The sequence below is a fragment of the Phoenix dactylifera genome, chromosome 10 (assembly GCF_009389715.1).
Source record: "Phoenix dactylifera cultivar Barhee BC4 chromosome 10, palm_55x_up_171113_PBpolish2nd_filt_p, whole genome shotgun sequence".
NCBI classification, from domain to species: domain Eukaryota; kingdom Viridiplantae; phylum Streptophyta; class Magnoliopsida; order Arecales; family Arecaceae; genus Phoenix; species Phoenix dactylifera.
In genome coordinates this window covers 3,036,217-3,096,385 of record NC_052401.1, presented here as the reverse complement: position 1 = coordinate 3,096,385, position 60,169 = coordinate 3,036,217, and the positions used below count along the sequence as shown (strand labels likewise).

General features: G+C 41.8%; 4 protein-coding genes across 6 annotated transcripts; 3 read left to right on the top strand and 1 right to left on the bottom strand.

Annotated features, from left to right (window-relative positions):
• The first annotated feature begins 2,730 nt into the window (after positions 1-2,730).
• LOC103713816 (protein disulfide-isomerase-like) lies at positions 2,731-12,925 on the top strand. 3 transcript variants are annotated; one of them, XR_003386914.2, is made up of 12 exons: positions 2,731-3,035; positions 4,845-4,875; positions 4,967-5,254; positions 5,355-5,543; positions 5,767-5,892; positions 7,362-7,499; positions 7,593-7,712; positions 7,879-7,996; positions 9,070-9,182; positions 11,068-11,291; positions 11,658-11,827; positions 12,673-12,925. XR_003386914.2 is itself a non-coding variant. In XM_008800843.4 (11 exons), the coding sequence occupies exons 1-10, from the start codon at positions 2,842-2,844 to the stop codon at positions 11,284-11,286; spliced, it is 1,536 nt and encodes a 511-aa protein (XP_008799065.1). In that variant the 5' UTR covers positions 2,731-2,841; the 3' UTR covers positions 11,287-11,291; positions 12,673-12,925. The 3 variants fall into 3 exon arrangements, 1 of the variants encoding a protein (XP_008799065.1); XR_003386913.2 differs by having other exon boundaries at positions 11,532-11,827; XM_008800843.4 differs by lacking the exon at positions 11,658-11,827.
• Positions 12,926-19,070: 6,145 nt separating this feature from the next.
• On the top strand, positions 19,071-23,976 carry LOC120112134 (translocase of chloroplast 101, chloroplastic-like). Its single transcript, XM_039130780.1, has one exon. It carries the CDS (start codon positions 19,298-19,300, stop codon positions 23,678-23,680), a length of 4,383 nt encoding a protein of 1,460 aa, XP_038986708.1. The 5' UTR covers positions 19,071-19,297; the 3' UTR covers positions 23,681-23,976.
• Positions 23,977-30,195: 6,219 nt separating this feature from the next.
• Positions 30,196-33,423, top strand: LOC120112133 (acyl-coenzyme A thioesterase 13-like). The gene is made up of 3 exons (XM_039130779.1): positions 30,196-30,421; positions 30,503-30,646; positions 33,063-33,423. The coding sequence occupies exons 1-3, from the start codon at positions 30,260-30,262 to the stop codon at positions 33,204-33,206; spliced, it is 450 nt and encodes a 149-aa protein (XP_038986707.1). The 5' UTR covers positions 30,196-30,259; the 3' UTR covers positions 33,207-33,423.
• A 9,892-nt stretch (positions 33,424-43,315) lies between these two features.
• Positions 43,316-48,362, bottom strand: LOC103713811 (dihydrolipoyllysine-residue acetyltransferase component 5 of pyruvate dehydrogenase complex, chloroplastic-like). The gene is made up of 6 exons (XM_008800837.4): positions 47,356-48,362; positions 47,070-47,261; positions 46,872-46,959; positions 44,003-44,073; positions 43,805-43,888; positions 43,316-43,689 (listed from the first exon to the last, which is right to left on the bottom strand). The coding sequence occupies exons 1-6, from the start codon at positions 48,247-48,249 to the stop codon at positions 43,585-43,587; spliced, it is 1,434 nt and encodes a 477-aa protein (XP_008799059.2). The 5' UTR covers positions 48,250-48,362; the 3' UTR covers positions 43,316-43,584.
• Positions 48,363-60,169: the final 11,807 nt, after the last annotated feature.

The window sequence follows — 60,169 nt, the reverse complement described above, 5'->3', positions numbered from 1 at the left end:
GAAGAGTTGCCACCCCAACTTATTGGATTGATTCAAGGGTATGAAGATTCAACTTTTTTCATCTTTTGTATGTGCAACTTATTGGATTGTGAATTTAGTGCTTCTTGGGATGATCTTTTTTATTGATTGTAATTTTTACAAGTCTACCTCATCCTATATGGACAGAAATAGAACAACGAGCTGACATGGTCGTTGTTTTTGTTTGCAGATTGATAACAACGTGGAAATTTTATAGTAAAAGCCATAATCTCATGGCAAAGATCGGAAGCCAACGCCAATCAATTGCAGAGGCTGCCAAGGAACTAGAGCTGGATCTCTTTCACTGGTGCCATTATTTTAAGGAATCGATCAGCACCCAGAAAACTTATACTGAAGCATTGAATGAATGGTTAATGAAATGGCTTCCAGAAGAGCAGGAACAAACACCTGATGGCGTTGCACCTTTCTCCCCTGGTCGAATTACAGCTCCTGCTGTATTTATCATCTCCAATGATTGAAAGGATTTCCGAAGACAAAGCAACTGAAGCAATGTATGATTCTGCTGCGGTTGCACATGAACTATGGGAGAGGCGAAATGAGGAACAGCGCCTAAGACTAATGGCGGAATATCCATTCAGAGATTATGATAGAAGGCGGAAATCTCTGCAGCAGGATAGTGGGATGAATGAGTGCATGCATATAGTGTCAGTCACTGAGAATGGTGAGGAACACCATGATGATCGCATGACAGAATTGGACTCGATAACCAACCAAAAGTTCGGAAGAATTGAAAGCCAAACATGAGGAGATCCAAGATGTGGCTTCCAGTTTTTCACAACTGGTTTGATTCCTATATTTGAAGCCTTGGGAACTTTTAGCTCAGAGACACTGAAAACTTATGAGGGGCTTAGATTCCCATAGGAAAGTGTCATAAGCACACAAACAGATGAGTTATTATAGCCAACTTTTATTGGGTCTCAGACTCTCAACCAAGCAAAACCCTTTTGGGACAGCGAAAGAGGTGTACGTAATGACTCCATCCTTACTCTGGAGTCTGGACCAATAGCCCCGCTCGCCATCACCCATGAGAGGCCTTAGAGGACCATTCTAAGTGTGGGTTCCTGCAGAAGCCTTAGGGTTACTGTTTCAACAGGAAGCATCTTCAGGTCAGTAAGATGTACAGCATTCATTCACTGGTTCACTGATCGAGTGGTAGGACTTTTAGATGTCATGATTGTTGTGGTTGATGATGAGGTCTATTCAAGCTTCGCAACTGGCTGTTTAATCAATAGGCAATCGTAGTGACTCGATTCTTCCCCTAGAGATTTGTAGGCTTCAATTTGATATCAGATCGAGTTACCGGCATTATTATTACTAGCAGAACACCGGGCGGTAGGCGCCTTTATATCAAGCTAAACAGATATCTTGTTTAGACTCTCGGCCTCGAATTTTTGAGTGACTTTTTTAGTACTACTGGGGATCAATTCTTGATCAGATGGCTAGTGATAATGCGAAGATCCATACGGACGTGTGTTTAGTTATACATCGGTTATTTACTGGATAGATCTTGAATATTTATAGAGGATCAAAGAATCTAAATAATATCTTCTGACTAGCTATTTTAGCTAAGGTCTTCTTAGCTTGATGAGAATGTCAGGACTTAAACAGAGAAATATATGAGTACCCACACCCACATCGGTTATTCGCTGAGTAGATCTTGGACTCTAAATTTTACAATTATGGTTGAAGATTCTTGCATTACTGCATACGAGGAACAAAATGATGACTTATTTTAGATCATCTTTGATCACTAATTTGTAAACAATTAGATGAATGGTTAACCTGAAAATACTGCTTCATATGAATGTACTTCTTATCCTAGGTAATTTGACCTCGATGATTTAAGGTTACCATGTTTAGTGGTGAGCATAGTGACATATTCTATAGAATTTCAAGGTTATTCATCATATAAGGCTGAAATTATTTATGATATATTTCATAAAAATATATTTATTAATTATATAAAATATTTTATATGGGAACACCTCCGATCACCGGATTACTCCTGCCTTTTTCTCGCGGGATCCACACGTCACATGAGAAATCCTCCTCTCATGCGGTCCAGACACCGAAGGCCCTCCCGTACATGATGGTACACTACGCGGCCCAACGGAGTCGCCTGCATGTTTCAAACAACGTGGCAATTCAAATTTAACATAACCGTGATTCCTTGGCCAGGTCATCAATCCAATCGTATTGCGCCATGTCAGAAGGGCGCACACTTTCTTGGGCCGCGTAGTGGATCCCAAACCAAAGAGCCGCCACCGCTTTAGCTAGACTGCCGAAAACGTCACGAGGAATTAGGACGACTCAAAAGAAACACCCGAGGTCGAACTAACTCGTTTTTCATCCTTCCACGTGGACAAAGCAGCGATGGTTTGACTTGTTTAACTGTGAGTACGGTTGCGATTACGTTTTATGTGGGTCCAATTAACTTCGTAATCTCAGCCCATAAAAGTCCACACCATCCGTCGCAAGAGCAAAATACAGAATCCCTGTACACCAAACCAGCAACCGACGCGTATCGCAACTTAAGAACTACATGGGCACGTGTAATTTTGCTATTCGACAAAAAATATGTTTCGCGTTACGGCGCTTTTATCGCCTTCTTTTCTTTTTCTTTTTTATCGCCCGAAAGCGCTATATCTATTTACCGAAAAATAGGAGCACTATATCTTTTTATTCGGTTAAAAAAGCACTATATCTTTGGTCGCTCGCGCCTCTTCCCCAATTCGATCGCGTCAGAGGAAGAAGGGGAGAGAGTAGGAAAGTACTCTTCCTCTGAGTTCGTTTCTTGCTCCCATGGCGATTTACAGGGTGCCAATCTGCAGTGCCTTCTTGGCGCTCCTCGTGTTCTCGTCCCTCTCGCCGGCGCGATCGGAGGAGGGCGGAGCCGAAGGCGTGCAGGAGACGGCGGTGCTCACCCTCGACGCCTCGAACTTCTCCGAGACCGTCGCCAAATACCCCTTGATCGTCGTCGAGTTCTATGCCCCATGGTAACGCGATCCTCTCTTTCTCTAGTTTCATCTGCTAATTTGTGCTCAGGTTAGCCTATTCTTATGGTTTGGGATGGTAGATCTCTGTATGGATTGGCCTCGGAGCAGAAATTTTTTTTCCTCTGGGAGTATAGGAATGGATACTCTTTTGTTGGCACATATTTTTCGCCTCTATCATGTAGATTTTGATTTCAAGTTTCTCTTTTAGTTTTTTTTTGAATGTATTGTCTTTTTTTTTTCTTGCTGAAGTTCACAATCTTTCGTTTTCTACTCGTTTCCTCCCAATTTCTTTTTTATTTTTTTGATTTTTTTGGATATCTGGCGAACTCTCATCTCAAAATTTTGTGTTTTTTGGGTGTCTATTTTGATCATATAGTTGGAAATTAGAATTTATTTAGGCACCGGCTCGGGCCGTTGATGATTTTAATATGTTTTAAATTCCACGAACTCTTCCTTGTCTCTCGTCCTCGTCCATTCACGGAGGAGGTTGACATCGGGGGATGCAACCGGAGGCCAGGGAGGAGCCCAGGTTAGCGGGGATGCCGAGAGGGAGCCGTTCTCATCGTAACTTAATTTTACTTCGTCAAGAAGACCTTCCCATTTCCCTGTTTCGACCAACATAAGCCCTTCTTCTCTCTTCCTCCGCTTCCTCATTGCACCTTGTGTCACCTCATCTTCCCCGTCTCTGTTACAGCTCGTTTCTTTCAGGAGGGAAGAACAATGGGCCATCATCATCTTGATATTTGTATTTACGTTTGAGTACTTCCTTTTTCACATATGCACCTCCGGTAATATGCGAGGTAGCAACTGGTTTTTCCAGTGGATCCCAACCTTCCAATCAGAATATACGAACGCCTGAGAAAAGATGAAAGGTGCCAAAGCAAGACCCACTTCTAAAATGATCTACGTCTCCATATGCTCCATTACACATTATTGTGCTCAAACCGGTGTTCGATCTTTGAATAGATCCTTGGGAATAAGTTTTTGGTGCCAATTTCATGAGTAGTTAAAGCACTGTTCTTTTTTTGTTTGATTTTTTTTTTTTTGGGGGTTGGGGGGGGGGGGGGAGAGGGTTCATTGATGTAAGCACCAAATTTGCTATTGGCTCGTGGCAATAGATTTCATTTGGATCTTGAAATAAAGGTTGTCATGCATTGACCTTCTTCCATTTTGGGGCACTGGCTCATTTATGCCTTACACATGGATGCATCTCCCTCTATTAAAAAATATCATTTTCTCCACTTTAGAGTGTCACTCTTTGGTACATGAACCTTCTGTGAGCCGTGTGTCGCATAACAACCCCTATCAATGTCATAACTGCAAACTTGAAAGATGATGCAGTTCAAACTATTCTACTTCCACCTTCATTATGGTTATCTTTGATTCACCAATTTGTCTGTAGGAGGAGATTGAGGATGAGTTTCACATATCGCATGGTAGAGATAGACTCTCACGCTCCTATCATTTATGGTTGGGCCGTGCATCATAATTTTTAGACCAAGTATTTTATGTTATAGAATCTCCTCTGTCTCTTTTATTTGAGATATTAGTGCAATTTTAAGGATTGCCTTAAGGTAGCATATTGATAGAGAAATAATCAAAAAAATGTTATAGTGGAATCAATCTTCACTGAGTATAGTTTGTTATTGTTAAATTTAATGCTGATGTGATCACAACTTCAACTGATTTTCCAAAGTTGTAAATTACACTCTATTTTGTTAGGATATGTGGTTTTTATATGTAAGAATAAGGTGATATTCTCTATAGATGCTACTCACTGTGATATACTCAACCCTCTTACCTTGACAGGTGCGGACATTGCCAAAGACTTGCTCCAGAGGTAATGGCTTATATCAGAATCACCCATGTGAACTAACTATTTGTATTTGGGACTGTGCAACCTAATTCCTTAATGATGTGTTGACTTGCAGTATGAGAAGGCTGCTGCGATACTGAGCAAGGATGACCCTCCAGTTGTTCTCGCAAAAGTTGATGCCAATGATGAGATGAACAAAGAGCTTGCCTCTAAGTATGAGGTGAGGGGTTACCCCACACTTAAGATTCTAAGAAATCAAGGAAATAACATCCAAGAGTACAAAGGTCCAAGGGAGGCTGAAGGTATAGTTGAATATCTGAAGAAACAAGTAGGTCCTGCTTCAGTTGAGATAAAATCCTCAGAGGATGTCAGCTCTCTCATCAAGGACAAGAAAATCTTTATTGTAAGTTCTCCATATCCTTGTTGAAGTTTCCCCCACTACCCTCTTTGATGGTTCATGGTGCTTCATGCTGAATCTCAATCTACCTAAAAATTTATCATAGGTGGCAGTGTTCCCTGATTATTCTTGCGAGGAATTTAAAAACTTTATGGCAGTAGCCGAGAAACTGCGATCAGACTATGATTTTGGTCATACTTTGGATGCTAAGCTCCTTCCACGTGGGGATTTGACAGTCAGTGGTCCTGTAGTTAGGCTATTCAAACCATTCGATGAACTTTTTGTTGACTTCCAGGTATCTATGACAATTTGTTGTTAATTTTAGTTTTAATATTCAGTTATTATGCATATGGTGACAGGCATATACATGAATAATTATTGGACAAAATTAAACATATGGACACAAAGAGTACATAGGCATGCATGTTTATATTTTGATTCATCTCATTGCTAAAAGCAAAGCATCTCTCTATTGTTCACCGTTTTGCTGATAAACTACCGATCATTATCTTATGCAGGATTTTCATGGGGATGCTTTAGAGAATTTCATTGAAACTGCCAGTGTGCCTAAAGTCACCACATTTGACAAAGATCCCAGCAACCGTCCATTTCTCATGAAATTCTTCAACAATCCTAATACCAAAGTAAGAATTTTTTTTCTTCTCTGAAAAATTTGTTTAGTAGAAACCTGAAGTAAGCCACAAATTTGGTGCATTTTTTGTGAAGCTCTACTGTAGTCAATACCCCAAAAGTTGAACTTTTATTGACACGACCAAACTTCTTGTACTGGATGAATGTTGGCATATCCTATATCCACTCTTTATTTATAATCCACCCTAATAACCAGCTATTCCAGGATTTTGTAGTATTTCTGATATTCCTTTATAATTTTTGGCCTAAGCACACTGACTCGGAAGTTAAATTGCTACTTGCTTTTTAAGGTCATTGAAGCATTATAGCAGCAGTGGGCATCTGTAATATGAAACTTCTATGCTTTATACATTCTAAATCTAATTATGGACATTATACAAAATATAGATGTTCTATACAAGAGAAAACATCCCATTTCAAGAACCATATGAACAAGGTCATATTTGATGTTGTTCGGTATAGTTGAAAATTTTAGACATAGCATTGATGTAGTCTTAATTTTATGATTTTATTCTATTAAGATATTAAAAGATAACCTTGGAATTTCCTAAATCCTTTCACCATGAGATGTCAAAATTACAGAGTTCTTATTCTTCAAACTTGTTAGCTAGGTCCATCTGATAGTATTTAGTATGTTAGATATCCTTCCTCAAACGAGTCCCCATATGTTGTATTATTCTGTTGGAAAGTTCAAGTTTTCCGAATGCTCTGGAAATGTTTCATTATCAAGCTTGAGACATAATTTTTCTTGGTTAGGTTCTGTGGTAAATTTCCAAAAGGCAGCACAGCTTCTGTATGTGGCCTTTGTATTTCTTTTTGGCATTTATATTTTGTTCCCTAGTACTGAATCATGTTAAATCATTGAATTAGTGAATATTTCCTCTTGTTGTTGTGGGAATTTAAAGTAAAACTTTCTTTTTGTGTTTATTTTGCTCTTTGATGTTCCGAATGCTTACTTTTCTCCTTACTTATGAGAGGGATTTTACTCATCATGACCTCTTTCTTTATACATTAATACATTCTGTAAATAATGTTGGCAGTATTTGTCTTTATCTGGATGGGTCTGCTTGAATCATTTCATCAATATTCGGCCATATTTCAAAGACTATCATACTATCCACCGCTGTTTCTTATTGCTTGGAAAATTAACTTCATGTGTATCTCTTCTTCTTCATTGGATTCAATCAGATATTTTAGATAGTTATATTAGATTTTGCACTGTATCTGTTTGGTTGAAATGTGATTGGGATCAGCAGGCTATTAATTATCTGGAAGGTTTGATTGACGATATAGTTCAGAGACCTTATCACTCTGGTGCATGTTTGGCTCCAATCATCTGCAAATGCTTGATAGTTACCTTCCATCAAATCTATATGATCTAGTGCTGTAATCTTTCATGTTGCTTCCTTTTTTCCCCCTCACATGTGACATGTTCTTTCTGTTGGCATCTGGTGGTGGGTAGGCTATGCTCTTTCTGAATTTCAGCAATGAGTATTTTGACGCTTTTAAGTCCAAGTACTATGAGGTTGCCGAGCACCACAAAGGAAAGAACATAAGCTTTCTGATTGGTGATCTTGATGCCAGTCAGGGTGCCTTCCAGGTTATATTCGTTATCCCCATCTTTTTCCTTCTTTCACAAATGCAGTTTGATTGTTTTCTGATAATTTTATGTGCAATTTGGTTGGATTATTAGTTCTTTGGGCTCAAAGAAGAACAAGTGCCCCTCATCATCTTACAAGAGACTGGCGGCCAGAAATATCTCAAACCAAATTTAGAACCTGATCAAATTGCAACATGGGTGGAGGATTACCTGGTAATTGTTTCATTGCTTGTCTTATAATAATGTCCATGACATTCTGTAACTGTGATGATGTCTTACTCGATGATTTCTTCCTCTGTGCTTGGACTATGAACACATTGATGAACTTGAACTTATGCAATCAATTTCTGGATTTACTCAGTTGACTGTGTGCATGCAGAGTGGCAGCTTGACGCCGTTCAAGAAGTCAGAACCCATTCCCGAGGTTAACAATGAACCTGTCAAGGTGGTTGTGGCTGACAGCCTTCATGATGTGGTTTTCAAGTCCAGGAAAAATGGTTGGCTCTTTACATCCATTTGATTTTCCGAAGACATCCTTGTTCTTGTTTCTTTTTCATTCGTAGTTCTGGAGCTGCTTAATTTTAACTTTTGGTGTTCTTAAGAAATCGATCATTTAAGCAAAGATGAATAGTAGAAAGTGTAATTCTATTTCATTTTTTCATATACATCCTTCGGTTATTAGTCAAATCTGAACTAGCAGTTCTTTTGTCAGTTGCACGTATGATTAGTTGTATTCTATGGTCTGATTTTTTTTGGTTTTTTAATCTTCTCATCTGGTTTCTTTGCTTCTTGAAATTGCATCTCACAGTATTCCCCCTCCCCACCACCACCCTTCAAAAAAAAAATCCCTCATCCTAGGCTTGCATACTCTATGGGGAAGAAATTGGCCTCCTTATATCATCATCAAGTTGGTGATGCAGCAGGGAGCCGAAAACAACCAAATAAAAGATTTTAATTATGTAAAAAACTTAAAGAGGTGTAAGAGATAAAAGATACATTAACCCTTAGAATGCTGAAACCAGACTATGAACCCTCATACATGGTGTTCTGAACCTCTAGGCCCCAAACTGCCTTTCCATAACAAACACTTTCTTGAATGCCCTTCTATATTTTCCATCCTAGTCCCTACCAAATTAAATTGTCATAACATTTCTCATTATTCAGACTAGTGTTGTCCCAAGGTGGTCTTTTTTAGTGCTTTGATCAAAATTGAATTTTCATTTTCTAATTAAAATTGGCTTCCAAATTTCTAGTTAATTAGCAATCTAAAAGTAGAATTTCATCATGCTAGAATACATATGTAATGCTTTACAATTGTGGCATTTTCATTGAAGAGTTGAGTGGGACTTTTATGGAGACAATCTATTGTATGTAGTATTACAGTATAAATAGTGAACATTCATGGTATTGTATTCCACTTTAAGACAGCCAAAGAAAGCATGCATTGTTCCACTCATATGAAATTTTAATCCAGGTTGTGCTTTTCTTTTTTTTTTTTGTCTTTTTGAAGTTGCTTCCTGCTATCCTCTGCGAATCCACTGGTCTGATATTCACAAGTGTTGTGATGCAGTTCTGCTTGAATTTTATGCTCCTTGGTGTGGTCATTGCAAGAATCTAGCGCCTATATTAGAGGAAGTTGCTGTCTCATTCCAAAATGATGATGATGTTGTTATCGCAAAGATGGTAACCTTCCTTTCATCCATGATAGGCTGTTTTAATAGGGACTTTGTTTCCCTACTCTTTTCTTATTATGTTTTAGTTTAGCAATATTTATGATATGCTGGGCTTGTGTATGCATGCATGCATTGACGCATTTGAGCTGGATCTGTTGTCTTGATATTTCGATTCATTAATCCCAAGACTTTCAGAATGATGAATTCAGACCGATCCACTGGTTTGCTTCCAAGTGTTTGACACTTAATGGGTTTTCTCTTATGACCTTGCAAAACAACAAGCTGCCAATTGGAAAGCTGATCATCTTGTCCGTTTTCATCTTGTCACTCCTGCAATGTTGCCAGTGGAGTTCTAACGAGCTGGAATAGGCCAATCAAAGGTTTACCTTATTGTACATAACCTGGTAGTGCTTTGAACTTGACCCAATCTTGACCTAAAAATGTCTTGCAATATGTGGCATCTGAATGGATATTTCCTGTAGCATTTTAGTTGGAAAATACCACACATTGATGGACATTATTTGTATGATATGGTCAAAATTGACATACTAGTCAGCTTATGTTCATTGAAGATCATATCAATCTTCATTAAGAATCTTTAGGTATGGTTTCAAGTGGATAAGTTAGAAAACATGCCTGAGGTTACGTGGATGATCAGTGTGAGAATCTAAACAGGTTATCTTGACGTGGAATTTTTGTTAGGATGATAGGCATGATCATAGATTGATGAGTATGGTTTTTTTGGTTGCTGGATTTGATTCAAGTGATAAAGTTGGGACGTTCATTCCCTGGACAGTTGAAGTGACAGCAGGCACTCATGTGGGGAAGTGGGTGGTCTAGATAGGTAGCGTGGGAAGGTGTGGGCGTGAGTTTCTTTTGAGATTCTTAGGCAAGTGCGGCACCCCAGATAGAAGTTTCCTATTACTTTATTCTTGAAAGAGGTTGTCACTGTGGAGTGGTGTTCTATTGGTTCAAAATTGACTTTAAATCTGGAAAAATGATTTATATTGTGCTTTAAAATGTTGCTTGAGGAACATGATTGTTGATATATGGTAGACGAATTGCTGAATGCCAAAGGCCTGACTTTGTGCAATTGAGTTTTAAAAAATATGGTGTGCTATGAAACAGCTTATGCATGTAAGCAATGTCCCTTATCTTAATGCTCTTTGAAGTCTTCAGGACACACTGTGCATTAGCATGACATGACATGCGCCTTTGGTACATTGAATATAATCTATTTATACTAATTACTTTTGAGATTTTTTTCCTTTTTGATGAATCGCCTATTCGTTAATCGGCTAATATGTTGTCAATGGTTGAGTGTCTGTGTTTTTGTTTTATCACAGAGAGAGAGATTATTTATATGGATAGATCTAATATACAGGTCGTCAGTCAAGTTTGAACTGTGTGTTTCGTATTTATATATAATGAGTGACACCACCTTTTGTATCAACCTGTTTCCCATTTTGTTTGATTCAACTTGGTCAAATGAAGCATGCTCTAGACCTATAGGCTTTAGGATGTAACAAGATAGGCCCCTTGTCTAGAAGTCTTTTCATCGGCAGCTTTTTTGCACCAGCTTGAGACTTGAGAGAGCATGTTAAAATGAGCAACTAATGTGGAAAATTGAGTTAAATTTAGTCAAGCTGGGAAATTTGAATTATTAGACTATTTCTTTAAAATATTCACTTTGTCGTGCCTTTGCTATTTCTCAGAAAATGGGACGATTTTTTCATTATTTTACTTGCTTTAGTTACCTAATTTTTAACAGGGATACCTTTTCTTCTATTTTTCTGTTATGATGTTGCATTCGCTTTTGTGCTTTAATGGTGTAAAATTGGGGCCTTTTAGTGTTTTCTAAATCCTGACATGTTTCCCTAATCTTTATTTTTTAGGATGCTACTGCAAATGATGTCCCGAAGGAGTTTAATGTTCAGGGGTATCCAACTATGTATTTCTCTTCAGCAAGTGGCAAGCTTGTGCAGTATGATGGGGGTAGGACAAAAGAGGACATCATTGATTTCATACAGAAAAACAGGGATGCAACTATTCAGGATGCGACTATTCAAAAGGATACAACTGTCCAATCTGAGTCTCTAAAAGATGAGCTATGATCAAGGTTCGTTTCGTATGATATTTTGTACTAATTGGTTATATGTGCGTACCATAATTTTTTACTTGAACTTTCCCTCAGTTACTGGGGGTATGCCACATTCCTACCTATATTATAGTTCAGTATGCTTCTTTTTCCAACTTATCATTTATCAAATTTTCAATGGCATTCTTATTTTGTGATAATCCTCTCTGTTGAACTGCATTGAGATGTTATAATAGTTTAATTTACTGGTAATATGTGCAGACAGTTGCTAAATTCTTCACATAACTTCCAAAAATTATTGGAAACCTGCAATTCCAGATCAAGAGGCGTATGGTTTTTAATAACTGAGAGTGGCATGATAATTTTGTTCTTATTACACTATTCTAGGGGGGTGACTCCACTCCTGAAGGGGGTTGTGGCTGGGTACAGATCTCCACAAGAGACAAAGATCAAGAAACATGACAGAGGAGGGTCACTTTGGCACCCAGGAGAGATCTGATTTGAATTTCTAAAAATTATTTGCCCTGTCAAGAAGGAAATGTAATCTGGATATACCTGTAAGCTGCCTTCTCGTCTTTATTGCCTGAACGTGCTAGGGTTCATTGAGATTAGAATTTAAATAAACACCAAATTGTCTTCATAAACTTTTGGTTGGATTGTTTTGTAAGAGTATTTGGGATCTGTGATCAGATTGTTTGGTGCATAATTCCTGGATATTTCTTCTTGCAGTTTCCCATTAGCTATATAATTCTGCCAGCATGTCATTTATTTGGATTCATTAAAAAAGATTTGTATATGCATTTTATATCTTTTGCTTTAACCATTTCTTACCTGCTTTATTGAAGTAGAAATTTGAGATAAAAAAACTATAGAATGAGATTCAATACAGTCTGCATGCTGAAATCTTTGCCACTAGACTTTCAATAATTGAAGAAGCTATGCACCTTCAAAAGCCATCTTTGCCACTAGACTTATTTTTATTCAATATCACAAATCCCCTTCATGGTTTTACTTGAGTTATTGATTCTGTAAAATTGCACAAACAGCTGGGGAGTAATTATGTCATTTGAAGGGGCGATAACTGGATTGTTTTGTCCTCGTTTTATCCTGATTTTTTTATTTACCAACTTCCAATTTCAGGTTAGAAAATATGTGATGATAATGTTTTTCTTTGAAAATAAAAATCTCAAAAAATCTTTCTGAATATCAGTTCACAGAACCATTTCTTTGAAATACACTGGCATGCTGAATTTCCACAAGCTGGTGGCTTTTGCTGGCATGCAAATCATGTGGTTGCTGTTGATATAGATTTGCCAGATATTTGATACCTGCATAGGACATTTAATTTATGCAGAATACTGGACTCAAATATTAAAACTGGACCAATTTTTTTTTTCTCCAGAAGAAATATGACTATCACATGGAGGGAAGAGAATGTGGATGCCCTAGTGAAGGGGTAGACAAACATCATGAATTATGCTGAGAACTTTCTATCCAAATTTTCTCGAGTCTACCGGTACAAGGAAGATTTCATCTTGTAATTCAGATTTAGGGTTTGGATATCAGATGTTCCTTCCATGTTCTTGTTTTATCTTGACAACTGACTTGAGTTTCTGATGGTAATCTAATAGTTGCGAACCTTAGTTTTGTTTTTCCATCTTGTCTCAAATTTTGATGCTTTAAGCTTTACCGCTTTTATTTAACATTGTTCATACTCTATGATGTTGACTGGGCCATCTAATACATGTGTCCTTGGCCCCCCGGGACAAATTCAAATAAAAGGTTTGGCAGGTCAACCAACATTAGTGGACATTTATTTTTCCTTTTGTTTTTTTAACTTTCTCCATCGCACAAAACGAAAAATCACTTGCATATATATTGCAACGAAGATGTCTTGTTTCTAATATTTAAAATTCTGGATATACATGTCTGTGAGATTGTATGCATGAGCAATTCAGGTACTAATACATTATGGTTAAATCTTGGAGTTCGGACTCGGTTTTGCTAGCTATAAGCTAACTTATCTGTCAGCCAGTTATGCTTCATTCTTAGCGAGCTCTTCCTATCAAGGGTGAATTCGTTAATGAGGTTTTTGAATTCAATTTAGTGACTGCTATCGATTATTTTTCTCTCTTCAATCTGAACCGTTGTCTGCAGGACTACACACTTTATCTCTTCTAGCATTATGACGGTATTCTGATACAAATTTCCTGTGTTATTCAAATTTAATTCAAAGAGTACATGTTGGCTGATAGGCACTATGATATGAAACTAAGATGCAAAGGCATTACTTCTCAAAAAACACACCAAAACATTTTCCTGTAACAGTGTATCAGCACATTCATGTGAAGCGTTTAATGATAGGTCTTCAGTCTGACCGTTAATTTAGGCATGCCTGCTAGAAACACTACTTGTCATAGTTAATGCATTTTCTATCATCTACTCACACATATTTGATGATCTTAGTTTACCTTGGTACTCCTCCTGTTTGCTCTGACCAGATGGCCTCTTGTTCTGATGCTGTAAGTGGTTCTGTCTCAAAAAATTATCTCATTAGTTGCATTAGCAAGAAAATAAACACCACGGTCTAACATTATTGATTCAGAGCTATGCTAGTTGTCGAAAATATTCGTTCTTCAAATCTATCTTTATATTAGGTGGGAGCCCTTCGTGGAACCTATTACTTCTATTAAGCCTCTATTAATATGTTCCCTTTCCTAGTTAATCCACAAATGTCTATTGTAAAGCTTCGTCAAATCTCATAAATCAGTGGCATCCGACATGCAGGCTGCATAGCTCTAATTTTAGCTACAGAATATAGCAGGTGCAATTGTATTAGCTAATGGTCAAATTAACTCTATTCTCTTAGAAGACTTCTTGACCCATTGAAGTGTGATTGGTTGATCCAACTTTGCATGGGATCATTATCTACAAAGAAATTTTCGCGCAGCAAATACCATATCGCTGAAGCACTATTATGAGCTCTTTTTGCACACGTTATTCCAAACTTCTAAGGGAACAAGTGAATTCTTTGTGTCAGCATCTGTGGTTGACAGTTGCTCTTTGATCGTTTGTGGTATAATTCTTGTGCAAAAAATGCCCATGAGCTAGTTTTGATTCAGTGTTCGATATAAGGACCATTTGGTGGTGGGACGCAGCTCCAGCCATTGATTATGCATTGAGATGCATGGTAGGTGCAGTTGTTTGGCGCTTTGCCTACATGAGATGCATATGGCCGTCTTTCTCACGCATCTATGTGTCTCAACGTGTGATTGCAAGTCAAGATTTTGTTGGACTATCAAGATGGTTCTGAAGGCATGGTAGTCTACTCATGGACAGCGCTGCGGTGCCTCATGATTTGGTGCTTCTACTTCAAATGGATTCGGTTTGTATTTTGTCTTTTGCTTTTTTTTTTTATTATTTTTTTTCTCCCTTTGTGGATTTGCCTAAAAGAAGGAAAAAAGGCATGGTTGACTCCGTTAGCAATTCCCATAAAGCATGGCCATCAAACTTGAGTCCTTCCACGTTGTGTTCTTTCTCTTGCCTACGAGTTGAAGGATCTTGTTGGTTTTTGCTCCAGGGGTTGGGCTCGGTCCACTTGACTGGCCAGCTATTTTTTGGCCTTGGGCTTCACATGCGATGCACAAGAGGGCCGATCGGGAGGAAGACTCCGGCTGGGAGTCTTCTTCCTCTCTGATCGCGATGGTGATCGAAATCCCATCGCAATCCGAAGACCGGTCAGATAAGGCCAGAATTGCTTATTTAAAGGCCCCTTTTTTTCTTCTTTAAGTTCGCTCGAGACCGAGCCATTGATTCCAAGCTCCTCCTCCTATCTTCTTTCTCGATTTATTTTCGAAAGGAGCCGTCGAACTACCTTTCTGGATTGAGGTAGGTATTCTTCTTCTCTTCCTCTCTTGATATTTTAGCATGATTTGCTGTGGATTTGGGCCGATGAGTCCCCAGAACTTTAATCCAAAACAGGGTGCCCTGTTTCAGCCCCTTTTTCTTTTGGATTTTGCTGCCACCGGCCACCGAGTTTGGCCAGGTTTTGGCGCCTGTTGGGACCCCTGAGATTGTGTAGCTATTGGCCTAGGTGATCGGCCGTGATCTTGGCTGAGATTCGTGTGGATTGACCTTCTTTTCTTCTTCTTCTTTACACCGGCCGACCACCGCTATCGGCGATGACTGCAGTTGAGAGCCACCGTAGCTACCATCGCCGGAGGCTAAGCCACCATGGGTTGCCCACCTCTCTGATTGAAGTGGAAAGGGAGAGACAGACTCTCCCCTATTTTGGGGAAGAAGATAATTTCTCTCGTCTTCTTTCTCTCTCCTTTCTGTTTCGATTTTCTCTCTCTTTATTTTTTTCTCTCTACTCTCTTTAGAGATGATAGATCTAGTAAGATACTTCTCTTCGTGATTCTGGATCAACCATGGTGAAGAGTTCTGATCCATGTTTGACGGGCGACATGCCAGCCCCAATCTTGGCCTTTCTCAGACACTATTAGATTTGGTTATCCCCAATCTCTATTGAACCATCTGTAACCTAATTTGAATATGATTAGATGAGTTTTGCCTTGATTAGACCAACCGAGGTGCCTTAATTGAACCATCTATAACTTAAATTTATCAGCAATTATTAAATTATTATATTTATGCTTTTTGAGTGGTATCATTTATTATGTATGAATTTGATGAATAGTATATTATTACAAAATATGTTATTTTGGAATATTATGACGATATATGATCTTATTATGGATATAATTGATTGATTTTGGCACTACATGATTTTAGAGCTGAAATATGAAACCTAGATCTATGTGAATTTAGACTTGGCTATGTTGAGGACCCCGCCAATAGAAGCTAATACGTTGGCACATGATTTATCCTAAAGGTTGTGTCCAAGGTAATGAGCGACATACTATTGCAAGCAGATACACGGTCATGAAAGATTTTGTTGCAAGATAATGCGCAGCTCCTTGCAAAAAGATTAGTCGGTATTATGACCCTGCCACTAGAAAGGTGTGGTCAGGATCGATAAGATAAATTGAATATTTGAAAAAAATTAAATTCATGAAAAGAATTTAATATTTTTTTAAAAAAATTGATTCATATATTAGTACAACATATATGCTTATTTTCTGCAAATTATTATCTATTTGATTGTCTGATTGGTTTAGCTAAAGTGATCATTGCTTACTGGGTTGTCTAACTCATTATATGATTTCTTATTTTTTTTCAAATTTAGAGAACTAGCCAGATCGAGGTTTTTCAATTTAAGAGAACGACTAGCAGAACTGTAGCACGGATTATTTTAGATTAAAATTTATTTAACTTTATGTGTTACCTCAGAATAATGTTAGAATTGTGAGACATTGTAAGTTGAGTTAGTTAATAAAATAAAGTTTATATATTATTAGTTAAATTATTCGGCTGCATATTAATAATATCATATTGAGATGCCTTCCATGCTTGTAGGGAGAGTTTCCTACTATGAGTATGTGGGAGTTTATGCAATCCCTGGCCTGCGATCTTGGGTAGGGGGCATTACAGTTTCCATTTGTTCCTTCTCGATGGAAGAAACACATGATCCAAGTTTTTATAAAAAAAATAACAAATGGTCCAATTTATCTATTAGTAATCAGTTTCGCATTAGCTCTGCTTCTCTTAAGGAGGTGGAGCTGTCATACTATATGAAAGTACTTGTTTTCTTTTGTTTGTTTCTTTAATTTGTTCGCTTTTTGATCTCAAAAAGAGCTGGTCAGACTGGTAAGCATAAAGAACTCAGCCTATCCTTGCAAACAAAGAGAAGTCTTCGATGAAGCCTAGGCTCTAAACAAAATACATGCCGTGCAATCTTGCTTTGATGCCTTTGGAAATTATGACTACAAATTCTACAAAGTCATCCGGGTTTGAGTAAAAGCATGTGCTGTTTAATCTGCATTCTGGTGCTTAGGCGCTAGATTTCCACAAATCTTTATCTTGACAAAGACTTGATTGCTATGATTGTGGCTACACTTTGAATCACAGATAATAGAAGGTTCCTTGACCCAAAGTAAGGTACATGACAAAGGAGGGAGTGGATATAAAATTCCCAAAAGGAATCAATCCGCCATATATCGTATTTGAGATCACTTCAAACTCTGTTTACTTGATCACCTCATTAGTTTTCCTTCTCACCTGCCAAGTGTGGTCAGTCAATAATTAGAAGGTTAGTTTTCCTTCTCACCTGCCAAGTGTGGTCAGTCAATAATTAGAAGGTACTACTCTATATACTCAAATAGGTTGGAGATTGCTTTAGCATGGTGGTTAAAGTTTAAGAGCCACTTATTCTGGATACTGTTACCACCCAAGAAAGACAGAAAATAGCAGGTTGCCTCCTGCCTCTGGCCTCTGGCCTCTTGCTTGACTTCTTTTCTTTCCCTCCTCCTTACTTCACCATCAAGCTCTTGAGCAGCACCAAGGCCGGCCCAACCCTTGGGCAACTTAGGCAGTCGCCTAAAAACCCCGGTCTAAAGAAGGCTCATTGTAGGAAATGCCTCAAAAATAAAATGGAAAGAAAAAAAGCTTTCCTATAAGTTCGCTTTAAGCCGGCCCACTGCAGAAAAGGCCTCAAAGAGGACAGAAAATCCTTAGAATTAGAAAAATTAGATGACAAGCTTACTGAAAATGAACAAAATTGATATTCTCTGAGTCAGTGTAGTGGTTGCCATGAACCTTGAACATATTAAGGTGAAAAGGTTTCCCAGGATTCATCCTTCTCAACTTCAGATAAGTGTAAGCAAAACTCAGCTGGTCACAGGGAGTGAAGTGATCGACCTTGTTGAACCCCAGGCAGAGAACAAGTTTGACATTGGTAGAATTCGAACTGTTGATCAATGATGGTATGGTTGTAGCTTGTTTGACATTGGTAGAATTCGAATTCAAATGATTCTTGGAATTGAAAAATAAACATATAAAAAATATAATTGAATTTTTCTTCTAATACATTGTACCATACCTTTGTTTCTAAATTTAAAAGTATTCCTTCTCCTTTTCTTCTGAAAGTATTTTAAGGATTTAGATATATTAAGATATTTTTTCTGAAAGAATTAAATTCTATCTTTTTTACTTAACCTGATTTTCTTTCAAGTCAATCAATGCTGAAGCCCCTTTTCTATATATAAAAAAAGAGAAATTTAATCAAAATGGTAGTAGAGGTATTTTTAATTTTTGAAGGAGTAATCCAGTTAGGGTTGTTCTTAGAGTTAAAAATTGAAAAATTAGACTGCTTTCATATAATTTGAGAGTAAGAATAAATTTGAGATAAACCTATTTAGCTGAATATTTTAATGGATAACATTATCTTGAAAAACTAAACTATATTGTGTGAATCGTTGAAATTTTTCTAGGATTTTTTATATGAATATCCTCCTAAATATCAAAAATTGTAAGAACATCTTTTCAAAATTGATATTTGCATATATATCTTCGTAAAATACTTATTTTATTATTTTATCCTTTTTTTTAATTTTTATTTTTGCATATGTACCCACAATTAAATTAAAATGATTTTTATTCACGGTGTTAGAGAACTATTATATTAAGGATATTTGTGTAAAAGCAGTGATTTATGAGAGTATAGAAATAAATATAAATTTTAAGAGGGTATTCATCAAAAAAAAAAAAAAAAAAAAACCCTTTTTTGTTTTAAACCAATCTATCTTATGCCACGTGCATAGCACGTGCAGGAGTCTCCTGTGGTAATAAATTAATAATATCCGAAAATAAATCCCAGTGTTCAATGAATAAAACCCAGCTCCATGCCTTATCTCCATTTCCTGTACCCCCGTTGTCTTGTGGTGCTCTCACCCTTCCCTGATCTCCCAACCCCTTCTTCCCCCTTCGTATTATCCTACTCTGATGCTTGAGTAGTCTCTTCTTCCATTCCCAACAGTTTATTCCTCTCGCAATTCCATTACCGGAGGAACAGTTCATTCCCTTCTTCCCTTTTAATACCAGGAAAGAATCCATAGAAGCTTTACGCCATGGACTCTACGGCATCTCCTTCTCTTTCCACCCCGCAGGGGACTCCATCGCCGCCCCCTTCGGCGCAAACCTTTCCCTTGGATACCTTCCCCATCGGCGCCGGCGGCCCCCTCTCCTCTGAGGAGAACAACGCCGACGATGCCATGGGGGATGACGGCTTTGAGACCGCCTCCGAACCCGACGATGTGCGCTTGGATTCGTCCCTGGGGGCGGAAAAAGGAGCGCCCTTGCCGAGCAACGAGGGCGAGGCGTTGGAGGAGGGGTTCGGCGGTGAGGTAGGCGGGGATAAGTCCGCCGGCGCCGCCAGGGTTCTTGCTTCGGATCAAAACCCTAGATTGGTGGATCAAGGCGAGACCTTGGATGGAGACGGGGGTGTGCGGTTGTTGAAGACTGAGGTTTCGGGGGTCGAGGAAGGTGGGATTCAGTCTGAGAGAGTGAAGGAGGTTTCTTTTGAAAACCCTAATCCAGAGGGGAGTTCTGGTGGTGGGTTTTTTGGTGTGGAGCAGAATCCTGTGAAGGATGAAGACGTGGCAGCTGAATCCACTGTGGATGGAGTCGAGGAGAATGGAGTTCGTGATGGAAAAGATGAACACTTGATTGCTGGGTTGGGACAAGTCTCAATCCCAGCTATCGGGGAAGTAGTGGACTTGAAGCCTGGGGAGGCTGAACCTGATGCTGCTGTGGTAGAGAAAGATGGAGCGATCGCTGCTGACGGTATGACTGAAAACCTTGTAGGGGCAGAGGAATTGAAGCATGAAGCAGCCGAACTGGATGCTGTCAAGGATGCCAAACCTGGCATTCCTGGTAGTGTTGATTCTGATCAGAACCTTCAATTGGTAAGTGTAGCTCCCGCCAAATTCCTGGAAAATGTGTCATCTGAATCCAGTGTTAGTGTTGATGGGGAGGGGAAGACTGAAAATTTCAATGGGGGCTCTTTTGCTGTGAATTTTGAGATAGCTCAATGTTCGGTGGAGATGCTTGTTGATGGGCATGGTAGCGATGCTACTGCTAATGTTAGCGAGATTGAAAAAGGTGAGGCTTTGACTAAAAGCTCTGGACCTGTGGATCCTACGGTAGCTGAGGACTCTGATGCTGCTGAGCATGGTAGTGGGTTTGTTGATAAAAGTTCTTATCTGAATCAGCAAACTTTGGAGGAGAAGGCGATTGTTGAATCAAGACAAGCTGCAAATGATCCAGAGTCGAAACCCAACAAGGTTGGGCCAGAGGTTGAAAAAGGTGTGGCTCTGAATAAAAACTCTGAAATTGTTGATCCTAAGGTAGCTGAGGGCTCTGATGCGCATGGTAGCATTGCTATTGCTGCTTTTGGTGAGGTTGAGAAAGGTGAGGCTTTGGATAAAAGATCGGAACTTGTGGATCCTAAGGTAGCTGAGGACTCTGATGCTGCGCATAAAGCTGAGCATGATGGTGGGTTTTTTGATGGAAGTTCTTATCTGAATGAACAGACTGGGGAGGAGAAGGTGATTGCTGAATCAAAACAAGCTGCAAATGATCCAGAGTCAAAACCCGATGAGCTTGGGCCAGAGTTGGCTGCAGATAGTGGTGATTTGGTATCAGCTCAGGAGGTGAAATCATTGCCTATCCTTGCTGAGGGTTCTACCAGCAGGGGTTCAGATGGAGAAATCCCGAAAACTTTAGGTGTGATGGAAGATGGGAATGGCAATGAAATAACTGGCGAAAGTCTATTGCCAAGTTCTGTTTTGGACGAAGAAGCGAAACCTAACACTGATGGCTTTCAAGTGACAGATGACAGTGAAGATGTGGAACAGAATGAAGCTGAGGAAGAAGAGGAAGGCATGGTTTCTGGTGGACCTGCAAGGGTTGCAATCCTGGAAAGCTCTGAAACTGCCAAACAAATTATAAAAGGATTGAAGGATGGTTCTTCAAGCAGTAGTAGCTACTCTGGTTTTGACGGTTCAAGGAATTACCAAGGTAACGTAGATGGGCAGGTTGCCTCAGATTCTGATGAGGAGGATGATGGGAAGGAAATTTTTGACTCTGCTGCTTTAGCTGCACTTCTCAAAGCAGCTACTAGTTCTTCACCAGATGGAAGCATCACCATTACTTCTCAAGATGCTGGTAGAATCTTCTCAGTTGACAGACCAGCAGGTTTGGGGTCCTCAGTTGCATCACTCAGACCTGCTCCTCCCCACTATTCCCAACCAAATCTTTTCAATAATTCTGAACTGACAGTAGCACCCGAGCCTGAGAATGACATGACTGAAGAAGAAAAGAAATTGCATGAGAAGGTTGAGCTGATAAAGGTGAAGTTCCTCCGCCTCGTGCATAGGTTGGGACACTCACCTGAGGACACAGTGGCTGCCCAAGTGCTTTATCGTCTAGACCTTGCTGAGGGTATCAGACATGGAAGGAAAAGAAATCAAGCCTTTAGCCATGAGAATGCAAGAAAGAGGGCCTTGCAGCTTGAAGCCGAGGGAAAAGAGGATCTGGACTTCTCTTGTAACATTCTGGTCCTTGGCAAGACTGGAGTGGGCAAGAGTGCAACCATAAATTCTATATTTGGTGAAGAGAAAACCCAAACCAATGCATTTGAACCAGCAACATCTTTTGTGAAGGAGATTGTTGGAATTGTTGATGGGGTTAAAATTCGTGTTATAGACACTCCAGGTCTCAGAGCTTGTGTCATGGACCAATCATCAAACAGGAGGATCCTTTCATCCATTAAGAAGTACACAAACAAATGTCCGCCCGATATTGTTTTATATGTAGATCGCCTTGATACCCAAACACGCGATCTTAATGATTTGCCCCTGTTGAGAACCATTACCAGCACTTTGGGCTCGTCCATATGGTTTAATGCAATTGTAGCTCTCACACATGCAGCTTCTGCTCCTCCAGATGGGCCCAACGGTTCTCCCTTGAGCTATGATGTGTTCATATCTCAGAGATCGCATGTTGTTCAGCAGTCCATCCGGCAAGCAGCAGGGGATATGCGTCTGATGAATCCAGTGGCTCTTGTAGAGAATCACCCATCTTGCAGAAGAAATAGGGAGGGGCAAAGGGTGCTTCCCAATGGCGTAAGTTGGAGACCTCAGATGCTCCTGCTGTGTTACTCTTCGAAGATATTATCTGAAGCTAATTCTCTTTTGAAGCTTCAAGATCCTTCTCCTGGAAAGTTATTTGGATTCCGGTTTCGTTCACCACCACTTCCCTACTTGTTATCTTCACTCTTGCAGTCTAGAGCACACCCAAAGCTATCCACTGATCAGGGTGCTGATAATGGAGATTCTGATATTGACTTGGAAGACTTCTCAGATGGTGATCAAGATGAAGCAGAAGATGAATATGATCAGCTTCCACCCTTTAAACCTCTGAGGAAATCTCAGATTGCGAAGCTCACTAAGGAGCAAAAGAGGGCCTATTTTGATGAATATGATTACCGAGTCAAACTTCTTCAAAAGAAACAGTGGAAGGAGGAGCTTAGAAGACTAAAGGAGTTGAAGAAGAGAGGGAAGGATGGTCAGAATAATTTTAGTTACGGTGACTTGACCGAAGATTATGATCAGGATAATGTTCCTGCAACTGTGCCTGTCCCGCTTCCTGACATGGCATTGCCACCTTCATTTGACTGCAATAGTCCTACTTATCGATATCGCTTCCTGGAGCCCACATCACAGCTTTTGGCTCGGCCTGTTTTGGATACACATGGTTGGGATCATGACTGTGGCTATGATGGTGTCAGCCTGGAAGAGAGCCTCGCGTTTGCTGGCAAATTCCCTGCTGCCATATCTGTTCAAGTTACCAAGGATAAAAAGGAATTCAGCATCCATTTGGATTCCTCAATTGCAGCCAAGCATGGGGAGAGTGGTTCGACACTTGCTGGCTTTGACATCCAGACCGTTGGGAAGCAACTTGCATACATCCTTTGTGGTGAGACCAAATTCAAGAACTTGAAAAAGAATAAGACTGCTGCAGGAATGTCCGTGACTTTCTTAGGGGAAACTGTAGCAACTGGAGTGAAGATTGAGGACCAATTTTCTATTGGAAAGAGGATGAGTCTGGTTGCAAGCACTGGTGCTATCCGAGCACAAGGTGATACAGCATTCGGAGCCAATTTCGAGGCACGTCTCCGCGACAAGGATCATCCAATCGGCCAATCACTTTCAACCTTGGGATTGTCCCTCATGAGATGGCACCATGACTTGGCTTTGGGAGCAAATTTGCAGTCTCAATTCCCCATTGGAAGGAATTCAAAGATGGCAGTTCGTGTTGGTCTGAACAACAAGCTGAGTGGGCAGATCACAATCAAGACAAGCACCTCAGAACAGCTTCAGATTGCGCTGGCTGGAATCCTTCCAATTGCTGTCGCGATCTTCAGGAGTCTGCGGCCTGGTGAGTCTTAGGCTTACTAGTTAGATCAGGAGAATAAACCATTTCTGTCTTTTCTTGAGGATAACTTCAGAGATGGGTTTTCCAGTATATCCCGGATAATTATTATTTCAATATGGAACTTCTACAGTTTTTGGAGTTATTGTTTATTCATATATTCTAAGGATGAAGAAACTCTATTGGAGACTTCTGTTTGAAAGAGAGCAGTGACAGATGCACAATTATTTTGTATTTTCTTGTTGAAAGTGAAGCCTTTCATGCTTGCATACTTTATTGGTAACTTAAATATGTGTTTCTTTTTTGCTGATTACCATGGTTCACCTGCGAATACTACTTTAATCTGCCCCAGTGTTTTCCCCTTCATTGCATTAATTTGATTCTTTTTGCTTATTTAAGAAACAAAAGGGCTCAGAAAGTATGAATCATCCCAAACATTCTTCCACAGTCTCATAATATTGGAACAGCATTCAGTGTTTGTCATCCAGAAAATTGATTATCTCATTCTGTTATTATGTAATCGTGTGTTGATATCTTATATATTCTAGATGTAATATTACCCTGGCAAGCATTCCTTATATTTTATCTGTTCCTTTGATATCATTTACTTCCTCAGTTAAGCAACCAGTATGTTACTGCAGTATCTAGAGGCATATCAGGGTCCGCATCACATACTTATGCATTCTGTCAGCTGTAGACAGATGGTGTTAGTGATGCACTTTTGAAAGTGTGCAAGCCATTCAACTGCTTTATAACTAGACTTAGCTAAAACTCAAACCAAAAAGGAAAAAAAAAATAATGAGAGAGGAATAAATAGTATCTAGCAGCCCTAGGAGCCACAGTATCCCTTTTACTTCAAATGAACAGATAACCTATACATCTACCAGAGATCCAATATGTACATCTTCATCAGCATCAAATAATTGAGTCTTTTGCCTGAGATCATTTCAAAGATATGGTTATTTCCAAATGAGATATATCACATGGAGCTTCTTTCCACTTACTATTCTAATACTAGCCATATTGCAAATTTTATTCTCGTGCAAATCCCGATCTCTCTCTCTCTCTCTCTCTTCTCTCTCTCTCTCTCTCTTTTCTGTGTCTTTCCTGTTAACGAGAGTCATGGTGCTAAGCATTTTGTTGTGTTTTGAAGGAGATGTCGCCTCTCCCTTATTTTGTTTACTAAAATATATCTTAGATTTTTGATGTATTAGTTTGTTCACTCCTATTTGCAGCTCTGGATATTTTAATTTCATTCCACAGTCTTTTGAAGACTTCCAATGTCATGGTTACAATTTCTACCCCTGCTTTCCTGTATCATTTACCTGTTGTTGTGTATTTCAATTTGTTAATAGAAGCTTCCATTAATACAATTTTCACTGAATCTTTAGCCCTTAGTTTCTCTGCTTAAGAAGTTTCTAGCTGTTGTATGGAAATAATTATCAGCCTTCTCATAAAATGGGCTACATTCAAGGTTGTCATGATGGACTCTCATCCAGCACTGTTGGCTTCTAGTTTATAAGCCCACCACTTTCTGCTGACATTTCTGAAACAAATGATTGAGTGTCACATCTATGGTTTAGAATTATTTAGAAGTTATGTTGATGATGCATTCCCTGCTTATATGAATAACTTTGAATTAGATTCCATAAACTGCATTACATTTCCAAGAGGCGCACAGGAATGTATGCTTCTAAATAATTGAATATCCTTGTAGAGTCCGTCAAAAGCAAGCCTCCATGACAGATTGCTTGATTAAATCATTGGTGCTCTTGAATATGAAACCCCTGGTGTTGGAGTTGACATTTGAATCAAACTCTGAAAGAGATTCAAATTGTAATCTTTATTTTTTAAGAAAAAGAATCCATGTTCATATCAATGGTAACCTTTACGTCTAGGGAATTTTTGTGTCCTTAGCTCTTCATGTTCCTCCAAGAATTCGGCTCCATTCGTGCAATCTTTCGGATTATGAAAATCTATCTTCTTCCCTTTAATTCCCTTATGATAAGTTGATAACTCCACTTTCTCACCACAAATACTTGACACTTCCAAAATAGAATGGAAAAAAAAGATGGTATGCAGTTCATTATTTATTTCTCCTTTCTCATCTATTTGATATTATTTACAGCTGAAAGCAGTAGTTTGCAGAAGTTGAGGAAGAGGTCATAGAAGTCCATGCCCAAGAGGTGTGATGAGAAGGCATCCTAGAGCCCCTATACCTCCAATTTTCTTTAGTTCTATATTGATTAATGTTAGCAAGGGAAATAGATAGATTATTAATATAGTTAAGAGGGAAAGAAAAGCATGAAAGAACAAGGAGATAAAAAAGAAAAGAGGATGAGGACAGGGAAGGGCTAGTGCATGGGGGCATCTTTGCAAACAACATTTCATCAATTATATGTTCAGAAATTACTAAATCTGGGATGTCATAGGGAATCCTATAATGGAATCCACTGCATCACTATCAACACATTTTGATTGAGTTAAAAGGAAACGAAACTGGCACTTTTTAGTGCTATTTCCACAAAAGCTCAATAGTGTTCATTTATTGTGGACATGTACTCCTACAACTTTTCTTAACCTTCATAAATTTCCCAGTTCATATAATTTTTGAAATAAATAAAATATAAATGAAGGTAGAAACCGGAAAGTCTAAAATGGCAATTTAATTTCTTCTATGTAGGTTTGGGTCCCTTAAGCTTGTTTTTGATAGTCATGAGTCTCAAAGCTTCTTGTGTCTGTGGAAATTTAACGGTCAAAATTTATCTGAATTGCTAAGAATGTACTTTGACACCAATTTTCTTTGTTACTAAAATGATACAACTTAAAATTAAAGAGTCTGTCAATGAGGAAGAAAGAAAGGTGCAGGAAGCAAGATTGAGCTGTTAAGAAACACGCCCTATTGGATGCATTGAAGTACCTCAACCTCATATCATCTGATTGCTGTTAGAACCAGGAAGACGAGATAGTTTGGGCCGTCAGAGGCTGAACATCAGTTTATAGGGGAGGTGAAAAGAAGAGGCATGAAAAGAAGATGGGAAGAGAAAGAAATGTACAAGGAAAGAGGGGGATATAGTTTTCAATCCATATTTTATTGAATAATAAGTTCTTTCATTACAAAATTTAGACCATTATCAAGCTCTACTCATAGAAAATTATAAATACGATGGTAGAATCCTAGTGACTCTAGAACTTAATCTAACAAATAACTGCTTGACCAAAGAGTCCTGAAAGTACTCTTTCCTTCCAATGTTTTATTACTAACTGGTGAAATGTGTAATCCATAGTTTGAATACCTTCACACCAAGTCACCAACTAATAGTTTTCAGAATGTTTGTGAAATTTTCCTCAATCAATGATCTGAGAAATACAAAGAAAATTAATTAGATGGTGAACCTAAAGCTAAAATTTCTCAACTACTCTCTTTTATTTTCTATTTTAAATTCACAATCCCTCCCAATCCACCATTACTTAAACATTAGTAAACCTCATCCTGCTGCCATCCACCCAAAACTTATCTGAACCAGTCAAGTACATGATCCTGTCTGTTTTGGTAATCACAAGAAAATCATCACTATACTTCCATTCGACATCTTAGCAATGACTTTCCTACCATTATGTTGTGTCTGTGCAAGCCCTAGAGGCTACATCATCAACTAATTTCCTCTGTGATATGTAATTGACATCCTCTATGTACTTAATGTATCACATAATTACACAAAAACGTTCTGGCCGCAGTTCAGTTGGTTAATGTCACATAAATTTTAGATTGAGTTCAATAGTAATTTAGCGATCAAACATAGATAAGGAAACCAAATTTCTAGATCTTAGGTATTAAAAACTGGGCAGTGTAATTAGAAGGCGTTCAACTTTCTGCAATAGAGAATTCATAGTTTGCATAAAATGTGTACGTAATGAAATATGTAGTTGAATTTTATATTGATTTTGTGTGCAAATTGCAATTTGTTTTTGGTACTAGTCTTGGTGCAATTAGAAGGCCACTGAGAAGCCTGAGCCAAAAAGAAACAAGAAGTAAACCATGGCAAAAGTAAAGCAATTGAGGCCCTTTTCATCCTCAAAGCAGCATTTTTTAGTTGGGTTGAATCTGGGTTGTGAGACCTGCTTGATTTCATTAATGGAGGAGGTGGTCTTATTCTTTTAATTTGTTGTGGTTTTTCTCAAAGTTTGGGATGTGAAATGTCAGTTGAATGTCGACGTTTCTTAGGGCACAAATTGAACTTGTCAAATTGTGCTAAATCTTATGTTGTTCAATTTGTAGCTTTATGATTTTTGAAATTTAAGGCTGCAAGTGGGTCTTTAATACAAACTGAACTAAAAATTGTGGATTAAGGAATGGATGAGGTGTCCATATCTTGTTTCTTTACTACCAGTAGGTGAAGGACAAGAAAGCATAATTTTCACCTTTTTCTTTCCAAAAAAAAAAAGAGAAGGGAAAGAAATGAGAAGCAGATGTTACAGAAAAAGCTAATTGCTTTTCCAAGGACAAGAAAAATTTGTCATTGGAAAAATCTCAAATTCATATCAGAGATTCTCAAAGGTTGGACTACCCTCGGAAAATGAGGTTACTTATAATCAAAGCATGGCCTGAAGGAACACTCTGATATGGATAAAAAATGAAAGCGCATCTAAACAACATAAGATAAGGACTTTTATCTAAGGCTTTTTGAAGCAAAGTTGGGTTTTGTAAGATGCATTACAATTTTTCCCTCATGTATTTCTAGAAGATATATCATGCATCAAGAAACAAGGTAAAATATAGAGCTTGTTTAAAGACTTATCTTAGATTGCTTCAATCCTTACGCGTTAAAGGAACAACAAATTTGGTCTTTTAATTTTTTCCAACCTGTTTGCACCAAATAGGAGTTGTATCTACAAATTAAAGTCATTGGAAAAAATTCATATGCTGGATTTGCATCACAAAATAACCTTCAAGCTGGTCAGAATTTATTCTCATATCAAATTGGACTTATTTTTCTGGATAATTGCCTTGATTTCTACTATGAGCACATTTGGGTTATATCAGCATGTTATATTTCATGGGGTGCCAAACGCTCATGTCATGGCTCATAGTCGGCAGCAAGTCTTAAATTAGTTCTCTTACCATTGGCAAGTGACTATCACTACCCTTTTTTTTTTATGGAAAGGTAATGGGTTTTACCAAACCCTAAAACACCAATAACCGATATAGGCAGGTAAGATGTAGTTGCAGATTTTTCCAGTGAAATAAATTGAAATTAAACTATGTCAAAGACTCATCAGCACAACTATCAAATTCTGCAGGAATCCTAAATTTCTGTCAGTCTCACTATTGGGTTTCTTGGGGACACATTTGTCCAACAAGCTCCTACCATTCTTCGTTTCCTCTCGTCAGCTCGAGTCTATGTTAAAGATACTTCTGAAATGAAAGGCATCCCGAGTTGTCGGTACATCTCTCGTGCTGTATACTAGTATCGAACCAATATGATACAATACGCTATGTACTATCTAGTTTGGTATACTACAGCATACCATGATTAGAACATCTTAAGATTATGCTTGCTTGCATAATCAACTAATGCAATGTCCCACGATGCTAAGGGTGATGACAAATTTTAAGGAGATGCACAGGTGTTGCTTATGAGAACATAAAAACAGCAAAAAAAATGATGAAGGATGGTAGAGAATAAAAATTACAGATTTCTTCAGAAAAAAAAAAATCATGCCTTTCATTAAAAGGTTCCTCAATTCATTCTAAACTTTCAATCATTTTCATTTCAGTGTATTAGATCTAGCTTGACATATTCGATGCACATGCATCTTCTATTAGTAGTTAAGATGTTCTTTCACATAAATTCAAAATTTCCACTCAAATGGAGGTACAATTTTTTTCTGAAAACAGGAAAACACTAAGATTTTTTATTAAGTTAAACTAATTTTTATAAATTCATATTTTCGTATATGTATTTTTATTTTTTGGCCTTTAAAGTTTGTTTTGCTGTCGGGATTCTATTGTCCTTGATTACCAAAAGTCTGTGACGTATTAGTTGAAAGTCAACCTTTTCGGAGCAGCGTAGTTTTATATTTTTATGTTATCTATTTTTCTTTTATATGATCATATATAATAAGTGGATGGGAAGCATGTTAATTGGGAAATGTCTTCATGGTCTCTCCTGTCCAATTTCTTTGGCTTCTATTTGTTGAAAAGAAGAGGAACCAAATCAGCCTGAGGACTTCTAGCAAAAAAAAAAGGGAAACCCAAGTCCATCTACCAACCCGTTGTGGCGATGGAGAGGATCGGAATTATCTCAAATTTTTATTTTTGTAAGAGAAAATTACTGCTCTAATTAATTCTGGAGTAGGATTATTTGGCTAATAATTTTTTTTCTTAAAAGATATTATTCTTAAATTAAAAAAAAGCTCCGACGGCTGCAGTGGAATGAAAAGAATCCACGACGTTCCTTTTTTCCAGATTAAAAAAAAAAGTTCCCGCATGAAAATTTCTATGCGCACATCCGGAATATGGATTCTTTTATCCTGCGGGGTTCTCTTGTTCACCCTCGCGGTCGCCGGCTTCAAGTGGGTGGTTGCGAGATCGCATGGATTTGGAGGCAGTGCGGAGTTCTTTGGAGGCGTCCGGCGGCGACACCGACGCCCTCCCGCCGAGATTCTTCGATGAATTCGTCCTCCATGGCCTCCGCATCGACCTCGTCGAGCCCGGCCGCGTCCTGTGCTCCATGCCCGTCCCTCCCCGCCTCACCGTAACTCCTTCTCTCTCTCTCTCTCTCTCTCTCTCTCTCTCTCTCTCGATTTGATCGATCTCATTCCCTTTCTATTCATAGAGCGGCGGAAGCTTCCTACACGGCGGCGTGACGGCGACGCTGGTGGATTTGATCGGATCCGCGGTGTTTTATAGCATCGGACTCCCGACTTGTGGCGTCTCTCTTGAGATTACTGTCTCCTACATGGATGCCGCTTTTATTAAAGTGGGTAACCCTCTTCAGAATTACAATTGTTTTGCTTGCTTGGTTCGAATTATGCTACTGCGAAGATCATGATTTCTAATTTGGGGTGCTAGTTTGGTTCTTAATGCTACGTTTTCATTTGATTATTGGCAAAAGGAATGCAACTTTGAAGCTATTTTGAGAATACAAACTTTGGAGCTACTTCGATGCGTTCTCCAATTGACTGTATAAGGCTTGTGGGTCATTTGTGGTTGTTAAGTTTAGAAGCTTAGATTGCTCGCCGTTTAACTAATTTGATGTATATGAAAGTTAAATTTTCCACCGTTTAGTTCAAGAGAGAAAGATGAAATCTGGATCATAATTACGCTGGTGCGAAGGTCATGATTTCTATGCTAATGTGAAGGTCATGATTTCTAGTTTGGGATACTACATCTTTTCTTGCGCGATGTTTTTCATTTGATTATTAAAATATTTGCAACTTAGAAGCTATTTTGATGTGTTTGAAATTAAATATTTAGGACATGCGAGTCATATGTGGTTATCAAGTTTAGAAGCTTAAAGTGCTTGATGAATAACTAAACTGAAGTATATGAACATGAAAAACCAAACTTTGTTTGTAGTAAGAGAGATAAAAATCATGCTTCTATGAAAAAGCTATGTTCTATAGGCATTCTATGATTTACTTGTTTGAAAGCTATGACTGGAATTGAAACCACAAAATTTATATGCATCATAGATCCCTTTTTTTTCGGAATTCTCTAGTTTAATATTATCATACTATGTGGAAGGGATTCTCTGACTTCAAAAGGACAATTCAAAGACTTTCTGAAGTGCCCCATGTAGTAGGAGCTGACTTTCGTTTATTCAATAATGTTGCCATCACAATGATATGACTTAAGTCATGTATCTGGCCCAGTTTTTTTACAAGACAAACTAACTTTATCAAACTGCTAAGGAAGGTATGGGGACAAAATTTCCAAATCTTTTTGAACCTTGAAATTGACAAAAAAATAAAGGGACAGAAGAACGATGATGATATTTGCCTAGCACTATTTTGTTCGAGAAGTGGTTGAGAGATATGGGTTGACAGTATGCCAATGCAGAAGGTATGGTAAAAGAGGAGTGTAAGGTAAAAGGCCATTAGTCGATATGATGTCAATCTGCAAAGAAGAGAGAATAAAAATAAGAAGTTGGAGGAGGAGAGAAGGATACTTCTTACTATCGAGTTTCGGTTGCATTGAGAGGGGTGGGTTTTTAAGGAAGATAGGAATCAGTAACCAATTGTTACCCCATGTTTTTGAACAACCTAAATCTGTATAATATAATTATCGACTTATATTGAACTTGAGAATGCAAAATACCAGAATTTGTTTAGGGTCAGACTTGTGCAAGGTATCCAAGTTTGCAAAGAAGGTTCTGCAGCCTTACGTTGAGACCTCAATCCGAAAATGAATGAGCAAGTCTTGTTTTGGTCCCTCCTCCTTATAGGTAAATTTATGATGAACTTTATTTTAGATTCAGTGCAAACATGGATCTTTGGCTTGGGAGGTTATTTGAAAGTATAAGGTAGTAAGTTGTTATTTGCTTGTGATTCTTGTTGGGTAGACAAATCATTAATTCAACCCACTTACTTTTGCCTTGCAAGTTGCTAGAAAGACCTACAAAGAAAAGAAAGAAAATTTCCAGGAAATTTTACCACCTATGAGTTAGTGGATATGAGCAATGTCATACACTAAGCTAAATGTGCTGGAGGCCTTTTTAGGTCTGCCAACCTTATCCATGAGGGAGCTGATTTCTCCTAGCACCTTTTTAGGTCTCAAATCATCGGCTAACTCATAATTGTGATACAAGTTGACAGAAGTGTACTATATATTTAAAACTTTTAGTGTTATGGTGTATAATTTGATTTGTGCAGGAGTTTAGTGACTTCAGAGTTTCAGTTTTACCAGCAGTATTTAGGGCTTCCTTAATGTTTTTTTTTTGTGTGTGTGAAAGGATCCAATGTGACAAAAATTAGTTCTAGCATTGTACCCCATGCAACTCTATAGACTATCATCCATAAGATTAATAATAATTACTTAAATTTCTTATTCATCAATATAAAACTAAAAGACGTGATTTATGATTAAGCTTGTGTGATCTTTAGGCTTCCCGTCTGGTGTGCTGAATAATAGAAATAAATGCCTTATCATTTGTTTTAACTATATAATTCTTATTTGTCTTAAAAGATAAGTCTTCACTCACTGATTCTTTTTGTAGACATGGGTGACTTATGGTTTCAGTCAGTAAAAGCTACGTGTGGAGCTCTTTCCTGTTTCTTTTGTTTAGTAATTGCATAGTAAATAACTATCCGAGATATCTTATCTCTTGCTGTGATACTCTGCACTCTGTATCTTTGAGCAAGTTTAATTCGATCTATTATTGCTTGATGATTTAGGAAGAAATTGAGATCGAGGCCAAGCTCTTGCATGCAGGAAAGGCAGTTGGGGTCTCCTCTGTAGAGTTCAGGAAAAAGGGGACCGGAAAGATAATAGCTCAGGCACGTCATACAAAGTATCTTGCTGTATCTAGCAAATTGTGAGAACCTTTTCTTGCAGTTTGTCCATGGATCGATCGCAAATGCATTCTTCAAGGTCTTGAAACTTGAAGGCATTTTCTGTAAATTTTAAAGTTGCTGTATAACCCATATATGTTGCTAATTGCTTGGATTGAATCCAGGAGCCTTACCTCATCTGCCGAAAGCTTGAACTGTTTCTTCAACATTAGTGCTTGAAGCTATAAACTTTTTGTTATCCAAATATGCTTGTTTTTTCGGAACTAAAGTATCAGTATTATAGAACTAATCATATTGTCAGGAGTAAACTACGATGCAGGTATGTGGACATGCTATTCTGTTAAAGAGTTTAGAAGAAATTGTCATGGCCAGTTAGTTGGATCAGGCAATCCTATTGTTATATTTTCTGTCAATAGTTTGTTCTTCTATTTATTAGAAATATTGGCATTAATATATATCTGTCAGCACCCGACCCGAGATTGCGAGCCGAGGGTTATGGCAACCGCCGCACACTCATAAGAAACTCTCCCCATGAGCATGCAAGGCATTTTATCATGATATCATAATCAGACGGCATAGATAATTTAAATAATAACATTTAATTTCTAATTATATAATAAAAGTAAAAGTCTTACAAAACTAATAATATTTTAAAATCTTGCATCAACTCTAAAATAAAATCTAATCTAAATAAAAAAAGTCAAAATCTTATTTTTAATCACTCTCTCATGATAAATCTCCGAGTTAAGCTAATTCTTCATATCTGTAAAAACAATAAGAAATCGTATAATAAGCTAGACAATCCAATAAGTAATGAACACTTTAGCTACATAAATCAAGTAATAAAATAATAATACAATCATTTTAAATTTTAAATTTTATTATAAATCAAATTCTTTCAAATTATCAAGTTCATCTCGCAGCCATAAACTATGACCATATTTATACTCTGTGGCTGGGCCAGAATATGTTTTCATCAAAGTATCGGCGTATAACCCCCACTAGTAGGATGTCAATATGCTGGCGTATAACCTCCACTAGCAAGGTATCGATATGCCAACGTATAACTTCTACTAGCAAAGTGTCAATATACCAGCGTATAACCTCCACTAGCAAGGTATCAATATGCCAACGTATAAATTCTACTAGCAGAGTGTTGACACATAGTCTGACTACAAGTCCAAATCTATTTCGAAGCAAAATTTATTTTTTCAAGCATATTCAGTGTTCCAAATCGTAACATGTATAAATTCATACGACATCGAAATCAATCGAACAAAATTTATATCAAAATCAATATGTTCAATCAAGAATCATATAATATTTTAGAAAGAGGCGTATATATTAATAAAATACTATGCATCAAGTTCATAAATCAAGAATAATTCGATTCAGAAAATATTTATAAATTTGCCGATAAATCTAGAAAAAAAAATATTACTTACCTTGCAAGCGTAATCCAATTTTAGGTCCAATTAATTTGGAAAGTCACTCTCAGAGGCTAATATTCAAAAATTATATTTTTCATTAAATGATATCCTACAATTTTATTACTCGACTATACGAAACTTGTATACAATTTTTATACAAGTTGATCGAGCTTTAGTTAACAAACCATAATGCAGGGTTAATGTTTGCTTGATGTTGCTAATTTTGTTCATTTCAAGTGTTATTCTGCGGCCAATGCTGTGGTGGATGGCCAATGGCAGGTCTTTCAGTAATTGTCTCTTCTCCAATATCAGCCAGTATTGCCAATTTGTTTTATTGGTTGGTAATTCACCTAATCTCCACAATGTCATGTTCAAATGTTCAATGGTTGCCGAACAAAGTGATCACCATAATGCAGCTTAGTCATCCAACTGCCCTAACTACTATTTCAGCTACAGCTTTTTGCATGGTACCATTAGGAAACAGAACAGCACATCTAAACCTATGGGTGCAAGTTAGCTGGGTCTAGTCTAGTCCTAGCTTAAACATAAGTCAAACTCGCTTTAAATCTACTTTGTTCGCTTGTTTGATTACACACGTCCTCGTCATACAGTGTCCCCTAGTTCACATGGATTATGGACCCGATCCGCTCTAATAACATTTGTAACAATTTAAGATTTTACCCAAAATGGCTAACCAGAAGATATGATTTGGATTTCTTGATCTGTATAAGTACCTAAGATCTACTCAGCGAATAATCAATATAGAACTAAATATGCTGCAGTCGAGCAAAGAACCGTGCAAGAAAGAGGCCTGCGACATCCAATCCTGCCTTACCAAGAACAACTTCATCCCCCAGTGGTATGGATTCTGTGCCCTCCGTCCCCGTTCTCATCTGCACTCGATGCAGCCATTGCGGTAGAGATTAGCGGAGACGAAGCTGTAGACATTGGGAATGGCCTTTGGGTTGGTGTAGGAGAATGATTTGGAGATACCTTGGGGCCTGTTTGGCATTGTTGTTGTTCATGTGTTTTTGTTGCCCTATAAATCAGTCAAATGCCAAATGGAGATTGATGTTGAAGACATCTGGTATTCCTTGCTTTTAGTTTCACTCTTTGTTGGAAGCAATAGATCTTTGCTACTAAAATCTCTAAAGATTTTACACAAATTCAAAAAAACAAAAACAAAAAACAAAAGACTAAAGGGTTTCATCATGCATGTTCACAAAAAACATAAAGTAGCAACATTGCCCTTTTTGAGATATCCCTGGTGCTATACTGTTATTCTCAATGATGAGTTGAAGAATGTAAAGTATAAACCACATCCTATGGGTTTCTTTTTTGTTTTTCCAACTAAACAGTGAATAAAAGAAGCCCATCAATGCCAGTCTGATGTTAGGTTGGTAGCCAGTCATAAAAAGCGATTTTAAGTTGTATCCCTACTTGATATTATGAATGCTAGGGCAGGATTCTTAAAGGCTGGCACAAAGTAGTTGGGACAAAGCTTGATGGTTATGATTTTAAACAAGGATTGCAAGATTATTCTTGGGTCTTGGGTGTGTACCTTATGAGATCAATTACCTTATGACATGGGTTAAGTTTCAAGGTGGTTAAAAGAGTCAGATATTCTGACACTCAAAAAATCTGAGTTTGTAGCACTTTAAATGGGTTTTACATGTGAGTTGTAAGTAATCATAGGGGCATGGTGAATCACTTGTTCTGCGGCTCACAATTGATGCTTCTTAGATGAACTGGTACAGTAGACAACTTTATCTAAAATTGCCAAGAGTTTACATAAAATGATGTGGCTATTGTAAATATCATCTCACCTGACTCATCTGTTCAAACTTTATGGTCAAAATGGACTGAAACTTGCAAATGGTCAAATCCCTAGACAGTTTATTTCGTCAAGAAATTTTAAGCAGAGACTTGGACGGACAAGATAGGAATGGGAATATAGCAAGAGTCAAATACAAGTTTGTCAAAAGTGACATATCTGGTTTTAGTGGTTGCTCCATGATTGTTGGATAGGATTTTCTTAAGGCAGGAAACCTCAGACTATGTCTTTGCTACATTCAGGGCTTAGATCATCTTCTCTAGGGAGAAATTGAGAACTGCACTGCACTAATGATGTAAAAGCTCATTTTGCTAATGATGAGATTCTGAACAATGGCATCTACATAAGTTTCTCCTTTGACTAAATACGATTGTAATGTACGCTTATTTATTCTCTCAGTGAATTTATGGGCTTTCATATCATATAACTTTAAATTAGAATATTATTTATTCTAAAATTACTAGAGTTTGACATGTTTCATTCCTGTTTCAGATGTCTCAAAGTCATTGAATTGTTGCAAGCATGCTGAGAGAAATGCAACTATAACTTCTGAAAACAAATTCAAAGTGACAGCATGGAAGTATATGCTTGTAGAAGTTGATCATCTCTTGGCAACAACTTTCCATGCAAGTAAAATAAATCTTATATTAGTAAAGTTTAAGCCATGATGAAATATTATATTAATAAAGCTTATGTCATGATTTGCAGTTTTGCAGAGTCAAATAAGTTAAAAAGCATGTTAGTTTGGGCATTTATTTGCCATATATTCACTGGAAGAGAGACTGAATTTTTCTTTTCTTTTTTTGAGGAACTGTGCAGACATGTTCACATCTCTCTAGGACACAGAGAAATGTAGTTTGGGACACTGATCTGGTTTGGTCTTAGATTTTTTTAAAAAGCATGTATTTAGAATGCTAGTGATCATGGAATTGGCAGTTGTGGGTATTCTAAGGGAGTAAATGACCACCCAATGTTTGTATAAAGGGCCATATTTACAAATCCATGTTTAGTCAGCATGAGAGAGATCCTTAGCACCACTAATATGTCAGTGCTTGTGTAGGAGGGTGGGAAGTGGGGAGGATCAGATTTCTTTCTCCAGGTATAGTAAGGCACAACAAGCATTGCATGCGAATGCATTTGTAGATACAACATGGATTTTGTTTTCTAATGACACCGACCTGGGTCAACATATTTCCCTAGAAATATCCTAAATCTGTAGGATCTTTCTAGATCTTCTCATTAATTTCCTTTTTTTTTGACCCCAGTTGTGGATTGATTCTTGACCGGGCAATGCAGAATGTTTTTTCTCCTATTGTTATATGTATAGCCACTGTCTTCTGACATCAAACTAGTAGATATATTAACTGCAAATTATAAGCAATCAGGATATAGAGTACCTATGAGTGCTCATGTTTTGGAAGGGTTTAAGAAGATTGGACGAGTTGGCTGTCTGAATACTATTCTGTTCAATATCCTAGTGTATGGTAGTTCATCTTGTTTCGGAAGGGTTTAAGAAGATTGGATGATTTGGCCGTCTGAATACTATTCTGTTCAATATCCTAGTTGTATGGAGCTTCATATTGTAGTTCAGATATGATTAACTGACAAGCAACAATATCATTCCATCATAGATGAAGAAGAAATTAGCATTGGCAATACCTTGAAATTACTATGTAATTTGGTTAAAAGGTGTCATGATGTCCATATGGTCAATGTGGTAAATATTTGGGTCATTTCAAAGAGGTGGTAAATAAGCTCAGCAGAAAATTTGTTCTTCCTGATTGTTTCTGGATTAATATCTAAATCTCCCTTGGGAGTGGAAAAACCTTAACAGGGATTCTCTGTAGCCCTGCTGTGCTGCCTGGGCATGTGTTTTTAAGATATGTATTAATTGGATCATGATAAGAGTAACTCTTGCCAGGCTCTTATCTCAAAGAGCAACCTGGCTTTTGGACTTTAAGTGATCTTCTTCAGTAAAGTGCTGTATGGTAAATTTGCCTAGGTACTGTGGTTCATCTTATCATTGTTGCAATTCTTGTTCAGTATGGTGAAAACTAATTTTTGTTTTGCCTTTGTAAATTCATATTGACGCGCAAGTTTGTTGATGTTATGTAATTTTACCAAACCACATCATATGAATCTATTACAATCACATTTGTTCTGCAATTTTGAAGTTTGAAAACCTTTTCCTTCTTTTCCAACTGGAGACCTTAATTTGCAACTGAGTATTATATCTGATGAAGTTGTTAAATTATCCAACCATTTTTTTGTTCTTTAATACAGTGTCTTTCTTTGGTACACTTAAATGTGACAAGTTGGCTGCTGATTTTGTTCATACAATACTGAACCTTATGGTCGGTCTCTTAAACAACTAAATTATAACATTACCCTTCTTTCTGCAGGGATTATATTGAGGATGTAAAATGTGGAAGTGGTGAATGGCAGCGTTCCATGACTTCTTGGCCATTTGAAATTGATGAGCTAAAATACTATGTCAAGTGCAGTGCACAAAATCCTACATGGCACGACATTTATTTCCACATCCTTTGGGGCAGCCACAATGTCCTGTGGAAACTTTTAGCTTTTCTAGCGTGCCCATCTTTGTATCTTCCATACCCTGAATTGGTTTTGTCACATTTCAAAGATCAACCAACACCACAGGTTGCCTTCTGGAAATTTTTAATCAATGCTATGTACATGATTACTTTGAGATGTAAGTAAGTATATATTCTGTACATGCTTTTATCACAAAAAATTGTTTATTTGGTATCTTCGGGTCTCTCGCCATGAAAATGGCCAAACAAGATGGTAGCTGTTCAAGTAGGGCTCATGTGGTCATTGTGATGTTTCATGTAGAATAGAAGTGCAATACGGCAATAACAACAGGCACCTCGGTTTCTAGTGTGTCTGTAATTAGATTTCATTTAATTGAGATCAATTGTTTTAGTTGGAGATCGAATGTACATAGTATATATGGCTGGATGTTGTGAAATAGGTACCATAATAATAAGATTGAATTCCATGTTAGCTGAGGAACAAAGACAATCTTGATGAATGTGGGATGCTTTTGAAGATATTTTATTTCTTAAATCTGGAGGAAGCAAGGACCCTACCAATCTAGACTTGTAAAGGAGCTCCACAGGTTAATGAAGGATGATTTAGGATCGCACTTACCTGTCTAATTTTGTTGGTTCAATGAAGATGGATTTACGATCGACGAGCAGTAGAATTATAACTAAATACCACTTCTTGTTGCCAAGAGGTACACTTTTTTTTTTTCCCTCTCTCTTCCCCTTGTTTTTGTTATTGAGTCTTATTGAGCTATACAAACAAAGAAAGGTACACCATGCCCCATAGAGGGACCGCTTTGGCTAATACCAAATTTTTCCACCCTAAATCTCCACATATTGTCTCTCTCGAGCCTCAAATCACCACACTCCTTAGGAGGAGAAAGTGATTCAAAAAGTTAAAGGCTAGGTTCTATCTATTACTTCCATCCATCTTACATGATTTCACCATTACATGAGAGTGATCTCATCATCCAACTGGTAAGCACGAATGTTGCTTACCAAATAAACAAGCCAATTAAATATACAGAGACATCAATTCCCCCAGTTTTATTATTATGGATGAAGAATGTTATCGAAATGGACAAGAATGGTACAAGACCAGCCTAGCATCTAGAACCACCACACAGCTAATTTTTGCTGCCGCTATCAGTAAGGTGGTTGGAAGCCCTTCTCATGGCTGTGTCCTCATAGCGTCGTACACAAAGAAATCCTCTGTCTTAGAATCAAGAACAGAGAAAAAGGGCTGCACTGCGAGCACCCCATGGCTGAATGTGTTCTTCCCATCCTTGTTGCAGGAAGAAAGGCCAAAGTTTGCAACAACTGGAATTAAAATGCAAGCATGCTTGCTGTGTCTAGTTCATGATACAAGTCATTCCATTGATGAAGGCAGGCCAAGCAATAAACAGTTACAAATCAAATCGACTGAGTTTCTTGCATGCTTGGTGTGTCTAATTTATGATGAGAGGATATTTCATTAATGAAGGCAGGCAATATGCAGTTAGATATCAAATTATCAACTAAATTTATAATTTTAGCAAACCAAAAGCAAGGAGGAGCAAAAGAAGAGGAAGCTTGTATTATATTACAAATTTGTTATTGCTATTGATATATAGCTATATGGAAACATGATGACTGCCTCTCTATAGTATTTACCTCCAGAACAAAGAGATTACAAACTTTTTTATTTTTTATTTTTTCTCGATCTGTGGTGGCTCATGCTTCTTCTAACCTCTGGATTCAGCTCCTATGGCTTGCTTGACGTCGAATAAGGACGAGAGAGAAAGCTACAAACCATAGTGGAATTCTTAGAGGATGAGAGCTTATCATCTTCAATGAAGTGATTCCCTCTTGGAAGAACCAGCCTTCTGAATCAAGAACAGCTTCTTCAATACCTTCAGCATCAAAAGCAAGCTTGGCCTTGTATGGTGAATTATGCGGCCACTCCTCGAATCCGTTTCGCTTCCATTCGTCAATGACGAGTTAGAACTCGCCTCCCCGTTCGCTGCATCCCTCTTTCGATCGCATGACATCCGGCGTAGCTCTTCATTGAAATCCTCCCAGAGCATGTCCATCCTCTCTTCATCAGTGAGAAACCGGTCGCCGCCATCCTCGCTGAGCGCCGGCGAGGCCATCGCCAGTGCGTCGGCAATCTCTGCAGCCTCTTCAGATGAAGAGAAGCTTCTCCGGTGATGATGATGGTCGCTCTTTTGGTTGGCGGCGGAGGACATGAACCAAAGAGGAAAAGGGAGCTGGCGGAGGGGCTCCTGTTCTACTGGAACGGCAGGGAAGCTGAATTCATCCATGTTTCTCTTCTCCTTCTAAGCCCGTGTTCTCCTCAGGAATTGCACTGAATCTCTATTGAGGAGTATCATTAGCTCTAACTTGTGGGCGTCAAAAAGTCTATTTGTTGTCGATGCGATCCTTTTCACAAGGTTGAGACGTCTCATCCACCGCGTGATTGATAAAGAGAGATTTGTAGGCTCTGAGGAGCTTGGAGTCTCTCTCTCTCTCTGTTCTCTTCTTGAGTGCGTCTGGTTTTGGCGGGACCCGTGGGTAAGGAAGTGACCGTTGGCCGGTGAATCCACCCAACCCAAAAGGGAGCAGCCGGTAGTGGAGGAAAAGGGTGCTTAAATGTTTTGGTCTTGTAAGCTTGTTTACTCCATTAATTTAATGAGGTCCAAACCTCAGTGCTTATGAATTCCAGTAGAAAGCAGGGGTCAGGCAGCACTGTAAACTTGGAGTAAGAACTTTAATTCCTCGGTAGCTTTGCTTTAAATGTTTGGTGGAATTACAACTAAGCATTAACACTTTAGTGGCCCATATCTCATGCAGGAACATGGCGTCTGGTCTCACGGAAGAAAGGTTAGCAGTGTGCTAAACGTATATTTGTGCCCCACTTAGGCTGCAATCGAAAGCTAATTATATGTAAAGAATGACTAAAAAAGAGATATAAAGTGGCTAAGGGAGGATTGGGCAGCTAAGGTTTGGGAGCAGGACTGCAGGAGTAGTTGCAACTGTAGGAGTAGTTCTTTCTCAAACTATTCCTGTTTTCTTTGGTTATTGTTTCTAAAATAACTCTTAAGAAATTTCTGTCGATATACAAAAGAAAAGGGAGGCAGACGCAAATTAGAACTTTATGATAAAAATAGTTTATAATAGTTTTCATTTTAAAATAACTTATATCAAGCTAATTTGATAGGAATAATATTTTCTTACTTGTATCTAATTTTAGAAGTTGCTCGGCAAATATAAAATATATTCCAAGCTTTATGCATGGTTAATTCCTGAACCAAATGCTGTATCTTTATAGCTACTATTAAATTCTCAGACTGGGTTGTTGTAAGGTGATGTTTGGGCAATTATCTCCTCTCTATACAATAGATTTCATTTTCGGGACTGCTTCATGCAATGCAATCTTATTTGTAGATGCACATTACTGAGGAATAACAATCCCATATGGGATAAGTTATGGGTTGTTGTAGTGTCTATAAAAAACTCTTGGGCCCATCCATCTAAATGCTCGGATTTTTAAATAGGATGTTAGGCTTGTTAGCATAGTATCAGAGCCCCCACGATCCTTCTTTACCTTACCGAGACCTCCATACTCCCACTTGATAGCAGATTTGATTCATATACCAACCTTGAACACAAGATATGCCAAAGAAAAGATGAAAGCATCAAGTTCGCAAAGCATAGGGAACAGTTGCTTCTGCTTAAAGCTAGGAAAATTTTAACGTAGCTAAGGGATCAATGCTATTATTCAGGCTCCAGAACCATCCACAGCACAGGTGCCAAATCTTTTCAGTATTACTGAGACAAAAAATAGAGCACCACTGCTTTCTGAATTTTCCCTGACCTGTATTGAAAGCTGTTCTTCCGAGAGCAACCAAAGCTACCGGTATTTGTGACACTTGCGCATTGGTTCCTTAAAATATCTCTTAACCGTAACAGTTCATGCAGGGATAGTTTCTAGGTCAATGCCAGGCTTATTTTTGTTAATCCAGAATAGGATCCTCTGCATCACTGATCTGTTTAAGACGTGACGTGTGACCTGATTTCTAGGCTATGCATTTACTTAAAAGCCTGCTGAAACTTCTACACCAAGAGGGGATTCTGAATGTGTGATCAAACTTTTTCTAAGTGCATGACGTTCTGAATGGAACGAAGACATGGCAATTATACCTGCCAATGTACTATTCTCTTTTCTTTCACCACTTGAATCTGGTTGCGGATAAGTGCAGTTAGGTGAGAACTTAAACATTCTCAGCTTCTATTAGAATAGCAGTCACACCTTACAAAATCTGTCTCGCAAAAAGCAAAAAACTTTATTTGAAAATAGCAAGGGGACAGATTCAAGAGTGAATTATGCAGTCAACAAATCAAAAGAAGATCCAGTTCCCTCAAGACCTACAAGAGGCTATGAGCCGGGTTGAACATAAAATAGCTAGCTCATATTACAACAAGCACCTATCCTGAAGCTCTACTTGTAAAACTATTTCCCTGACGAAGTTTACAAAATTCAGTTAATAGAAGAAACAGACCGTAAAGGAATATCTAGTCTGTTGCAGCAACTACAATGTCAGCTCTTTGGGATCCTCAATAATTTTGGCCAGAGTTTGCAAGAAGGCAGCAAGATCCGCTCCATAAATTACCCGGTGATCTGCAGTTACATTCACCTGCAAGAATTTGCAGTTCCATGGTTGAAAATTAAGCCAACCTAGGGCGCTTGAAAGCTAACTTTCAGGATCCTGGATCCACTGAGCAAAGGTTAGTGCAGTAGTAGGAAATTACCTGCATCTGACTCTTCACACCAATCCTACCATCCTTTGTGGCAACAACAGATGGCTGGGAGGCACCAACAGCCATGATTGCGCCCTGCATCACAGTTCAGAGTAAAATTGACAGTGAGACATATGGAATTAGTATCAATTGTTAACTGCACTTGTTTAAGAATATCGGAGTTGGAATTGATTCAGTATTAGCACTCACAGTTCCAGGAGGCAAAATTGCATCAAAACGGTCAACACCAAACATTCCAAGGTTCGAAAGAGTGAATGTACCTGCAGATTGAACAAAAGAAGAGGATAAAGTGATAGAAAAATGAGTTTCCAGTAATTGATGACAATAGTAGATCTACCAGTTTGATAAAGCAACTTTGCCAATGTTAACTATAATAGCTTGAATGCCACCCAACAGAAGATGGGCCACCGTACATTCAAGCTACAGACTTCTCAACTGTGAAAATTAAAATTAAAGGTTAAAGAAAGTAGAAACTAATTAACAAATGGCTTTTAAAGGTATACTAGATATCTTTAGTGAAGAGGAATAAGAATGTTTTTTTTTCAACTTGATATGATTTTGAGAGAGAGATAATTCTACAAGGAGTTACATAGGCTGTACACATCAAGTACTTCAACAAAGAAATAAAAAATCGCAATGCACGTCAAGGATTGACCTCAGCCCAGCAGTGGAGACCTATTTCAATCAAGAAGACTGAATAATCCCTGAATATGACTCTTTTCTATGATGTACTTAGTGTATTGTGACAGGAGAGGGAATTGATTCTTGCCCTATTAGTAGATTAAAATGTAATTTGAGGTATAAAAAGTCCTTTACTTCTAAACCAGGTTTCATACTGCAAAACATACTCAGCAAGACTTCATATTCCACATCATGTCAATCACACACCACCTAGCTCCTCTGTTACCTTCTTCCGCCCCTTTTTTCATTTCTTCTTCATACTCTCTTTCCCTCCATTTTTTGTTTTCTTCTTTGGTTTTTCCTCTCTCCAATGTACAGCTACTGTCAAATTCATCTTCTCTCAATTCCTACACTAGTTATAGTTATACCCTACCATCCTCTCCCCCACCCTGCATGTCCCCAATGGAGAAAACAAAAGGTATGTTAGTCTCCTTAATCTAACTGTCCCCTGCCCCTCTCCTTCACCATCTTACAAGAGTGCAAAAGGTGATCTGCGACAATATAAAACAAGATCAGTTGTAAAAGTATGTTGCTTTCTCTTTGAACTAGTCTGAACCTGGAAACATGAGGAATCTTCTAAGCTTCCTCAAATCTTACATGGAAATATGTTGCTTTCTCTTTGAAGTGGCAGCTGTCTTAGTTTTCTTTCTCATCCTAATACTTTAAAACTAAAGGTCTCATAGATTACTATCAGGGGTGCATGATCGACAAATTTAAGTAAATATTCTCTTTCTCTCAATAGATTTATGTCTCATAGTTATGCGCATGAGTTCTTATTTCTAAACACTGACTAGTATTTTATTTGGCAAGCAAATAAAAAGCCTATTACTTTATTTTAGTAGTAAGGTAGTGACCCCTGAAGACAATTCACACCTCACTGTCTTACTAAAAAAGACATACTCTCTGTATCTTAAGGAATAAGCATTGACCTGATGTGGTTTTCTATTGTTCTACATTACAGTGTGTTGTTTGAAATATTATGTACAAACACAGAAAAATGTGTATGTATCTGTGTTCCTCATATGAGTGCATATACATATGTGTACTCGCATGTATGCTTACAAACATATATATGTATGTGTTTTTCACACATATATAATATGTATTTTTGGCGTGAGTTAGGTATATGTATATGTTTATGCAATTCAAACAGGTGACTTGAAGTTTTCAAATATAACATAGTACATTGTATTTTGTGATACTTACTAGAAACATCAGAACATCCAAGGGGATATATAGTGTTTGATATATTTAGAAGAATCAAACATGTATTCTAAGGATTCAAAACATGCATATAACCACAACCATCAAGCCTTGCCTCAACTATTTGGGGCTAGCTTTAAGATTCACATTCTCCAAGCATTCCCATTTACGGCGACTTCTAAAGTTATCTCAAGGCTAATCTATACCCTTTTTGACAACTTTCATTTATGTTATTTTAAATCTCCCAGTCTACTTCAAAAAGCATTGACAAAGATGAAAAATACTCCTCCTTACTGCACTCCCTTCATATCTCAATCAGTTACATTTTCTTTGTGTGTGTGGGTACAACTCCTATAGCTCCTATACCCAAGAAAAGAAAAGAAGTTCCAGAGTCCATCTTTTCTAGTTTTACCGAAGATTCATCTCAACATTCTCATTACATCCAACTTATTTCATGAACCCTCTTTATGGCCCAATATTCTAAGTCATACAACATAGCAAACCTTATTATTATTCTATAAAGTTTCCTTTTACATTGCCATGTTATGCATCGATCACATAACACCTCAAAAGCACCTCTCTATTTCATCTAGCCAGCTTTATTTCTATTACATACGTTTTCATTTACCTATCCATGACTTTCTATTATAAATTCTATACACCAAAAATTTTGTAATATCTCTTGTCCATCAATCTTGATTGGAGCATCATCTATTCTATTCTCACCAAAACTATATTCCAGATATTCTATTTCTGTTTTACTGATTAATTTTTAGGACCTTATCCTCCAAGATTTCTACCAATAATAATAGCATTTAATGCTAGTTTGTTTTCATCATTCAATGGACATATCATCTATTAATGTTTTAATTAAACATTAATAAAGTTGTAAAACATTCTATGACAATATATGCCCATTGTGAAGACAGAACTGCATAGAACATGCCTCGACTAACACAAGCACAATAATGATACTTTTAAACCTCTAGTAAAAAGAAATATCGAGGATGAAAAGTTGCATATGTAAGGATATTTTTCCAGTTATTTAACAATCTAAAGGACCACTTCTAAAAATCTACGCAATTACAAATCCTTTATGCAATGAAAAAATTATGAAATTACAATTACAAAATGATTGAATGCTAGATGCATTATCTTGGGATGTAAAGAGTACCATTGTTGTACTCATGAGGTTGCAGCTGCTTAGCTCGAGCCTTATCAACCAACTCCTTCCATTTCCTTGACAATGAATAGATGTCAACCTACAAATACCAACCATGATATACACTTGTTATGGAAACACATAATTCAAAGATTTCCCAGTAACAGCCACAGAATAAATAAACATTAGTAGCAGTAGAAACAACATAACCTTGTCAGCATCCTGCAGAACCGGAGTAATCAACCCTCCATCGATAGCCACGGCAACAGCAATGTTGATGCTGCTGTTGTATGTGAAGCTCTTACCATCCCTACAGCTGGAATTAACAACAGGGTGCTTTGTCAATGCCAAAGCAGTCGCCTTTGCTAGCAGTGCAGTCATGGTCACTCCTTTCGACTTTATCTGATCTCAACAACACATCACAGAAACTTGAAAAACTGCAAATTTTAACATAAAAATTGCTCCTTTGATCAAAGCAAAGGGGGGGAATCCTCACTTTCTTGTAGAGGCTATCAAGTGCATCCGTGGTGATGGTATAACCAACCCGGAACGTAGGCACCGAGAGGCTCTCCACCATGTTCTTGCTGACGGCACCCTGCATTGTGGTGAATGGAACCACAGTGCCCAATTGGATGGCTGGAGAAGCTGGAGCCTTCACCGCAGCAGAATCGGAGATGGATTTCGGTGGAACACTCGACACAGGGGCAGCAGCAGCCGCCACCGCAGCCGCAGCTTCCACATCCTTGGCCACAATTCTTCCCATCGGCCCACTCCCGGCCACGGATCCCAGCTCCACCTTCAGATCCTTGGCGAGCTTCTTCGCATAGGGCGTGGCCACGATCCTGCGCCCGCTCTCAGATGCCGGATGGGTAGAAGAAACAGCGGCCTGGGAGGATTTCGGAGAAGGCGGAGGAGAGGATACGGCTTCTGGGGCGGTCTCTGAAGGAGATGGTGGGACTGGGGTTTCGGCGGCCCGAGGAGAAGCGGCGGGGGAGGAGGAGGAGGAGGCCTGGGATTTGGCAAGGGGGATCTCGTCCTCAGTCTCGGCGAGGAGGGCGATAGCGGAGCCGACTGCGGCGACGTCGCCCTCCTCGACCATGATCGCCGCGAGATATCCATCGTAGAATGTCTCGACGTCCATGTCGGCCTTATCAGACTCGACGACGACGACGCTCTCACCTTTGGAGAGCTTGTCGCCCTCGGCCCTCACCCAAGAAACGATCTTTCCCTCGGTCATCGTCGAGCTCAGCGCCGGCATGAAGATCTCGCGGATCTTGGCCTGAATCCGCGTGGTCAGCCTTCGGGATCCCCCGCCGCCAGAGGACCGCCCGCGGATGGAGGCGGAAGGGAGGAAGGGGGTGCCGAGATGGAGCTGGCCGACGCCCGCCATGGATTCTTGGCCTCAAGGAGGGGGTGGGGGGAGTCTCAGGAGCCACGATCGCCTCGGTAGTATCGAAGTGAGGGCGGAGGCCTCGACGGCCTCGGTAGTATCGAAGTGAGGGCGGAGGCCTCGACGGCCTTGGAGCCAGGGCCGGTGGACTCATGAGGGCTCGATGGGGTTTGGGTTCGGGTTCGGGTTCGAAATGAGATCAAGTTCCGTTTCACAAGTGTGAGATTAATTGTGTAATTTTGTATCAGGTAATTTTATGTTGGGATTTTTCTTTTCTTTCCTATTAATTGAAGACTGCCATGGTAGATCACTTGCTATTTGACTTTTAGCATCTTTCTAATTCAGGATATAGCTTGTCATCGTTCCATTCATCATGTGAAAAGTAATGTTTGAGATCATTTATGCGTCCTCATATTTAGAGAGTTATAAAACAAATTGAAGATCAACCATAAGAAAAACATGAGTGCTAATAACTAGGAGATAAACATGTTTTAGCTATATAATTTGGTGCAAAAAGTTGTTGCATATATATTTGTCCATGCTACGTTACTACACGTCAATTTTAATGTATATACAAATACTTTCTCCTTGGAAAAAGTATCTTTGAATATTTCCATATATCCATCTTTATATTTTTCTTTTAGTTTTACCAATAGGGTTCCATGTACATATGTTGATTGCTTAAATGTTAATAAAATATTATATATATATATATATATGAAGTAGATTGATGCTGAGACGTGCGTTTCAATATACGTATATATATCATATGTACAAGTATCATATGTATATGTATCATATATCTAGAAATATATGAAATGGTGCGTATGATATTATAACTGGTGCTCATTCTAGAAATATCAAATGCAAGTATTATACAATGAAAAAGGCATAAATTATGGTGAGTAGCCAATTCTCAACAATGAGTAGGTATTGAGAACGAGAATGCTAGTTAACGTAGTTGGTAAGTTTTTAGGTTCAAGTCGTGTCCTCACCTTGATTTCGAGTTGAAAAATAAGGTATTGAGAATACATGTAGTCTTATCAACCAGGGTAATATTTGCAACAGTCACACCTTTCTTTTTCTTAAGAGGACATTTTGGGTTTGAGTCCTGCTTACCACTTCTCTAAATAAAGATAAATTATCTTAGATGGGTCTTCTTATTCTATCCCTAAAAGGAAATGCATGTCTCCAGGGGGGCCGATACATTTAGAGGCCTAACCTTTTCTCTCTCCCTCTATGCCCAACCCTCAAAACCTAGGTTCCTACTTCCTACCCTCACAACCATTAGTTTTACGTAAGCCTCATTTGCATGCCTTTGAAAGCACACCCATATCCTTGGCATGCCTCCTCGCAAGGAAGCCCAACTGACCCCCCTCCCTCATGAAGTACTCCTTTCTTCCACCACCCTGACCACCCAGAAACAAAGAAAGCGACGACAAACTCCAAGAGACCGATATCCGGAAAGAGTGCAGGAGAAGAATAAGCGGCGACGGCCATATAGATTGATGTGAGAAGGTGAACTCATCGAAAGAAAAGATTAGCAGAGAACGCTTCTGGCTCATCTCCTGCATCTTGTTCACAGATGGAAACGTTCCTTGTACTCTGCAATACCCACCCGGCGAACGAACGAGATATCCCCATCTGGTTCCCATCATTCCTTGGTTTGTTCTGGATCATCACATGTATCTGCCGATCGATCACAGTAAGGAAGGATGATGTAGAGCGGTCGCCTGTCATGGCTGGAGGCACAGCTGCCCCCACCAATGATGCTGCTGCTCCCCCCACGGATTCCCCCGTTGATTCACCTGGCGGTGCAAGGAGGGTGCGGTTTGGCGATGCTACAGTAATGGGCTCGGATGCCGCAGGCGATGTAGGGAGTACGGGTGAGACTCACGCTGTCACCCAAGTCTCGCTGTCACTTGGGAGCCCAGTGGGCCTATGGTACATTTCCATCGTGCCCAAGTTGTCATGTGAGTCTCGTGATGCGTCTCGGGATGGATAAGATTCGCTTGCTCGGTGTCCCCATCGCAGCGAAAGAGATGTCGTTGGTGCAGCGTGTCCAGAACCGGCTGGAAGGTGTCCTTATTGTCTATAATAGACAGGCTGACGCTACTTAGGTCGGTCTTGAGCTCCATATCAGTTTACCTCATGTCAAATATCGTTGTTGCAAAGACTGTACTGACGGGAATTGAGCGGCTCTTTTGGAACTTTTTTTAGGGCTTGTATGGTGGCGGCCATGGGGTGCATTTGTTAGAGGTATTGATTGCTCGGCATACAGTGAGGGCTTGTGCTTGAGCCACAATGCTTCTAGATTCAGGTTAGGACGGCTCGGTACGGTCGGGTGTGGACTGGTGAGGTGGCTCTAAGCAGCCGGAGGTGCTCCTATCTGTGGTGGGAGATTTGCAAGTATGTGTCCACTGCCTTGGTAAACTCCATATGGCTGATCGACGATGGGCGGAGTATGAATATGGTGAAAGACCCATGGGTTGACTCTCTCCCAATGAGACTCCGGTCGACCGTGGTCAATATCGAGGTTATGAACGAACTTTGGGTTTGTGATCTACTTCGGCTGGAGGGGATGAAGTGGTATACGAACAAGATCGGTCAATTGTTTGGAGAACATCTCGCAGAGAGAGTCTGGTCGCTTTCGGCTCTAGGGTGTGCTAGTCCATATGTGAAGATTTGGTGTATGTCCTGTAGACCCAATGTTAAAGTGGGAGGCATCTACCACATCTTCCAAAGTGAGCATTGCTGCTCGGTTTGGTCTTCCCTCGAGGGTGGCATTATTTTTGTGGAAGGTGGCCTAGGATCGGTTGCCGACGAGATTGGTGCTGAGTAGGAAGGGACTGGGCATCCAACCCCAGTGCTCTAACTGCCAAGTGGATGAGACCATGGACCATGCTTTGCTCTAGTGTGAGTGAGCTAGGAGGGTCTGGAGGCTCATCAAGATCCCATCGGATATATGGAGCCACCTCGGTTCCTTCTTGCAGGCAATTCGTCGATGGGCCGGTGCCACCCCAGACGTGACAGGTGGCTGTTAAGGCAACTTATACTGCTTACTAGATCTGGTTGGCCATTAATGCCTGGACCTTTGGCTAGAGTAGCCCTTCATTAAGATTTGTTGTAGAGCGTGCCCGGGTATAGGTAGCAAAGATTACTCATGTAGACCCGTCGTATGGATCTTTGATAGCTCGGGGCACCTAGGGCTCTTCCTTTGCTCATGTGGTGCCTCGGATGGTGTTTTTCACCAAAGAGTCCCCACCCCTAAGTTTTCTCAAGGTCAACTTCGATGGATGCACGCTAGATGGTGGTAGGATGGGAGTTGCTGGCTTCGTCATCAGAGACCCGGATTTTAGGATGGTGGTTGTTGGAGGTTGCCAGATCTTCAACATCTTAGTTCCAGAGACCGAGCTGAGGGTGGCATGGGCCGACTTGGGTCATGCTCGGCATGTATTGTGGGCTAGTGCAATTATGCTTGCGAGCAATTCTGCTACGATGATTAGCTGGATCCAGTGTGGCACTGACAATGTGGGAGAGTGCCACCTCTTGCTTCGGGACATCTGGGCTCTAATTAGCGGCGGTGTGGCCTTCTAGGCCAAGCATGTATTCAGAGAGGCTAACGAGGCCGTGGACTAGGTGACCTTGTATGTGGCTAGTCACTCCGGAGGTGCTCTATAGGTTGGAGAGAGGAAATTACCTAGAGTACTCCGAGACTTGTTGTTTTCCGACCTTTTTAGATGTATCCGTACTAGAATGTATGAATTATCTATTTTAGCAAAAAAATAGAGATATGCCGCATAAGTCTATTAGCTTAGAGAAATTCTCTTCCTAATAGTTTGAATTTTTAAGCTGTAAATTCTTGATAAATCATAAGTGTTGCTGGTGGTCCAAACCGAGAACGATTGGCACTGCGGTGTGAACGGGGTTCCGTCTGAGTTGTCTTGGTTGGTGTTGGTTGCGCTCCACCTTCCGCCAAGAGACCTGCAAACAAGCCTTGCACCACCACCAGGGTGGTGATGGCCCTCCGACGGTCAAGTCAGAGGAGATTGGAGGAGGAGGAGAGGTGATAATCGCAAGTAAGAGAGTGCTCTGGGAGATATTGCTCACCCCCCCCTTTCTCCCCCCAGCCGCATATATACCTGGCTGGGGGGTCTCTCAGGGGGGTTCGTTATCGTGGGGCACGATGGTGTGGCCACTGACATGGCCGTTACAGGGCGTCGTGGAGCAGCACCGGGTACGGCCACGTCAGGGCATAGTGGGGCTCCGCTTTGTACGGCTGATGCAGGAGATCGTGGAGCAGCATCGGATACAGCCGTTGCAGGGAGTAGTGGAGCAGGAGGCCGCGGCGTGCCTCTGGGGAATAGCCTGTCGTTATCAAGAGATCTCCGACTCGGGGTCGGAGCGCTGGATCAAGGGGCAGCCGACTCGGGGTCGGGCTGCGGAGCCGAGGATATCCGACTCGGGGTCGGATTGCTGGATCAAAGGGCAGCCGACTCGGGGTCGGGCTGCGGAGCCGAGGACGTCCGACTCGGGGTCGGAGCGCTGGATCAAAGGGCAGCCGACTCGGGGTCGGGCTGCGGAGCCGAGGATATCCGACTCGGGGTCGGATTGCTGGATCAAAGGGCAGCCGACTCGGGGTCGGGCTGCGGAGCCGAGGACGTCCGACTCGGGGTCGGAGCGCTGGATCAAAGGGCAGCCGACTCGGGGTCGGGCTGCGGAGCCGAGGATGTCCGACTCGGGGTCGGATTGCTGGATCAAAGGGCAGCCGTAGTCTTCCTGGGCGCGCGTGCCGGTCACGTGGGGCATGGCGGCTTATTTCCCCCGTAACAGTAGCCCCCCACTTCCGAGCCTGGAACCAGAAGGGGAACAGGTGAAGGGAGTGATGTTTCGGGATTGCCGCTGTTCCTCGGAGAGGCGCGCGTGCTTCGAGCTCCCCGTCCTTTTTATGGCGTATGGCGGTTATTGCTGACCTGGCAGTCTGAGGATTTCGGCGGACATCCTTCCTTAATGGTGTCGATTCGCCTTTGGGGCGCGAGCGACCCTTCGGCAGCCAGGCGTCCTCTGGCGTCATCGAGGCGTCACTTGCCTTTCCGCCTATTTAATCGGGGGCCTTTCCCCGTCCGTCTTCTTCTTTACAGATATTTTCAAGTTTCCCCTTTGCGCAGCTGTTGCTGCCGTCGGACTGTTCACTTGTTTCTCCTTTGGCGCTCTCGGAGCCGTTCTTACCTCTTTTCCGGTGAGTTTTCCCCATTCTTCTACTTAGGGCTCTCCATACTTTCCCCTCTTATACTAGTGTACTCCAGTCGCTCCGGTCTTTCCCCCCTTCCTGTCCCCGTCCTGACCGTAGGTTTATTGGCCATTAGGAATGGGCGAAGTGAGAGCAGACCAAATTAAGTCGGAGCTGGTCGCCACAGACTTAGACAGACTCGTGGCTCGGTACCACCTTCCCGAGGCCTGCAACGCCACGCTCCCGGGGCCTGAGGAGAGGATGTCCCATCCTCCTCCAGGGAAGATCGCCATCAATGAGGGCATTCTCCAGGCCGGGTTCCGCTTTCCCCCTTCGGACTTGGTCATGCAGGTGCTACGGGGTTTAAGAGTGGCACCGACGCAACTGGTGCCGAACTCGTGGCGGGCCCTGACGGTCTTCCAGGTTCTCTGCCGTATGCACGAGATCCCCGCCACCCTGAATGTTTTTTGGGAGTTCTACAGCCTGAGCGGCCACCCCCAGGACAAAGGGTGGTGGTGCTTCGCAGCGCGGCGAGGATGCGGCCTTGTCAAGGAGGCTCCTACCTCCATTCACAAATGGAAGGAGCGCTTCTTTTTTGTTGATGCAGATCCCTCTTGGGAAATCAGGGCGACCTGGGAGACCCCGATGAAGTCTCCGATCGGCCTATCGAGACTGTCAAGGGAGGAGTCCGATGGCTTGGCCGCCTTGAAGGGGTTGGTTGCCGAGGGCCAGCTCCCCCCGGTGGCCCGCCTTATTTCCGAGGATACTTTGGTGAATGTCGGTCTGAGCTCGGTCCCCACCGACCGTGAGTCCGCCACCGATTCTTTCTTGACTTTTTCCCTTCTTTCGTCCCGTTCTTTCCTTTGGTTTCTCCGTCTCCGACTATCCCGTCCTTTTTGCAGAGATCGACGACGTCATGCGGTCGGTGAAGACAAAGGCTGTTGGTAGGGCGTCCCTGCTGGAAGCAGCCCAGAGGAGGAAACGAGCTCTTCCGAGCGGGGCCCCACCGGCGAAGAAGTCCCGTAAGGAGGTGCCTCCGACGCCGACCGACGAGTCCGGGCCCACCGATCAGGGAGACGTCGTGGGCACGGACCGGCAGCTGACGCTGTATCAGCCCTCCGGTGGTAAGATTGCCGCTACTCCGGAGGTATCATCCGAGCCTGCCCGAGACGGACGGGTCGGACGTGATCGGTCCCCGACCCGGCCTTCGACTCGGTCGGCTCCTGATGACTCGAGGAGGGACGCGCCGAGGCCCCGACCGAGCGGGACCCTATCAATTCCTGGGGTGACCCCCGCCCCGAGCGCGATCGGCCGGACTCTTCCCCAGGCGATGGATAGGGGTAAGGCTGCAGAACCACCGTCCGGCTCTGGGGAGAAATCGGGGTCTGCCTTCACTACTGATGGCGCCCGAAATCTCATCGAAACAGTGCTGCTGGAGAAGGACCGTCGGCGGGTCCGGGAGTTGGAGGTCTCTGATGTTGGGGCTGCCAGCTGTGTCTGTCTCATGTCGGTGAGTGTTCTTCTGGCCGCTTTTCACCATTTATTGGCTCTGTTGTTCTCCGCCTGACTCCCTTATTTTTCCTATTTCTTAGCTCGCCCAGTACATGATCCGTCTGGAGGAGTGCTACAAGGAACAGGCGGGGCTTCTGGCGAAGGCCGAGGACCGGCTGAAAGCAGTGGAAAAGGGAGGCCAGGCTGTGGCAGGCAGGACGACCGGGGACTTCGAGGCGAGGCTCCGGGAGGCCGAAGAGCGGGCACTCGGCTTTGCTGCCCTCGAGAAGCAACTGTTGGAGGCTCAGGAGCAGCTCAAGGTTGCCTCGGGTCTCGAGGGCGAGGTCAAGAAGGCGGATGAGCGGGCCGAGAAGCAGTCCCGGAAGGCTGCCGACTACCGGGAGAGGTGGGAGAAGGCCCAGCGGTCAGCCGACAACGCCCGCAACCGAACCCGGTCTCTTGAAGCTAAGCTGGGCGAATTGGAGTCGGCCTTGGAGAAGTCCCGTGCGAGCGATCAGGAGCTTCATTCGCGCCTGACGGAGGCTGAGGCTGCTCGCATTGCTGCCGAAGCGAAGCACAAGGAGGCTCGGGCTGAGCTGCTGAGGGTCTCCACCGAGGCGGAAGGCCGGATTGTGGCGAAGGTCTTGGAGGCGAAAGGCCAGATTATGGAGCGGGCAGAGGCGGCGCTGGCCGAGAGGAGTGCGGAAATCGGGCGTCAGGCGGTAGAGGCTTATCGCCAGTCCGCCGAGTTTGCTCATGATATGTCGGAGGCAGTACAGACCTATCGTCAGTCCGACGAGTTTGTCCGTGACGCGTCGGACGCGGGGGCCGAAGCCTTTGTCTTAAGCTTCGAGGAGAGCCTGGCAAGGGTGTCGGCTAAGTACCCCGAAGTTGACCTGAGCGAGATCTCCCTTCTCGACTCCTCTCCGGCGCCATTGCCTGTTGGTTCTCCTGCTGCTTTCCTACCTCCTGCGGACGAGCCCGACGTTCCCGAGCCGGGAGTTCCTCCAAGCTGACCTCTTGTACCTTTCGTTGTCTTCTTTTTTTTGTATACCGGCGTTTTGCCAAATTGTATGGGCCTCGGCCCTGAAACAATGAAAATTAATGCAAGTTGAATGTTTCTTCATCTCGCCTTCGTCCTTCTTTTTCTTTTAACTCTCGGTAGCGTCTTGCTGACTCCTGGCTCCCGAAATTCTTCCGGCGCTAGGCCAGGCATCCGAGGGTTAGGCCTCAGGAAACTCTTCCGGCGCTAAGCCAGGCATCCGAGGGGCTAAGCCAGGCATCCGAGGGTTGGGCCTCGGAAATTCTTCCGGCGCTAAGCCAGGCATCCGAGGGTTAGGCCTCGGGAAATTCTTCCGGCGCTAAGCCAGGCATCCGAGGGTTAGGCCTCAGGAAATTCTTCCGGCGCTAAGCCAGGCATCCGAGGGTTAGGCCTCAGGAAATTCTTCCGGCGCTAAGCCAGGCATCCGAGGGTTAGGCCCCAGGAAATTCTTCCGGCGCTAAGCCAGGCATCCGAGGGTTAGGCCTCAGGAAACTCTTCCGGCGCTAAGCCAGGCATCCGAGGGTTAGGCCTCAGGAAATTCTTCCGGCGCTAAGCCAGGCATCCGAGGGTTAGGCCTCAGGAAATTCTTCCGGCGCTAAGCCAGGCATCCGAGGGTTAGGCCTCAGGAAACTCTTCCGGCGCTAAGCCAGGCATCCGAGGGTTAGGCCTCAGGAAATTCTTCCGGCGCTAAGCCAGGCATCCGAGGGTTAGGCCTCAGGAAATTCTTCCGGCGCTAAGCCAGGCATCCGAGGGTTAGGCCTCAGGAAATTCTTCCGGCGCTAAGCCAGGCATCCGAGGGTTAGGCCTCAGGAAATTCTTCCGGCGCTAAGCCGGGCATCCGAGGGTTAGGCCTCAGGAAATTCCACTCGTTGGTCGACCAAGGCTGGCGCATGCCGAGGCAACTGGTCGGGGCTTCAGGCTAGTCTGCTCCCGGGATGGTCATCGGGTTAGCCTGGCATCCGAGGGCCGAGCCTCGGGACCTTCCACTCGTTGGTCGGCCAAGGCTGGCGCAAGCCGAGGCGACCGGTCGGGGCTTCCGGCTAGTCTGCTCCCGGGATGATCATCGGGCTAGCCAGGCATCCGAGGGCCGTCAAGCCTCAGGAAATTCTGCTCGTTGGTCGGCCAAGGCTGGCGCAAGCCGAGGCGACCGGTCGGGGCTTCAGGCTAGTCTGCTCCCGGGATGATCGTCGGGTTAGCCTGGCATCCGAGGGTTGTCAAGCCTCAGGAAATTCCACTCGTTGGTCGGCCAAGGCTGGCGCGAGCCGAGGCGACCGGTCGGGGCTTCAGGCTAGTCTGCTCCCGGGATGATCGTCGGGTTAGCCTGGCGTCCGAGGGCCGAGCCTCGGGACATTCCGCTCGTTGGTCGGCCAAGGCTGGCGCAAGCCGAGGCGACCGGTCGGGGCTTCAGGCTAGTCTGCTCCCGGGATGATCGTCGGGTTAGCCTGGCATCCGAGGGCCGAGCCTCGGGACATTCCGCTCGTTGGTCGGCCAAGGCTGGCGCAAGCCGAGGCGACCGGTCGGGGCTTCAGGCTAGTCTGCTCTCGGGATGATCGTCGGGTTAGCCTGGCATCCGAGGGTCGAGCCTCGGGACATTCCACTCGTTGGTCGGCCAAGGCTGGCGCAAGCCGAGGCGACCGGTCGGGGCTTCCGGCTAGTCTGCTCCCGGGATGATCATCGGGCTAGCCAGGCATCCGAGGGCCGAGCCTCGGGACATTCCACTCGTTGGTCGGCCAAGGCTGGCGCAAGCCGAGGCGACCGGTCGGGGCTTCCGGCTAGTCTGCTCCCGGGATGATCATCGGGCTAGCCAGGCATCCGAGGGCCGAGCCTCGGGAAATTCCGCTCGCTGGTCGTGCGCTTGTCGCTCGCTGCCCGACGGGGTTTCTCCGTGGCCAGCCGCGATCATGTTTCTCCTTTTCTCTAAGCGTTGCCTGGGGGAACACGAGAAGGGCATTAAACGCTAATTAATGCGTTACCTGGGAAATCGGATCGCCAGCTGCTGCTTGCGAGGAGTGTTAGTTGAGCGGCCGCGATACGCGGGTTCTTCGAGGAGGATACGGCCTGGGCGCGAGCGGAGATATGTGGACCTAGGGGTACATGACACCCGGATTGTCCTGCACAAAGAATGCGGTTTAAGGAGAATGACGCTTAGGAAATCGCGGGGAGATACGCCTCGGGAGCCGGAACGGCTCCGGTTTCAATGCGCCTGCATTTATTGGAGCCACCCGCATCGGAACGACCAGAGGGCCGCAGTTTGGCTATAAATACAGGTGCAGGTACGATGGAGTTTGCCAAGCCGGAGCTGTTCAGGTTGCCATGGATCGCGGACCTCCTCCTTGGCATATGACTGAGAGACTCCTGTTGAAGGAAAGGGGAGGCGCTCCCCTTGCGACTTCAGCCAACTAGCCGTTTCATCTGGGATCAACAAGGAGGGTCTTCCCGGCGGAACTCCGCTCTAGGCGTTTCATCCGGGATCACATCTCCCCTCCTTGAAGTTCAGCCTCCCGATTGAGCTCTGCACCAGACGCTCAGTCCGGGACCGCGCCTCCATATGCTCTTCCCCCTCGAATTCCTTCTCTTTCCTACCACTGGGGAGGATGGGAATATCCTTTGGAGGCGGCGTTCCCCTGGGGGCAGCGGGAGCTTCTTCTGCGGCGGCTCCTCGTCTTTTTGGTGAGGTGCTGGATGGCGCCTCCGGTTAGAAGCACCCACTTCCGGTGGGATTGCAGCTGCTTTGGGTTGAGGGTTTGGGATCCTCGGTCCTCAGCTCCACGGATTCTCCACCTCTTCTTTGCTTTCTTTACTCCCTAATTCTCCTCTGGGAATTTCTTGTAATCACACGAGCACGCCATTGTAACCAGAAATTATTGAAATGAAAAGTGTTGCACCTTTTCAAATTGTCTTTCTGGCCTTGTTGTTCTACTGGTAATACATCCGCAGGTTAGCGGAATTCCAGCCCCTTGGAATTTCTCGGCCATCTAGGGCTTCCAACTGGTAGGAGCCAGGTCGGTTTACCCAACGAACTTTATACGGGCCTTCCCAATTCGGCGCTAGCTTCCCACCTTCCGTAGGTTGAGATGCCTTAGCTCGCCTCAGCACCAGATCTCCAATTCTGAAAAGCTTCGGTCGGACTTTGGAGTTGTAATATCGGGCCACCCTCCGCTGATACATTGCCATCCGAACCTGCGCCATTTCCCTTGCTTCTTCCAAGAGATCCAGGTTCCCTCGGAGTTGCTCCGAGTTGGCCTCGGGTCAGTGTGCGGCTACCCGAGGTGAGGGAAGTCCGAGCTCTACGGGGACAACGGCTTCCGTGCCATAGGTTAGGCTGAAAGGCGTCTCCCCGGTAGGAGTCCGATGCGTGGTCCGATACGCCCAAAGGACATTCTCGAGTTCCTCGACCCAAGCTTGCCCCGTCCGTCCGATCCGCGCTTTGATACCTTGGAGGATTGTCCGATTTGTGACCTCGGCCTCGCCGTTGGTTTGGGGATGCGACACGGACGTGAACCGATGTTCGATCCCGAACTCCTCGCAGAAGTCTCGGAAATGCTTGTTATCAAACTGTCGACCGTTATCCGAGATGAGGACCCGAGGTACCCCAAATCGGACAATGATGTTCTTCTTTACGAACTTCCGGACTTGCGCCTCCGTGATGGTGGCCAGTGGCTCTGCCTCCACCCACTTGGTGAAGTAGTCGATGGCGACAATCAAAAATTTCCGCTGGGCCGAAGCGATGGGGAATGGTCCGAGGATATCCATTCCCCACTGTGCAAAGGGCCAGGGGGCGGTGATTGGCGCCAAGGGAACAGAGGGGACTCTCTGGATGTTGGCGTGGCGCTGGCAGGCGTCGCATTTCCGTACGTGATCCTTTGAGTCTTCCAATAAGGTCGGCCAATAGTAGCCTTGCCTCATGATCTTATGTGCCAGGGACCTAGCCCCCAGGTGCGATCCGCAGATGCCTTCGTGGACTTCGCTGAGGGCGTAAGCCGCTTCCGAAGGGCGGAGGCACCTTAAGAGGGGGGCGGTGAACGAGGTCCGATACAGCCTCCCTTCGTAGAGTACGTAGTGGGCGGACTTCATAACAAGTCGCCGAGCTTGATCTTCATCTTCGGGGAGGATCCCTTCGGCGAGGTAAGCTACCAGCGGGTCCATCCAAGATGGTT

What these genes read in the sequence shown, in the direction of transcription:
- LOC120112134 (XM_039130780.1), top strand. Translation starts at nt 19,298, where the DNA reads ATGGACTCTACGGCATCTCCTTCTCTTTCCACCCCGCAGGGGACTCCA.
- LOC120112133 (XM_039130779.1), top strand. Translation starts at nt 30,260, where the DNA reads ATGGATTTGGAGGCAGTGCGGAGTTCTTTGGAGGCGTCCGGCGGCGAC. An exon ending in CCGTCCCTCCCCGCCTCACC is followed by an intron (nt 30,422 to 30,502) that starts GTAACTCCTTCT and finishes TTCTATTCATAG; the next exon opens with AGCGGCGGAAGCTTCCTACA. An exon ending in TGGATGCCGCTTTTATTAAA is followed by an intron (nt 30,647 to 33,062) that starts GTGGGTAACCCT and finishes TTGATGATTTAG; the next exon opens with GAAGAAATTGAGATCGAGGC.
- LOC103713811 (XM_008800837.4), bottom strand. Translation starts at nt 48,249, where the DNA reads ATGGCGGGCGTCGGCCAGCTCCATCTCGGCACCCCCTTCCTCCCTTCC. An exon ending in ACCTCATGAGTACAACAATG is followed by an intron (nt 44,074 to 46,871) that starts GTACTCTTTACA and finishes TTCAATCTGCAG; the next exon opens with GTACATTCACTCTTTCGAAC. An exon ending in CAATTTTGCCTCCTGGAACT is followed by an intron (nt 43,889 to 44,002) that starts GTGAGTGCTAAT and finishes ACTGTGATGCAG; the next exon opens with GGCGCAATCATGGCTGTTGG.
- LOC103713816 (XM_008800843.4), top strand. Translation starts at nt 2,842, where the DNA reads ATGGCGATTTACAGGGTGCCAATCTGCAGTGCCTTCTTGGCGCTCCTC. An exon ending in GCCAAAGACTTGCTCCAGAG is followed by an intron (nt 4,876 to 4,966) that starts GTAATGGCTTAT and finishes GTTGACTTGCAG; the next exon opens with TATGAGAAGGCTGCTGCGAT. An exon ending in AGGACAAGAAAATCTTTATT is followed by an intron (nt 5,255 to 5,354) that starts GTAAGTTCTCCA and finishes AATTTATCATAG; the next exon opens with GTGGCAGTGTTCCCTGATTA.